The sequence below is a fragment of the Pongo abelii genome, chromosome 9 (genome assembly GCF_028885655.2).
Source record: "Pongo abelii isolate AG06213 chromosome 9, NHGRI_mPonAbe1-v2.0_pri, whole genome shotgun sequence".
In the NCBI taxonomy this organism is placed as follows: domain Eukaryota; kingdom Metazoa; phylum Chordata; class Mammalia; order Primates; family Hominidae; genus Pongo; species Pongo abelii.
Window position 1 is genome coordinate 61,346,917 of NC_071994.2, and position 72,089 is coordinate 61,419,005.

Below are 72,089 nucleotides of genomic sequence, written 5' to 3' on the forward strand. Positions count from 1 at the left end.
CCTAGAGGCCAACATTAGGGCCGACTGAGGGATTCTGCTGGGATTACTGGCTCCTCCCAGCAGCCGCGACCTTTTCTCATCTTATCTGGAAACTGACAGAAAACAGAGGGTGTCCTAGCTCCACCTCCACCCTGCTCTGGGGGCCATGGCCAAAGGCTCTGGGCTCAGGAGCTTTGCCATCTCTGGGGTTTTACTCTGAGGGCAGCCCTCTCCCATAAACCAAGACTCCTGGTGGTTGAGGGGTGGAAAGGGTATGCTTCAAAGCTCCCAAGACAGGCACTCTGACTGGTCTGTTTCATCTTGGACTTCTCTGACTACTTGTCGAATGCTTGGGATGGGCATCCCCTCCAGGGGTTCAAGAAGAGTGCCACACTTTGACAGAACGCAGTCCTCTCTGCAGATCTCCGGCTAAAAAGAAAAACACGCACACAAAACAAAAGGCCTGCTGCCTAACATAAAATATCGCTTCCTAATCCCAAGCATGGCCAAGTGTGCTGTTAAGATATTTAGAAGGCCCTTAAATTATTTCCACTTTAAAAATGTTTTTATGTCTCCCATTTTGTTCACTTGGTTGGTTAAGGTGTAATTGCTCTCCTTGGCCCAGACGTCGCTTCCTCACCAATAGAGACCCTGGTTTTGCGTCTTGATATTAAGAACAGATTCTGAGAGCTGAATGGGGCATTGTTTCCTGGCCAGATCGGTAGCCGCTGCCTGCTTTTAGTGAGCAAGCAGTCCAAGATTGGCAGCCTGACGGAGGCCGCGCTGTGGCTTGCTTTGATTACTTGATTCCATCCAGCTCCAATCAGGAACTGATCACACATGTCCAGATTTTCATTTGCTTTCCCCCCGATTCATTCTCCATAGTTGCAGGTTAAAGGGGTGGGTTTTGGGGGATGGCAGCCTGCCATGATTTTTAAAGACACTGTATTCAGAAGGCTGGATGAGAGGGTTGGGGGTACTGTCCTGTGATCCCCCTGGTCAGACTTTCACCCCGAAGCAGAGGCCTGGAATCTAAGTGTCTTCTGCTGATATGTTCTTTTGCTTGTAACAAGTAAAGGGTCTAGAAACTTCCCTCAAATTGTGAACAATGAGAAACTCCCATTCTTTTCCCAGAACATGAAAATCCCCTGAGATTTTGCTTCTCTCACATTTTTACCAGATAAGTCTAAATATAGAGCCACCCCATCTCCTTTTAAAAGGAACATTTAGGAAAACGGTCTACTGGTGACTCAGAAACTCTGACTCCAAGTCTTTATTATCTTCTCTCACTCCCCCCACCATCGCTCCCCCTCTGCTCATTACGATGTTTGGTCATAAGTGCCAAAAACTCAAATAGAACCCTTTGAGCAGTGGGACCCAATGAAGAACAATGACAGGAGGTTGGCTTTCAATGTGTCAGTGGTTGCCAAAGAAGTTTATCCTTTATTTATTATTTTCATTGTGGCTTAGAACATGCAGCCCTCAAAGCCAAGTCTCTAAACCAAAACGTATGGTAGGCCTGCCTCTGTGCAGAGCCCACAGTGAACTCTGAGATTTTCCCCTTCACTCTTCACCAGTGATTGGGACTGAAGACAGTGTGTTTTGAATTTACAGAGAGATCTACTGCTTTGGGCCCAGTTTTAGTACTTTTAAAAAGCAATCAATAATGGCTAGTTTGTAATAAGAAAAATTTATGAACTGACAGGCAAAATGTAATTACAGAGGGGATTCCTTGCAAGAAAAAAGAGGTGATGTGAACAGACACCTCGACAATCTGTTTGCACTCATTTTCATTCATATAAATGATGAAGTGCTTCTGGGTTGAAGCAGCATTCTCCAAAAGCTTCCCGGGAGCCTGGAAGGTCGCTGCCAAAGTTTTTACTAACGAAGGGCAATGAGTCTTTGCATTAACTTCTCATTGTTACCCACAAAATGCATTTTTCACAGTGTTACTTTTATGACTAAGGCTGTTACCCAGCAGCAGCTTCCACACCTCGTCTTCTTGGCCCCTGAGGAGACCCAGCATGCTCGAGAGCTTTCTGGAAGCCAGGGCAGTGCTGCAGCCACCTCAGGAGTCTTCAGTTCCTTCCTCCCACCTCTCTCTCTCTTGCCGCTTTCTCCTTTCAGTTGCCGCTGCTGAGGAGAGAAAGAGCACTTCCTGATTGTAAAAGTCACCTTCAAAGGAAAAGAGCAGAGGTTCCAGGGAAAACAGCACAAGGTGTCCCCATACTACCTGATCCGGGTCATACAGAGCATCAAACATAGCCCCTTTATACGTATTAGGTCTCAACCATTGCTTGAAAAATTATAATGATGAGATCCAGCCTCTGTACATCACGTTTTCATTCATAAGGTGCTGTGACACCAACGTCTGTTCTGACCTTCACAGCAATCTGAAGAGATGTTTATTACTATACCCATTTTACAGATGAGGAAGTTCAGGCTCAATGAGATTACTTGACTTGCCCATGGTTGCGCAGCTGTAAACACTTGAATTAGGATTTGAACTCACATCTTTCTAACTTCAAAGCCTGTGCTCTTGAACATACCAAGAATAGAAAGACCAGTTCTTTTAGGAAGAATGAAGACGAGGACAGACGTTCTTGTTAAAGAAGTATGATCCAATGAAGTTACGTTTAAATTTGTTGACTGTCTTAAAGTGAGAACAAGGTTGCCAGAGTGAGAATTGTTGTACTGTTTTGCGTGTGCCAGGTGTTAGGATTTTTCAGGTGCTTTCACAATCTGACTTTATGTCATTTGCAGCTCAGCACAGCTCTGTGAGGGAGGTAGGGAGATTGTCATTATCTCCATACTGGGGAAGAGGAGAGTAAGAAAAAAGCTGAGAGAGGTGAATGACCTGCCCAGGTTCAGAGAGGGCACCCCCAGGAAACCACAGGGTCATCATGGCTTACTGACTTACAAGGAGATCTTTTCCATTACTTTTGCAGAAAAACCTCCATGTGCTAGAAACAAAATAGTGGATTCCTTAGTGATTTGCTTTTTCCCCCTCAGTTGAAAGCCAAATGATCACAAATCAAATTGAGATCCGGGAGTCCATTGAAGCAAAAAGCAATAACTAGGAAAAGTCATTCAGGAGAAGTCCAGGGTCAGCACAGCCCCATCTGCAACACCTATCCCTACACCAACATTCAGTCTTGGCCTTGATGCTGTGGCCTTGGCAATGCTAAATCAAGGAAGTGTATGGTCCTATTTCACAGAGGTTTTCAGCAACAAAGGTGGAAATGTAAAGGGTGTGAGTCCCCGATTATCTAATGATCCAATGCACAGCATCTTGCACTTCTCTGGGCATGGCTGCTGGTTGGATGGAGCTTTGGGTGTGTTTGGCTGTATGCCACCACTCAGGGCACAGTCATGAGTGATGAGTGTGACAGAGAGACAGGTGTGGCTGTTGGGGGAGGATATCAGGATTACCCAGACAGCCGTATCAGTCATGAATCTAGTTTTTGGACCACCATCTGTATCTCTTACTTGTTGCTATAATAGTTCTATACACTCTGTAACTTAGTGGTTTAAAACAACAATTATTTCCTCTTGTTCATGTGACTATGAGTTATGTGGCCATTGGCTGATTTAGGCTGGGCTCAGCTGGGACCAGCTTAAAGCTTGTGAACTGAGTTTCACGTCTGCCTCATGTATCTTTTCTTCCTCCAGGACCAGTGGGCCACCTAGAACAAAAGCCAAGCTAAACTGCTCGAGCACAGTGATGGTCTCTTCTTGTGTCACATTTGCAAACATTCCACTGGCCAAAGAAAGTCATGGGGCCAAGCACAGCCTCAGTGGCCCAGGGAAATCTGCTCTGTCCACTCCAATAGACAGAGAGGGGAATGAATAGTTGCTGAATTATCCAAACTCACACTATCTGCCTGACTCCCGTATCCTATTTCTTAACTGACTCTAACTCAGATGGAGAAAAGAGATATGACTAGTTATTATAGAAATCCCTCTGAACCCCTTGCACAGCAGAGTAAGGCATGGGAGCTGAAGGCTGACTTAGATAAAAGGTACTGGGCAGGTGCAATTCCTTCCCACTGAGAGGCCAAGGAATTGGAGTTGGGGACCAGCAAATGATGGGTGAGTAGTCTGAAGCAGCAGGGCAGGAGGATGGACAGTGGTTAAAACAGAAGCACCAGAGCTTAGCTGAACTGGGTTTAAATCCCAGCTTCTCTATCTACTAAGTAGCTACTTACTTCTCTAGCTCCTCAGTTTCCTTCTCTGAAACAGGACCATAGTACTATATACTTTAGGATGGACAATTGTGCAGGGAGAGAAGACATAAATCAAGGGCCACTTGATGGCCTTTGGATTTGAAGGGAAGGAGAGAAATGCAATAATATTTGAGAAGGTCTTGATTTCTTTATATGAAGGGAGCACTAAGAAAAGTGAGTGAAGGAGCTTAAATGTAGGTGGCTTCTATTTTAGCTAGTTAGAATTCTTCCCAAATTACTGCATTCCTTCAAGAAGTCCTCTCTCACCACTCCTATTCAACATAGTATTAGAAGTTCTGGCCAGGGCAATAGGCAAGAGAAAGAAATACAACGTATTCAAAAAGAAAGAGGAAGTCAAATTGTCTTTGTTTGCAGATGACATGAGCCTATATCTAGAAAGGGATCTTCTCAGCCCAAAAGCTTCTTAAGCTGATAAGCAACTTCAGCAAATTCTCAGGATACAAAATCAATGTGCAAAAGTCACAACTATTTTTGTTCACCAACAATAGACAAGCAGAGCCAAATCATGAATGAACTCCCATTCACAATTGCTACAAAGAGAATAAAATACCTAGAATACAGCTAAGAAGGTTAGTGAAGGACCTCTTCAAGGAGAATTACAAACCACTGCTCAGGGAAATAAGAGAGGACACAAACAAATGGAAAAACATTCCATACTCATGGTTAGAAAAAATCAATATTGATAAAATGACCATACTGCCCAAAGTAACGTATTCCTGTTAAACTACCATTGACATTCTTCACAGAATTAGAAGAAACTATTTTAAAATTCATATGGAACAAAAGATCTTGTATAGCCAAGACAATGCTAAGCAAAAAGAACAAAGCTGGAGGCATCATGCTACCAGACTTCAAACTACACTACAAGGCTACAGTAACCAAAATAGCAAAAAATAGACACATAGACCAATGGAATAGAATAGAGAACTCAGAAATAAGACTGCACATCTACAACTATCTGATCTTCGACAAACCTGACAAAAACATGCAATGAGGAAAGGATTTTCTATTTAATAGATAGTGCTGGGAGAACTGGTTAGCTATATGCAGAAAATTAAAACTGGACCCCTTCCTTACACCTTATACAAAAGTTAACTCAAGATTTTTGATTATGGATTTTTAATTTTGGATTAAAGACCTAAATGTAAAACTGCAAACTATAAAAACCCTAGAAGAAAATCTAGGCAATACCATTCAGGACATAGGCATGGGCCAATGTCCTGAATGTCATGACAAAATTGCCAAAAGCAATTGCAACAAAAGCAAAAATTGACAAATGAGATTTAATTAAATGAAAGAGCTTCTGCACAACAAAAGAAACTATTATCAGAGCAAACAGGCAACTTACAGAATGGGAGAAAATTTTTCAATCTGTCTGTCTGACAAAAGCCTAATATCTGGAATCTACAAGGAACTTAAACAAACCTACAAGAAACAAAGAAATAACCCAATTAAAAGGTGGGCAAAGTACATGAACAGACACTTCTCAAAAGAAGACACTTATGCAGCCAACAAATATATGAAAAAAAGATCAACATCACTGATCCTTAGAGAAATGCAAATCAAAACCACAATGAGATACTATTTCACACCAGTCAGAATCAATATTATAAAAAGTCAAGAAACAACATATGCTGGTGAGGTTGCAGAGAAATAGGAATACTTTTACACTGTTAGTGAAAATGTAAATTAGTTCAACCATTGTGGGAGACAGTGTGGTGATTCTTCAATGGCCTGGAACCAGAAATACCATGTGACCCAGCAATCCCATTACTAGGTATATAACTAAAGGAATATAAATCATTCTATTACAAAGATACATGCACACATATGTTCATTGCAGCACTCTTCACAATAGCAGAGACATGGAATCAACCCAAATGCCCATCAATGATAGACTGGATAAAGAAAATATGGCACATATACACCATAGAATACTATGCAGCTGTAAAAAGGAATGAGATCGTGTCCTTTGCAGGGACATGGATGTAGCTGAAAGCCATTATCCTCAGCAAACTAACACAGGAACAGAAGACCAAACACCACATATTTTCGCTTATAAGTGGGAGCTGAACAGTGAGAACACATGGACACGGGGAGGGGAACAACACACACTGGGGCCTATCAGGGGGTGGGATCGGGGGAGAGAGAGCATTAGGGAAAATAGCTAATGCATGCTGGGCTTAATACCTAACTGATGGGTTGATAGGTGCAGCAAACAACCATGACACACGTTTACCTATGTAACAAAACTGCACATCCTGCACATGTATCCTGCAACTTAAAATAAAATTTTTTAAAAAACAGATGTTTAATGAGCTTCTACTGGTGCCAGGCACCAGTCCAGGTGCTGGGACATCAGTGAACAGAACAGATGAAAATCTCTGCCCTTGGGGAGCATGCATTCTACTGGTGGCGAGTGAGGGCCAATATTTACTGAGCATTTACTGTGTTTCAGGCACTGTGCTTGGCTTAATATCCACCTTTGCAAGATGGTGATTATTACATCTGTTTTGGGGATAAAAAAGCTGAGACTCTGAGAATAAACAACTTCCTTGTGGCCTCCTGCGTCCAGTAACGGGCACAGGGATGTTGTTAGATCCCAGACCTTTCTATTCTGCCACCTGCCCAGGCACCAAGACATGAGTTTGCAAAGCAAGACTCTGAGACTCTTGGAGGAACTTAAAAGACTGGAAGAGAGGAGATGGCAACAGGACATTAAGGTAATTTCAAAAGACTGGAAGAGGGGAGATGGCAACAGGACATTAAGGTAATTTCTAAAGACTAGAAATAGAGGGGGGTGGTGCTGATGTGAACAGAGGCACCCAATGGGGGTTCCAAGGCTGGTGTTGGAGCATCAGTGACAGTCCCATCTGTAGGAGAAGTCCCTCTCCTGGCCTGTCAAGTGAGGCAGAGGGGCCTGGTAGCCCTTTATTAAGAGTGAGGGAGCTGGGATGGGTCCAGGGGGATCCCTGTGAGGTGCTTCACCATTAAGCCCCACCAGCTCCCATCGCTAGTGTCAAATGCTCGAGGATAATGGGATCAAGGCCGGCGTGAAGTCAAAGAGAAATCTGGAACAGATGTTAGAAAACCTTTTTTTTTTTTTTGAAAGTGAGGATAAGCCTAGCAATTATTGGCAGAACTCTGGCCCATATCAGAAATGATTAGTTGCCTGGCCTGAGATTGAATGGAGAACCTCCAGCTTCCTTTTACTTCCTTTCCAGCTCATACTAGACAATGTGCCTCAAGAGCCCAGACATGCCCTCCCAATGGGTGGGTGGTCCCCATGCCTTGGATCCAGTCTGGTCTTCTAGGCTGCCTCCACTGACCCTCTTTATTTACTGTCTTTCTCTTTTCTAATCCCCCCTCCTACTAATCATGTAAGCTTGGCACATATGCATTCACAGGCACACACACCGGACACACACCTGCCAATCTTGGCAACTGTCTCAGGGTTCATAACGGGGGTCATTCTCAACCGTTGAGAGAAGACTATAATCCCCAAGATTTATAATCCTCCTCCTCACCAAGGACTCTCAAAGAATCTTTCTATGGAATTTACTCACAGTCACTCCAAGTGAACGGACTTTTGTCTGGGCCCCTGCTTTGAAAGTTCAAGAAGTACTGGGTTCAAAGAGACAATTAGTTTGAGCGTCTACTCTGTGTCAGGTACTTTGCAGGTATATTTCAATTTTGTCTAGGGTCTCTCCAGCCTATGGGCCTAGATGGGGGTCTCTGTGATGATCATAGCTCATGTTTCATCCTGCAGAACTCCCTGGTCCTGTTTGGAGGTCCTCAGGATGCTTATCCAGCAGGTCCCAAGCCAGCTGATTGACTGTTGTTACCATGCATCCTGTGTTAGGGTCTTCTCATCCTGCTCTCCTGACCATGTCAGTCATTAGAGCTCTGGCATCAGTGACTAGGGCTGGATCCCCAAATGGCTGTCAATATGCCACCCTTCATGTTCATGTTCATTGGAACATGACTGTGCTCCAGGTAGAAAGATGTCCTTTCTTCATCCTTCCACCCACCTCTGTATTGCCTGAGTCACAGACTGTGCTGGTTACAGACCATGTTCTATCAAATTCCTCTGAACATTCCTCTCTCTTCTGCCTGCAGGTCCTCTCTCCATGCAGCTTAGACCAAAGTTCCATTAGCTAGACTGGGTTCCCAAGATCCCCAACTAGTGTCATGCTGTCATCCTCTTCCATTTGTTTTCCTCCCTCCCTCCTCCTTACATTCCCCTTCTCTCCATGCATGTGTTCCCTGCCCCAGGCCACTGGGCATCTAAGATGTGTCTGACTCTGTCTCAGTGGTACTCACTGATGTAATTCATCTCAGGATAGATTAAAGTTACTTCTCAAAACAATCCTGTGAAGAGATTGACCATGTAATATTATGGTTCAAATTATGGAGTGAAGAGAGACTGAGGAAAGATCACTGAACTGTGCCCCAGGAATCCTTGATTCTAGACCTGTTTTTCTCACTAATCCCAATGTGATCTTGAGCAACTAGGTTCTTCTCTGGTTTTCGGAGTTCCAATCTATGATCTTCCAACTTCCCTTCCATCTCTAACCGGCAGTGATGCCCAGTTCAAGAAAAGGCTTGGAGGATCTTCTTTATGGTTTCCATGTGCACTCTGTACACGGTCATGCACTCCCTGAAGAGCCTCAACATGTGCATTCTGTACTGAATAGACTGAGTCAACTCCATACCTTTCTCTGCCCCGATGGCCAGTTTCAGAGCCTTGTTGCTTCTGCATGTCTTCACAATGGCCTTACTGTATGACTAGGCCAGTACTTGCCTGACCTCTTCTCCTACTACTCTCCCCACTTCAACCACACCGGCCTTTTTGTTGTTCCTTGAATACACTAGCCATGCTGCAGACTCAAGGCTATTCCCTCTACCTGAGACAATCTTATACCAGATACCTGCATGGCCTGATCCCTCATCCTTTAGGTCTTTGCCCAAATGTGGCCTTCTCAGTGAGGCCTTCTCTGATCATCCTTTATAAAAGTACCCGACATCACCACCCCCATCCTCTTCCCAGCTTAATTTTTTCCCCATAGCATTTATCATCATCTGTCATACTATTTTACTTACATTTTAAACATTCATTGTATGTCTCTGTACATTGGGATATAAGCTCCAGAGAGGCAGGAAATTTGGTCATTTTTGTTAAGCTTTGCATTTCTAGCATCTAGAACCCTGGGCTAAGATGTTGCCCAACTTTAGAAGGGAGCATTCATGTACAGCATAATGATAGATTTCAATGTGGTGGCTTTACCTAAAATAGCACCTGGCACATAATTAGCCCTTGATAGGTTTTTGTTCACTAATAATCTGTCTATTCTTGGCACAGTTAAATCTCTTCAAATTAGAATGCAATGCCCATGGTTAAGTTTCCCATTCAAAGGCAATATAGCTATAAAATAGATGCAGCCATAGAAATTTAAATAGGGGCTTTCCCCAAAAAATATTTGGGCCAGTCTTTTGCTCTTTCTCCATCTTTAGCTCTGAAATTTAATAATCAGAGCATGGGAGGGCTGGCCTGAAGACCCGTGAGAGTTAACACAGAGAGATTTAAGTTTACCTATCAGCTCGTCATTGGAAGGCAATTCTCCGGGGATGTCTTGCATCTTTATGTGTCTTGCCAGTAGAGGCATTGGCTGCCTTTGTTCTGGACTATCTTTTCAAGGGTGTTTGTATAGCTAACAGTTTGGAAGACAGAGATAGTGCCTCCCTCAAACAAAATTCAGGCAAGCTTACTGTCCATTATCAAATATCTGGGTTCCCTAAGCTAGGGGTCCCTCTCCAGTGACTCACTCCAATATGTGTACATGCATCATCTGGCCCACTTTGCCGTGTCCTGTGGGAAGTGGGGCTCAGGAAAATGGCGGAAATGAGAATACTCTGGCTACTGCTACTGAATTCTCTTATCTTCTACCAGGATCCATGAAATTATGGCAGCCTAACTCCTCACTTGTTAGCTCACAAGTAGGATAAAGGCACACTTTTAAACCAGGCTCAGACTCATCACAGTTCATGCCACTCATTCATGATTTTATCCATTTAACATTTTGAACATCTTTTATTGAACTAACTGCAAAACTAATATCTGCTTGCTGTGAAAATTTCAAATAATACAGAAATGCAAAGTGTTTAAAAGACAAAAAAAACCCTTTTCCATGAACTGAGTTCCAGTGCAACGCACTGAAGGTAATGGGGGTGGAGGATGTTCAAACCTGCCATCTGTATCCAGGAATTTTAAGCTATAAATATTTAAATCAGAATTATGCTAATGCTGATAACTTTCTATTATGAAAATATTTTCCAGTCCCAAAAGCCCCTAAGACAATTCAAATCCTCAATACATTTTGTAATTAAACTATTAAACCATCTCCATGATTTTAGTCTTAATTTTATATTACTAAAATAATGGGGTTTTTTTTAAGTTTTTTGCCCTGAAAATTTTGCAGTAGAGATCTGTTGATTCATATCAAATTATATTGATAATAGATTTGGCTTAGGTGAGTTTTTGTTTTCTTCTAGCCATTACTTCCATAAAGTTCAATTTTTCTGGGTCAAATTGTGCATATCTAAATGTTATTTATTGTTCATTCTATAATATTTTATGTTAATTATTCTACAGGTGGTATTCATTAAGACTCAGATAAATTAGTTAATAATTATTTATGGCTGATCCTAGAGGAAGTTGTGAACAATTCTGCTTGGGGTTCCAGAATTGCTTTCTTACTCTGGACTGGCCTATTGCATGGCCAGTCCAGTCTGTCTCTCTGCCTCTCATCTCTTTGCTTACTGTGTTCTTACTGTGTCATTGGCTATGCAAGTAGCAAATGAAGGAGATAAAATTTGGGGTCAAATATCCTTGTGGCCAAAATGGCTGGGCCAAAACAAGCTGCTTTAGGTACATGAATATGACGTAGTTCCTGCTCTCTGGGTGTGGAGGAATGACAACGGATACAAAAGAGAACCCTGAATAGCCTGAGCTAAGGGCTAATGGAATTGAACCCAGAGTCCTGGGAACATAGAGGAAGATTCAACTATCCCTTCCTGAAGAAGTTGAGAAGAGAACAATAACTATGTTCACTAGTCTACCCTAATACAAAAATGAGATTTCACTGTTTCAGGAAAAAGGCTGAAATACAGGCTAGGGAAAAAAAGCTCTTTTGGTTAACTTTCAGTAAGTTAGAACTTTCCAGTTGCTTATAACTGTCCTCCTCCCTCTTCCGCCTTCCTGAACACTTTGGTTAGTCAAGGTTGACCTGAACCTCCCAGGGAGTCGAAGAGAAGAGCCTTGAGCTTACTTCATGAACGTTCAGCTTCAGGGACAGGAAGACACTTACATAGTGTTGTGTCTTTTAGACACAACAGGCTAAACTGTCTGCTTTGTGTCATTTTCTAAACTGAGTGTCTATGAATATAAAACTTTGCCCAGTGCTGGGGCACACAGAGGCTGGGAGGGAGAGGCCCACGTGCTGCTGAGAGAGCTTTCCAGGCCATTATCTCCTGCGGCTCAGTGGGAGGCAAAGTAGGTGTCATTAGAGGCCTGTAAAGGGCTGGTCTGCCTCCCCCAGAGACACAAAAAAGGGTTAATTACAAAGAGGAGCTGGATGGACAAAGGACCAAAGACAAGAAATTGTAACAGGTAGGAAAAAAGAAAAAAAAAAGTAAAGACAAGTTAACTTGGGACAAAATGGCAGTTCCCTAAACAATAAACTCAGTGGGAAATTTCTGGGCCTCTCTGCAATTGTGGGGGCCATGAGGTAAAAGGAGCTTTTAGAATACCATTAAGATAGGAATGTTCAAACCATAGCTGGTCCTAAATCCTGCAGAGCCAGGTCTGGAAAAAGAAGAGTTCCTGGACTTCTAGGCCGTGTTCTTTCTCTACATCCTACAGGTTCTCTTACCTCCTTAGATATTTAAAAATACTATAACTTTCTCATCTTCTGAAATCAGCCAACTTATCAAGAATAATTAACTGCATTGCCTCTTTTGGCTTGCTTGTATGTGACATTTGTAATAGGAATCTCCCTTAGCAACCACTTCATAGATGTGCTTAGGACAGACCAACCAAGAGTATGACCTGAACCTGCAGACTGAGTTGGTTACCAGGACACAGGCCCAGTGTGAACTCATTATCATCCTGTGTGCCCTAGCAAAGGTACACAAAGAAAGAATATTGAAGTCAAGAAAAACTCAGATTTTTGGGACCTTGGGTATATGACTTCACCTTTCAGAGCCTCCATTGTCTTCTCTGCAAAATGGGAACAATTGGCCAGGCGTGGTGGCTCACGCCTGTAATTCCAGCACTTTGGGAAGCTGAGGCGGGTGGATCACCTGAGGTCAGGAGTTCAAGACCAGCCTGGTCAACATGGTGAAACCCCGTCTCTACTAAAAAAAATACAAAAATTAGCTGGGCGTAGTGGCGGGTGCCTGTAATCCCAGCTACTCAGGATGCTGAGGCAGGGAGAATTGCTGTAACTCAGGAGGTGGAGGTTGCAGTGAGCCGAGATTATGCCACTGCATTCCAGCCTGGGCAACAGAGCGAGACTCCATCTCAAAAATAAAACAAAACAAAACAAACAACAACAACAAAATGGAACAATTGTACCTGCCACAAAGGGCCAGTGGAATGATATAGTGAAATGGCTCCAAGTCTAGGAGTCCTTTCACCACATCACAGCTGTCTTTGCCTGCCTTCAGTGGCCCCACCACACTCATTGTATTAAGGGAGTTGGTTAACAGTGGTGATGAGGGTGTCCTCAATTGGAGTGGTGATGACAAGGATGGCAGCACAACCATCAGGTTCAGTTTAGTGCCAAAATAGGATATTGTACAATAGGGGACTTCACAATCAGGGAGGATGGAACCATTCTTCAGACACTGTGGGCTTGCTGAACCATGAAGTTTTAGAGTGATTTCCTTCACCCAGCTCTCTGGTGAATGTGGCTGTTCACATTAACATTGATAATTGATTATATGGGTGGGTGATTTCTGTGAGATTTCTAATGGATTGGCCACATAATTACTGTCTTGGCATATGTTATTTACCAACACTCCTGGAAAATCTGAAACACAAATGAACACTTTTTACCAGAAGTTATATTAGATTTAATATTTGATTAGGAGGTAAATAGGTATCTAACATTACAAAGCTCATCAAGAGATGAATTCTGAGAATTCTGGGGTGACTTCAGTCTTCAAAATTTGTTTGTAATCCATAGCATTTTATTTCTTATCCTCAGGAACATGCAAAAGTACACAAGACACTTCCACTTTTTACCTATCCTGGGCATTCATTGTGGATGCTGAATTTTGGAAGAAGCCAGGGAGTTTGCCTTAGCTCTGCCTGAGGTCAGCCTCTCTCCTCTCAGCCACCACCACCTACCTTGATGTCCTCCTGTGGTGTCCTCAACTCTGGCTGGTTGCCTATTGTAATGGGTTGAATGGTGGCCCCTACAAGTGGTAGGCCTGCTCAGAATCTGTGATTGTGACTTTATTTGGAAAAAGGGTTAAGATTTTAATAATTAAGTTTAAAATCTCAGGATAAGATCATCCCGGACTACCTTATGTGGACCCTAAACCCAATGACAAGTGTCCTCATAAGAGGCAGAAGAGAAGAAGATACAGCCAGAAAAGAAGGGAAGCCATGTGAAGATGGAGACAGAGATTGGAGCACAGCACTGCAGCCACAGGGATCGCTGATAACTGCCTGGGTTGGAAGAGACTGGAAGATTCTCTCCTAGAGCCTCTGGAATGAGTGTGACTCTATTGACTCCTTAGTTTTGGCTTTCTGGCCTCTAGAACTGTAGAAGAATGAATATCTGTTGCTGTAAGCCACGCAGTTTGTGATAATTTGTCATGGCAGTCCTAGGGAATAAATATACTAGTCTAGTCTGCTTTCTATCAGGCCCTGGTCTTTCCCAACCCTCTCTCCAGTATTGCCCCGGGGAAGACAATTTAATTGTTCACACTGGGGTTGCCTTCCTGTCTCTTTTCTCCTAACTTTCCATTTTCCTGTTCTATTCAGAAAGTTGTTCCTCTCCCTGTTGAGTTTTTTCTGTTCACCTGATCTTCCAAATCCATTATTTTCTCTTTGCCATCTCCACATTCCAGCCTTGTTTATTTTACTTATTTTATTTTTAATGTTCAGAGAGTTTGGACACATGCATCTCAGCCTTCCCTTTTCAGCCTGAAGATGCTTGTGCTTTGAGGCCATATGCAGCAAGTGCCTTCCCCATCCCTGTGTTTATAGTAGATGGTCATCTAATCCATTCTCTCTCTCTCTATTCTGATTTTGTCTCTACAACATATTGGCAGAGGGATTTTCTAGCATTTGCTTATGTTTATTCGTAGATGAGAAGCTCACCAACCCCAGGACAGTCTGTTCAGTTAGATTGTGTTTGTCTAAGAAGACCTTATATTGGCCATGGTATTAGTCAGTCTGGGCAACTATAACAAATTACCATAAGCTGAGTGGCCTAAACAACAAACATGCATTTGTCACAGTTCTCGAGGCTGGAAGTTGAGGTAAGTATGCCAGCATGGTTGGGTTCTTGGCGAGGGCTCTTTTTCAGCTTCTTAGATGGCTGTCTTCTTGTGGCCTCATATGGTACGAGAAAAAGAAAGATCTCATGTTTTCCTCTCTTGTAAGGGCATTAATTCCATCATGAGGGCTCCACCCTCCTGAAAGCCCAACATCCTGAAACCATCACATTGAGGATGAGGATATCAGCATATGATTGGAGGGGCACATTCAGTCCATAAGAGCCATCTATTATGTCAACCCTGCTTGCCTGCCTGTAACTTCACCCACTGCTCTTTCTCTCCTTCCAGAATTATGGGGAGAAGCAGGCTTTCAGTATTTGCAGAGAGCTGTCATCATCCCTAAGGTCTCCTGGTCCCAAGGGAATAGCCTTGCTTCTTCCAGGTACTCTATGTAGGACCTGCTTTTGGGCCCTTTCAAGATTGGTCTAAACATTCTCACCACAAAAGACAGCGTAGGACCCCAGGCAGAGTACCTCATACCCCTGGACACTGTGTAGGGCTGGATTCTTACAGGGATTAATTTATGATTAGGAGCTGTAATTATCATGTAAGCCTGAGGCTGCTAGAGGGCTAACTGTCCCACCCCTGGGAGAGGCTCTTACACAGAATGCTGTCAGCACAGTAGAAAACAATGGAGAGCTAGAGAGAGAGAGAGAGAGAGAGAGAGTGAGAGCTGTCCCTTATGATATCTTTGGATCAATCAGGATTCAACTGTGTTTGATGCTGACCTACCCCTAGACTTTTCAGTTATGTGAGCTTAAAAATTCCATCCTTGTTTGAAGTACTTGGGTTTCTGCCTTGGCAAGAAAGAGTCTTGGCTAATATTTCCAGTTCAGCCAGTGCTCCCCAGTGGGCTGCCTAGGAATGATGGCTGTGTTTAGCCTTGGGCATCACCAAACTTCCTTGCTTCTGCCCTGACTCTGCCTTCATCCTTGGTCGTGCAGATTTCTTCCTTCCTTTACAATGTCCTATTCATTGCTATTCTCTTGTTTCACATTGGCATTTGCAACTGTAGCCTTCACTCTGGGAGCCTTACCCCTTTCTGCCCCCTAAGCTCCATCTCTCTCCATCTCTGAGCTCTGCTTCATTTGTTCTCTTGTGCAAAGCAGTGTTCTCATGCCATCTCCAAGGTCTTACCCTCCTCAAACCAAAAGGGAGCCTTTTGGCCTAGCTGGTGTCTCTGCCTTCCTCAAATGGGAGCCACACTGCAGAGGCTCCAGGAATATATGTGCATGCACAAGAAGAAGGCTCACCTTCTTTCAATCCAATTTAACTGTAAGAATAAAAGCATTGAAAAACGATCTTTAGCAATCAATTCTGCGATGAATTATGCAGCAAATCATAAGCATTGCCCCCAAATATTATGTCTACAGAAAATGGCCTTATGCAGCTAATTGTTAACTGGGAAACTCTTTCATTAATTCAAATGGGTCAACATTTTAAAATGATACTGTCATATAAATGCAGTGTGAAGGTTTACATGCAGATCACTCTTAGGTATCCCCCCCCCTTTTTTTTTAGTGAAGCCGACTAATGCTGCATTATGTTTTATTGTGCAATAAAATTATGTGCTAAAATTATGCTCATAAATGTACGCAAATGTAAACCAAGCTATTAGTTATGTTTTCACAGATAAAAGTCATTAGTATAGCTATCAAACTCTTCTCCCATTTGAATAACAGAATTATGTCTGGAATCTCAGGCTGGCTTGCTGGGGCTCAGTCCCAGAGAGAACAAGTGTAAATCTTGTTGCCTGTGGGAGCAAGGATCCCGACCTGACTTTCACCGCGGAGGCCAACCCTGCCTTGAGCCTGCAAGGGTCACTAGCTGGGGAAGGGCCCTTTCGGCATCTCTCAGCAGCTCTCATCCCTGGGAAGTCATTCTTAACACCCCCCACCCACCTATTTCCTGCTAATTAGACTTATCGAAAAACAATTGCACATCTTTTGAGATTTCAGGAGGCTGACAGCATCTTTTAGCAACAGTCACAAGGAAACAAAGTTTCATGTATAATTCATGAGGTATGTGGTCATCCTGGTGGGAAATTATCTCCTCTGACAGGCTCAGCGGTGGTGGTGTCCTGTCAGAATGGCCTACAGTGTATAATTAAAACCTGAACAGAACAAATTAATGCTGATTACTTTATAAACAGTTTGAAAGCTTGAATTCTGTTCCCTGTCTTGCAAGTAGAAAACAGATATTTCAGAAATGTGTAGATGCTCCCCTCCCCTTACTAATAGCAGAAGCTAATAAAGGGCCCTTGAATAGATATTACAGTTAACACTCTTTGTCCTCCAATTTGCTTCTGTGGCACTGGACAGCTCTAAGTCTGAGGGAGCAAACCAAAAATTTGGCAGGTGCTACTTTTCCAAGGCAGAGGGACTCCCTCTCTCCTGTAATGCAGTGTTTGTCTGTCAGGGCTAGTAAAAGCTTTAGCGTGTGCAGAATATGAGCACTGTGGCCAGGCGTAGTAGCTCATGCCTATAATTCCAGCATTTTGGAAGGCCGAGGGGGGCGGATCACTTGAGGTCAGGAGTTTGAGAACAGCCTGGCCAAAGTGGAGAAACCCCATCTCTACTAAAAATACAAAAATTAGCAGGGCATGCTGGCACAAACCTGTAATCCCAGCTATTTGGGAGGGTGAGGCAGGAGAATGGCTTGAACCCAGGAGGCGGAGGTTGCAGTGAGCTGAGATCGAGATTGCACCAGTGCACTCCAACCTGGGTAACAGAGCCAGACTCCATCTCCAAAAAACAGCAACAATAATAATAAAGAATAAAGAATATGAGCACTCTGAGGGCCCACCAGATCAGCTCATCACACCTTTTATTTTATTGATAAGGCTCAAAGTCAAGCAGAGCCATGACATGATCACTAGACTGGCAATGCAGGGCTCTTTCCTGGGCCCAGCATTTGAAACAACAGCAGCAATATTAAACTAACATTTTTGAATACTGGTTACGTACCAGGTACTGTGTCTACAATCTCATTTAATTCTCATAGCCCTATAAAGTATATACTACAATTCCCCCCATTTTATAAGTGGGAAAGGCATTCAGAGACATTGAGTTTCCTACCAAGATGCCTCACTTGGTTGGCTGGCGGTTAAATTACTTTCCCTCCATCCTTGCAGACATCAACCTTAGCCATGACCCCTCCACTGTGGCCTGAATTCTTATACTAGTCTTCTAACCAGTCTGTCTCATGGCTTCCAACTTTGATCTCTTTAAATTTATCCCCCATGCCTCAGCCAGGGCTAGCTTTTAGAAACAGAAAATGGGTCACTTCATCCCCAGCATAAAATAATTGATCAGTTCAACAAATCTTTATTTAGCATCTACCACTTGGCAGGCACCACGCTAGGGTGGGGTATGTACTGGTGAACGAAACATAGTGCCTACCCTCATGGAGCTTACAGTCAGAGTGGGAAGAGATAATGGATTTCCTGTTGCTCCTGGGTCCAAGTCCAAACTCCTAAACATGGTTTAAAAGGCATGCCAGACCCTAGGCTCTGTCTTTTTTTCCAGCTTCACCTCCAGCAACTCTTCCTGCATCAGACCAGTTTAGAAAAACAAGGAAATAGGTCTCAGCTGGCTTTCTCCCTTGCAAAAATCTGTGAAATTGAACTTCATGCCCTTCTGCCCTCTCTGCCTATAGGAACCCAGAACTAGAATCCTGTTTTTATTAATGAAGTGATACAACATGGCCTCATATCACATCCCTCTTGGCAAAGCCATATTTCTACAGAGGGAGATGGTGTGGTTTTGCAAAAGGAGCACAGGACTGAGGCAGATATGCGTTCAAATGCTAGCTTAGTGTATACAGCACCCTTGACATAAGTAACTCCATCTTAGAAAAAGACTCCATCTTACATTTCAAAAGGCATGATTCCAATAGGGACTGGATGTTTGCCTAATCAATAGAGATTACACCCAACTAGATAAGGACATGACCAGTCACATTCTTTACTATCAATTTATACCAGCAAACTCAAGAGCTATAAAATGAATAGGACTTCACCAGCTCAAGGTGGCTGCCTTAATAGACACTGTCTTGCTGTCACTCAGCACCTCAGCACCCAGCATCTGCTCCTGAAGTCTCTGCCCAAATCAAGGACTCTTCCTTGCAAGACGTTGACTCCCATCCAGATCAGCCTGGGACACTCTCTTTCTGTACACGTCACTCTCCTTGGACTGGTTTATTAACCCCATTTTAAATTCCCTTGTGATGGTTAATACTGAGTGTCAACTTGATTGGATTGAAGGATGCAAAGTATTGCTCCTGGGTGTGTCTGTGACGGTGTTACCAAAGGAGATTAACATTTGAGTCAGTGGACTGGGAGAGGCAGACCTACCCTCAGTCTGGGTGGGCACCATCTAATCAGCTGCCAGTGCTGCTAGAATAAAGCAGGTAGCAGAAGATGGAAAAGCAGACTTGCTGAGTCTTCCAGCCTTCATCTTTCTCCCATGCTGGATGCTTCCTGCCCTTGAACATCAGACTCCAAGTTCTTCAGTTTTCGGACTCTTGGACTTACACCAGTGGTTTGCCAGGGGCTCTCAGGCCTTTGGCCACAGACTGAAGCCTGCACTGTTGGCTTCCCCAGGTTTGAAGTTTGGGGACCCAGACTGATCCACCACTGGCTTCCTTGCTCCTCAACTTGCAGATAGCCTATCGTGGGACTTTACCTTGTGATTGTGTAAGCCAATTCTCCTAAATAAACTCCCTTTCATATATACATATATCCTGTTAGTTCTGTCCCTCTGGAGAACCCTGACTAATACACCCCTCTTCTCTTGATGTTAAAGTTACTCTGTTTGATGTAATCTATAACATTTATGTATTGAGTATACTACTATGCATGGTTTTGTGATTTTGACTGACCTGTGCCGTGGCTTGAGCCTGTGTGCCATGTCTCTGACTACCTAGCAAATGGGTAATACTAAGAATTGCCTTCTTGGGAACTCCATGTAGCTTGTGGCTTTTATGGTTGAATAAGCATCAATAAATCTGACCTTATGAAAAGACACAAACATGCATGGCCCTAGTTATATCTTATCTTGTGCAGCTCATGACACTTAGTTTCTTAGTAGTTGGCTGAACTTGGATATGTTACTTTCTCTCTATGAGCCTTAGCTTTTTTAAATATACAAAGTGGGGCTAATAATACCCACATCTTATGGCAGGGATGCTTAAACATTAGCATGTGTTAGCATTACCCTGGCTTGTTAAAGCACAGATTGCTAGACCCCATCCCCATCTGATTCAGTGGGTCTGTGATAGGGTCAGGGAATTTGCATTTCTAACATGTTCCCTGGTGCTGCACTGGGAACCACATTTTGAGAATCACAGTTTTATGGTATTTGTGAGTTTTTCCCTTTGTTTTCTTTCGTTGAGGTTGAACAGTTTGTATATCTTAAGCATATAGCTTGATGAATGTTTGCGTTCATGTGCACCCATGTAGGCACCAACCGTCCCAACTGAGATCCAGGCTACAGTTGACACTTGAATGACAGGGATTTTAATAGTGTGAGTCCACTTATAGGCATATTTTTTTCAACCAAATGCAGATCAGAAATACAATATTGGTGGGATACAAAACCCACTTATAAAGAGGACCAATTTTTCTATCTGCAGGTTCCACAAGGCCAGCTATGGGACTTGAGTATGTGTATGTGTAGATGTGGGTATCTTCAGGTGTGGCCCTGGAACCAATCTCTGCATGTACTGAGGGACAATTGTATTTTCAGCACCCTGTAGAATTTCTTGTGCTCTTTCCCAAAGATAACCACAATTCTGCTCTATATCACCATCTATGGACCTTGCTTGTTTTTGGATTTCTGTAAGTAAAATCATATGGTATGCACTGTATTGCATCTGGCTTCTTTTGTTCAATATTATGGCTGTGAGATACATTCGTGTTGTCTATATCTTCTTTCATTGTTATGTAGTATCCTATTGTTTACATAGCCTGTAATTTATCTATTGTATTGTTGGTGAAAATTTGAGTTTTTTCCTATTTGGGGGCTATTATGGGTAAAGGCACTATGAACATTCTTGTACCTCTCTTTTGGAGGATATGATAACTCATTTCTATTAGGTGTAAACCCAGGTGTGTAATTGCTTGGTCAAAGGGAAAGCATTTAATTACCTTTAGTCAATACTACCAGTTTTCCAAAGTGGTTTTCCCAATTTACACTTGTGTCAGCAGTGTTTAGGCATTCATTCCAGTTGCTCCACATTCTCACCAACACCTGATATTGTTAGTCTTTTTGAAAAGAACTTAACCATTTTTCTGGGAGTGTTTGTGGAATTTTAAATGTGAACTTTCCTGGATTATAATTCACAATTTAAAATGTTTGCTTCTTTTATTTTCTCTTCTTCCCCATGAATATCTGAGAGAGGACTATCTTAATGCCAAACCAAGGAGTCATGAGTAGTGATATATTAAGTTCTGGGGAAGGACTTAGTGAAGCAGAGGAGAAGAAGGAAAAGACCATTTAATATCTTCAAATCACATTTCCTACTTGCCTTTGTCTTTCTGCTATGGAAGAGAAGTGACATGTGATAAGACAGCACTCACCCACTAACTCTGACAATGGAGGAAGAAAATGGACTCTACGGGATATTGTTTGTTTTCAGCTCCTGGCAGGGCTGGTGCAGAGTGGCCCCTTCTAAGGCAGTAACTAGCTTCACCCTTCCAAGCCATCCAAGACTCTCCTTCCTGCTGTGTTTCTGAAGATCTCTGGTTCCTCTTCTCCTAGGCAAACCAGGGTAAGGGAGACTGAGATTGGGCTGGGAGCCTGTGCTGGCTGAGGAAGCCCTGAAGAACAGGAGTACAGGGGGAGTGGTATGGCCAAGAAAGCACTGGGTGAGTTCAGGTTCCAATCCAAACTGGGTAGCAGCTCAGGGTGAGGCCCTGATCAAGTCTTTCTGCTTCATTTTTTATTTTCTCTGAGTAAAATAACAAAGATTCCTGTTTCCCTCAAAGTGATTCTGATAACTAAATAACATGAAAAATCTTTTCATGGCAGAAACCACACAAGTGAAAAACAACCGTGTTTGCATGAACACATTATAGCCTGAGTATCTGATCTACTTTTCTCTCAGTTTTTTTTTTTTTTTTTGCAAGGCTCTGCTGAAATACAAGCTAGTACCTGCATTCCTTTCAATTATTTGATTATTTTGAACTGCAGTATGCATACTTCAGTAAGTACAGACAATGACCATGGAAGCTGTCCCATTTGCAGGCAGCCACCTCCGTTTACACAGAGGTTAATGGTGGCATGGCCTGGCTGGCCATGGCCTAGGAAGTCACTGGTCTATTCTAGGCTCAGGGGCAATTCTGCTTTGCACTCAAGGGGCTGGGACTTGGTGAGTGCAAGACTTGTTTTCTTGGAGTGTTTCCAGATTGGTGATCTCTGAATCTTGTAGAATCTAGGAGAAAAATCTATTTGCCCCATAAGAGGTGGCACCCATGCGGACAGAGCAGAAGTTGAAGGCCAGAGGCACCATAAAGGATGTCCTGAGGCTGGAATGTCTCTGGCTCTGCTGGCTCCAGGAACAACACCTGCACAGCTGTATGGAGGAGAGTGAGGTGAGGGTGGCTCAGAGGCTGACTCACGCGATTGTTATGGATGTGCATTGTGCAACTCCAGGGCGTGCCATGCATATCCTGTCTTTGTTGATTTGTGTATGTATTGTACTTTTCTGGCAGATGGCAGGTAGTAAATCATTTTGATGAAGGGGTGCCTTTTTCTAATTTGTACAAACTGTCTCAGGGACTGGTGGTGGTGCTGATCAGATATTGAGCTCCTTCACCCACCCCCCGCTGTAGAATCCACTCCCTACTCCAGAACAACCATGCCTGATGCATGGTTGTTCTTCCCCTTAAGGCAATGCCTGACTTTTGAGGTACAAGGCTGAGTGGCCTAGGCCTAGACTCTACTTGGCCATACAGCCAACCTCTGCCTGTGGGGAGAGTGGACTCAGAGTCCATACAGCCTGAGTTAAATTCCCAGCTACAAGATTTTTGAAAACCCCTTTCTCCCAAAACAACCTAGGGAGTAAATGCTAGCTGATAGCAGCAGCTCACCTACAAACTTCCTCAGGAATAGGGATATTTCACTCTGGGCCTTCTAGAAATGTGGAGTGAAACATTCATTCCTCTGCCTAGAGCCACGATTTCCTCTCTGGAACTGTGTGGAAAGATCCCTGACCAGGGAAACTGACAACTGGCTTCTAATCCCCACTCTGCTCCTAACTGTGGACAATTCACTTCATTCTCTGGGACTCAGTTTTTATACACATGCATTGATGGCAGGGTAAAGTGTATAATCTCAAATCACCCCTTTCTGTATTAAATTATATCCCAGTTGCCTGGTACAGTTTTTACCTCTCTAGCTCTCGATTTCTTTTGTGCTATGTGGTAAAAGTCCCCTGGCCTGGCCTGGCTCTTCCCCCTTTGAATTCTCTCTACCGCTGGCATTGCTCCTGCTAGCCTCTGACTTCATGTAAATGCCTCATTGGGGGTTGAGGCTTGGCTTGTTTTCAGCATGGCAGTCTCTTCTCAGGTGTATCTTCTGGTAACTTTAATTCATGCTGTAAATTTTTACATTTCTTGGCATTGAATCCTTACCAGCACTTTAAGTAAAATCTTGAGATTATTTCCCCTTTACACACATTTTTTTTTCCTTTTAAAGTGCGAGATCTTCAGCACACCAGCAATATTTAAGAGCCAAATTTTGCAGTTACAAAGAAGTGTATGCTTGATGGGGCAATGGGAGGAAGCTGTGGGAAGGTTTAAAAGGGTATCTGTTCTCTCTCTTAGCAAAGACCAAGCAGAGATGTGCACACACTTCAGCCCAGGAATCGAGATTAGACACCAGAGAGCCTTCACTGAGAGAGAGGAACGCGGACTTGTGAAGTCCATCTGCATGGATGCAATCAAGTGTTTCTGAAAGCCAGTTCCCTGCAAGACACTATGCTCAGGGCTGTGAATCCAGAGATGAGCAAGGCTCAGAGCCCCTGCCTTCATAGAACTTAGAGTGGAAGTTGTGAGAAAGAAGTGAATAAATTATCATGGTGCTTATGACTGTGGGGTAACAAAGATCTTTTTAAACAAGGCACAAAATTTAAAACCTATAGTAGAAAAGACTGATACACTTGAAGACTTTAAGAATTTAAAGTTTGATATAACAAAAGAAAACCATAAACAAAGTTAATGATAATCAAGATTGGTAGAACATATTTGTGACATATATAACACACAAAGAATATTCAGCTGTGTTATATAGAATGCCTACACATCAAAAAATAGAAAAATAGGCAAAGTCCAAATATGGCAGCTTGCCTCATCAGACTGAAGAGAAGAGAGAAAGAGTACTAAAAAGACAGAAGGCTTCGCCTCTTGTAACCTGACCTTGAAAATGACAGGACTATTATCTTTGCCATACTCTGTTCATTAGAAACAAGTCACTAGGTCCGGCCTATTCTCAAGGGAAGGGAATTACACAAGGGCATAAAAACCAAGTGGTAAAGGTCATTGTGGTCTATTTTAGCAGTCTGCCTATCACAGAATACAAATGGTCAATCCATTGAAAAAGTTATGATGTACAGCCTTAGAAGAAGACGTTTAGCTTCATGAATAGTGAGGAACATTCAGATTAAAATGATAAAGAGACATTATGCTTTATCCACCAGATTGAGAAAAATTAAATCATCTAATTTTGGCAAGCATTTTAAGAAGCAAGTACTGTCAAACATTATTTGGCATAATAGAGCAAATTGGTACTGAGCTTATACTCAGTAAAGATGCACATAACTTTTTGTCCAGCAAAGGAAGTTCTAGTAATCTACTACAGAAAAAATACAGGTGCCCATATAGGCATGTTCAAGAATGCTCATTGAAATAGTGTCTGTGATAGTGAAAACCTGAAAACTACAGCCCTGCCTATAGGATGGTTAACAAAATTATGAGATATTTAACCTATGCAATTCAAGCCAGAGCTATTAATAAAATAAACAAGGTAGGTGAAAAGATCTTTAAAATGTATTTTATTTTATTTTTTTGAGATGGAGTTTCACTCTTGTTGCCCAGGCTGGAGTGCAGCGGTGTGATCTCGGCTCACTGCAACCTCTGCCTTCCGGTTTCAAATGATTCTCCTGCCTCAGCCTCCCAAGTAGCTGGGATTACAGGTGCCCGCCACCATGCCTGGCCAATTTTTGTATTTTTAGTAGAGACGGGGTTTCACCATGTTGGCCAGGCTGATCTCGAACTCCTGACCTCATGATCCACCCGCCTCAGCCTCCCAAAGTGCTGGGATTACAGGCGTTAGCCACCGCGGCTGGCCAAATGTATTTTAAATGAAAAAAAATTGCAGAATAATTCATTTAATGCTATGTAAAAAAACAAAACAAAAGCAAGCAACTAAGCAAAATCTTTATTTTTCTGTTTGCGCATATATACATGTAGATACTTATTGAAAGCAGAGAAGGACAGAGGATAAAATGGTGGTATTGGTTAACTCTGTGGAGAGTTAGAGTGGAGAAAGGATAGCTAAAGGGTATTTTCTCTTTATTGGTATTATCTTAATTTGTAAGAATGTGTGCATGTGTTATCTGTTCAATTTTACAAATAACTGAAAAGAATGGGTATTACAAAATCATAAAATTATCATCAATGGAGTAAGTCCTTTCAGTCATCTTGAGACTCTTATCAGTTATCTTAAGAATCTAAAGTTTCTCTTTCTAGGAAAAGAGAGAATACTGTAGGCATAACTCTCAACCCAAGACCTGAACATTGTTTAGGAATAGAAACCAGATTAGTTTCAGAGACTTGAATGTAAAGGGGGCTGGTGAAGGTCTGATAGGCAGACAGCATTGGAGGGAACTCTGAACTTTTGATCTTACTCCTACTCCTCTGACACTACCTCCTCAAGTCCAAACAGAAAACAGTTTGAAAATTTGCCATGTATTCTACAGGTCTGTGGGTATCTTAGCTTGGGGCCAGTTGGAGCCTCAGTGGACAATGATGAGAATAGGTAAGTATCTAGGCCCCTTTCTGGTTCATAACATCTCTAAGGCTCTCATTTCTGATGAATTCTGGTGAAAACGTTGTAATATTTCCATACCAGTTAAATAAATTAAATAGTCCCCGTGATGCGCGCCAGATCCCTCCTCATCACCTGCCACACCTGATACCTTTGGCGCATCAGGGCCCCAAGACCTCGCTTGATAGGCCAGCACCAGTTCTGATTGGTCAGTGCCAGGCCATTGCAGTTATTAAATACATACATATATACATACATTTATGTAAACATGCTTTAGGTAATTCAGGATGGTTGGTGCATGGCATGCGGTCATAAGGATAACAACCTATCTGGGTACTACGGGAAGTTAAGTTACAGGATCAGTGGACATAACAATGTCTTTTCCATCTCTCCTTTAGATGTAGGTCATGATAGTGATGCGAAGAATAGAATTGGAAAGCAATTGGAGAAGTTATTTTAATATTGGGGACTATGACATTTAAAAAATATGTCCTCATGAGTTGGACTTGGCTCAGACATGTCTGATGATAGATTTCAAACTATTAATAGTGCATTCTAAGATTGTATGGGCCAATATAGATAGAATGGCAGTGCGACATAGGAGCGCTGTGGTAGAGGGATGTGTTGGCATGGAGTGCAATGGGGATGCAGAAAAAAGGATGCATTAGGGAAGGTTCCTGGAGGAGGTGATGCTGAGCCTACCTGACCTTTGGAATACAAATGAGAATTAACCACTTTGCAGAGAAGGAAGAGTATTTCGGGCAATGAGAAAAGTGACCAGGAAAAAACATCTTGAAAGAGAGGTTTGGGCCAGGTGTGGTGGCTCGCACCTGTAATCCCAGCACTTTGGGAGGCTGAGGTGGGCAGATCACAAGGTCAGGAGTTTGAGACCAACCTGGGTAACATAGTGAAAACCCATCTCTACTAAAAATACAAAAGAATTAGCCGGGCTTGGTGGCGGGCGCCTATAATCCCAGCTACTCAAGGGGCTGAGGCAAGAGATAGCTTGAACCCAGGCGGCGGAGGTTACAGTGAGCCGAGATGGCGCCACTGCCCTCTAGCCTGAGTTACAGTGCAAGACTCCATCTCAAAAAAAAAAAAAAAAAGAAAGAAAGAGAAACAAAAAATAGAAAGGAAGGAAAAGAAAGAAAGAAAAGAAAGAAAGAAGGAAAGAAGAAAGTAAGAAAGAGAAAGAAAGAAAGAAAAAGAAAGAAAGAAAGAAAAAGAAAAAGAAAGAAAGAAAGAAAGAAAAAAAGAAAGAAAGAAAGAAAAGAAGGAAGGAAGGGAGGAAAGGAAGGAAGGAAGAAAGGTTTGACATGGCTGGGAAAATGGTGTGCTTCACGGGCGGGGGGGAAGATGGGAGTAGAGGTCAAGAGAGGTGTAGGTGGGAGACGCTGGTGACATAATAATGTGAGGAGTGAAATGCATCTTGTTGGACCTAAGCAAAAATGCCACGTTTCCCATGTTTTGTATGTCACCCAAAAACATCTCTTTATTCTTAATTTTTCCTTTAAAAAAATCAAGCCCTGTATCTTGCTCTCCCTGGTTCCTCTTCCTAGGGAACAGATTGAATTTTGCACAAAAGCACTAGAAATCTTAGGCAGCAGCTGCCTTTGAGGCTTCTCTGGCAAAGATGGGTTCTGAATTCAAAATGATCAACTTGAGATCATAGGCCCTTCATCTTTGACTCCAAGAAGAGGACAGAATTCACCTGAGTCAGGTGAATAACTGCAGACTATGGACATCTTGGTATGGAAGGGCTTTGTCTTCAAGGAGTGAAAGGGACACACTCCACTACTGGCACAGAATCAGAGTCCTGGAGGCCACCCCATCAGACAGGCCTCAGACACCACCTCTTCCACTCCGTACTCTCCTGAGGGGACAGGACTCATCCAGGCTCTCATCAAGTCTGCAACTTGTGATTTGTCTCTTCCAAGCAGAGTTTGGTGGTGATAATTCTGACTAATTTTGTGTCTATTAGCTACTTCAACAGTTACTGGCAAGGATATCATGGATACATTGTTTAAATTGTCTAAACCTTGGATTCCTCTTCTGAAAAATGAGGAAAATGGTAACTTCAGAAAGCAGAGAGCCCCTTTGTGGGTGTCTTGGCATCATGCGTAGCAGGAACAAACTCCTTTTAAAAAAACCTACCAGCAATCTTTCCCTTTGCTCCCATGAGTAGTCGTTTTTGCACGAAGTCTGTGCTTTTGGTCTTGGATAAGCCTTTTGATGGACTTTTGGGTTATACAAAGGTGATGCCCAGCTCCTGTTTCTCAAATGGTGAGGTTGAGATGATGAGAAGATAAACTGCTTTGCCTGGGAAATGCCAACTGAGGGGACAATTTGCTGGGCTGCTGCCAGCATGGGAATTGGCTGGCATGGCGGTAAACATTGGTGTTCTTTGTTTGTTTCTCCTTGCTGGTCCAGGAGGACAGTTGAGGTGCCTGGGTGGTGAGGCGCGCCAGAGGGTGAATTGGACACTGATGGGAGGACAGATGAGGGCACTGGAGGTGGGGAATTTTTCCCCTTTTTCTTTGAGTTCCCAAAAAGTTTTGAAAGGTATATTTCAAAATAGAAGCACATGGCCAGAGGCCTTTCATGGTAGGGGGACCCCTGTATTATGGTGACAGGCAAGGATACGGGAGTCTAAGGAAAGAGAGACCAGAGGGTTTCCCCATGGGGGCTTATTAGGAGCAATAATGCCTAGTATTCAATTGAAGTTTCTTTCTTTTTCGTTTTTCCATGTTTTGTTTTCTGATTATTCTCAATTCCTCACCAACATTCTGCTAAACATTTAGTTCTGCCTGTTCTTACTAAGTGTTGAAGAATTAAGTCAGAACTAAAGTCTAGACTTGGGGCAAAGGGCTCTGGAGAGAATGCATCTGTATAGTGTGAGGCTGGAGTTAAGAAACAGCTGGACTGAACCCAGGAGTGGACAGTGCCCTGAGCAAGGGGCTGGCTGATCAGGGAGCATGCGGGACACATTGGTAAAAACATTTCTCTTGGCCTTTGGGGAATACTAGGGCATGGGAACCTGACAGAAGGACAGACTTTATGGAGTCGCCCAGGAATGGGGCTTGAACTCTTGAGATGGGAGTTGTTGGTGCATTGCAGAGCTAACTGGTTTCTGCTTTTCCCATCCAGATTCTGAGAAATAGACCTAGGAGTTGAGGTGAAATATTGGAGGTCCTATCAGCAAAGAAGGAGGGTAAATGCAGCTAACACCAGAATGAGAGTCACAACCTGCCTTTCTAGTCTAGATGGGGCCTGATTGAAGGAAGGCTTGGGTCTGCAGGACAGATCCTCATGGAGCCACTTGAATGGAGGATCACAGAGCTCCTCAGCCTGACAATTGCAGAGACTCAACAGCACTGAGGGAAGCCACCCATCACCTCTATCTATTGTAAGGGGATGGACCAATGAATTTCACATTCTTGCCATGGCACCCATCAAATAAGCCATCCCTCCCATGGGAAGGAGCCTGGGAGAGAGTGAAATAAAGGCAAAAGGGTCTTCCTACATGTGTTAAGAGTAAGCATGGTGTTGAAAGGAGGGAGAACCAAGATACCTACCTTTACAATGATAAATGATGAGAGGCAGATGTGCAGTGGTTAAAAGCATAAACCAGCCTGAAGTTGATTCCTGACTCTGCTACTTACCAGTTGTATGTATGACCTTGAGCATCTTAATATTTCTGGTACCTGGTGTCCCCATCTGTGAATGGGGGGAATAACAATATTACCTTTGTTTTTTATTTGACTGAATCTGCATTGTTGTAAGGACTAAATAAGTTAATGCATGTAAAGCTACCGGATCCATGTTGGCTCACTGTGTTAACTCTTACAAGTGCTAAGGTGCTCAACACAGTTCCTGGCTGACAGTTGGGAAATACTGGCAGAACTCACTGTTTTATCTTCGGAGGGAAAATTATCACTAGATATCCTGAGAGTGAGTGGGAGTTGTCAGTGGGAGGAGAGTTGGTTCTGGGCATGGGCTACTTTTCAGAGACGATATAATTGATTGTTCCAATAGTAGCATTTAGAGGGAAATTCTTTCCCTAAATGGGGCCAGTGATTTACTCTCTGGTTGTGAGTATATAATGTTGCTAATGTAGAGTGTGTGACCCTAGCTATTCTAAACTTTCAGTGTCGTTTTAGCAATCCCCGGCCTCTCCTGAATGTCTGGAGACAGGGCCTGTCTCTCTTGCCCCCACTCCACCCCCCCCACCCCCACAGCCTTCTAATGAAATGGCAGCCCCTGGTGGAAATTCTGAGCTCTCAGAGCCCTTGCCAATAGGAGGCTGGGCTCGGGTTGCCCACTTACTTAGCACAGGACAAGGCAAGAGGCCAAGGCGATTTCCTCTCTTTTACTGCATCATAAAAAAGCATCTCATTCTTCAGGCAACACCTCTTGAGTGCTCATGTCCATGCCATGATTAGCAGATAATCTCCTAAAGGTCTGTGGTCCATGCACGCCTGCATCCCAGCTGCCAAGACCCACCTGATGGAGGAAAGAAAAGGCCTGTGATGGAGACCCCTTCCCACGGCCTTGAGGGCTCACCTCCTTGAAGATGCTCCTTTCTGTCTGGGGGGTAATCCCAGCCCTCTCCTCCTTGCTGGCTTGGTTCCCTCCCCAGCTGCTATATACCTTCTCAAAGAGAACCCCGCCCCCAACCACCCAGATTCTACGAAGACAGACCCTCATTCTCTGACTAAATCATAGAAATATTGAACTGGGAAATTTGAAAACTGTCCAGTAGTAAAACACTTTCATTTTACTGAGAAGGAAAATGAGGCTCAGAGACATCAAGTGACTTCCTGAGGGTCACACCACAAAGAGACGGCAGAAGACAGATGGAAATCCAGATCTCCTGACACCCATTGGATGGAGCTATGGTCTACACTCACCTGGCCATTATTTGGGACTATTTCTTGGCTGAGTGTTTGTATCAGAGTCACCTAGTAAATGGTTGCTGAGATGGGGCCTGAGATCCCAGGGGGCTGGCCCTGGATCTACCCTGGGAAATCATCAGAGCTGCCATGTTGCCTGTTCAACTCAGCAGGGACATCTAGGAGGGGACAGGAAGATTCATGACTGAGGCAACCCACAGATCTCCTAGCTCTGAACACATTGAAATTCTGAGACTCTCTGGCAGGGTCCAAGCAGCCAAATTGCAATCACTCTGAGACCCTATGGGTGGTCAGCATGGCCACTCCTCTTCCCCAGCCTGGTGAGAGCATAGTAGAGAGAGCAGCATGGGCTCGAGTCTGAGACAGACCTGAGTTCTAGTCCTGGCACTGCCACTTTCTAGCTGTGGAACATTTGACAATATAAATCATCTATCTGGACCACATTTTAAAAATAAATAAAAATGACAGGCATTACAGGCCGCTGTGAGGACCAAGAGAGATTCTCCATATAGTACTCGCTACTTTATTATTATTATCATCTCTCCTACTGTACAAAACTAGGCAAATCACAACCTATGTGAGTCTCAAATTTGTCCTCTAAAATAGTGAAATTATTCCTGCCCTAGGGGCTTAACCGAAAGTTCATGGAAAAGCACCTAGTGGGTTCTCCAGTTAGCATTAGTTTTCTTCACTTCATATTGCAAGTCCAAGAGGGAGTTTTGGTAGCAGAAAGAAATGCAAGTTAACCGAAGGTTAAGGCTCAAGTTCTATCACTTCCAACATGTGCACTAACACATCTATATCTACATCAATATCTTGACATATATGTTCCCAGTCATTTTTTTCCTTTTTTTAAAACAAAGACTGACCATTCTACTATATTTGAAAAAAGGTTTATGCTCATGAAAAATAATTAATAGAAAAAAGTTGAAACATGAATGTAGTAAAATAAACCCAAGTACTACTACTCAGAAATAGCTCTCCTTAAGAATAAATAAACATCATCACTATTGTTTTTGTATTCATACACATACGTATCTAAAAACACTTTAATAAAAATGAGATCATAACTGTAAATGCTATCTTAAAATATGAAGCATTAACTTTAAATTTACTGGAATACAACAGAAAAAAATATACCAAAGTAAAACTATAGAAATTGTTGAATAAATTTTTCTTTACTGTAGAATAGTATTTTATGAAAAATCTTCTCAGGTTAATTAAAATGATTATCTAAAACATCAAAAGGTGGCAGTCATCATTTCTTCTGAAACTACATGGTTCAATTTTAGTATCAGTTGTGTTTGGGCTGTGAAAGATAAGGGCATTAGTGCTCAGATTTCTTCCAGCTCCCTTCCCAACAAAACTTAAGTCTTGTTAGTTACCTTATTATTTTTACACTGTTCAGATGTATGGCTCCCAGGCTCTGCTCCATGACTAGAATAGTTTCCATATTTCATGCAACTGTTTAATCCCAGCTCCCCTTGATTACCTTCCATGGGGCAGAAGGTAACAAAACAAAACAAAACAAAAAACAAACAAAAAAGTAAAATATAGGGTGCCATTCTTTAGAACCAAAGCCAAAAGTGAAGCAAAGTAAGGTAGACCACGAATGCTGGAGAAGGGTGGGGCACACTCTGCCATAGTAAATAAGGCAGAAGGAGCAGGCTTCATAGAGAGGTATTGTTTAATTTAGGAAATAGATTTGTTACCCACCACTAGTGCTTTTTCATGATATTTCAATTCCTAAGTTTATTTCTTTTCTTTATTTCTTAACTGGCTGAATATTACTGTCACACAGTTTTGTTCAAGAAGGGCTCATGGGTGCTGTATTCCTGGTTTTTCATGTTTGAGAAAGTTCATTGCTTTTTTATTTAATACCATTCTTATATGGCCATAATATCCTGGTGCACTTTCTTTCCCTTAGACATCGTGAACACTGCCTTTTGGCATGAAATGTTGCTGTGGGAGAGGCTAGGGCAAGCCTGATTTGAACCCCTTATAATGATGTGCTTTTCCTGACTGTATGAACGTTCAAAGTGCCATTATTTAACTAACTTGTATGTGTCTATCTTGAACTGTCTGCATTAAATTTTCCTGGAACATGGTATGTCTTTCAACTTGCATATTCAATTTTTTTTCTTTATTTATGATTGTTAAAATTTTACTTTTGGATTTGCATACTTCTTTATTAGGTGTTTTAAAAAATCTATTAGCTTCTTTGTACTTTCTCTAATGTCTTTGTTTTAATCTACCTTTACTGTGATTATCTCAGACTCTCATCCATATAAATAATTTATTTTCAGTGGAATATACCTGTTCCTTGTTATCTCTAATTTTTGCATTAGTTCTGTAATGATGTGGTGTGGGTCCTCAATTTGTTTCCTTAGGTCCTCAATCTCCTTTTTTCTTTTTAATCTCATTATCTTGTCTTTCAGCCCTTATGTTCCTGAATTTATATGCTTATTAAGATATTATAAAACATAAAATAATTGTGAAGAATTTCCCTTTGTTCTTTTGCTGTGTTTTCTATGTTAGTTCTTTGTTTCCCTCTTCCTTCCTTCCTCCCTCCCTCCCTCTCTTCTTCCCTCTTCCTTCCCTCCCTTCCTTCCTTCCTTCCTTCCCTCCTTCCTTCCCTCCATCCCTCCTTCCTTCCCTCCTTCCCTCCTTCCTTCCTTCCCTCCTTCCTTCCTTCCTTCCCTCCTGTCTTCCTTCCTTCCTTTCTCTCTTCCCTTCCTTTCTCTTTTTTCTTTTTTCTCTTTCTTTCTTCTTTCATAATAAGTCTGCATAGTTTGTTTCTAAATGGGAGGGATTTTTAGGAATGCTGCTTCAACTCACCAACATAACATCTGTTAGAGCTCATTATAAGGTATCTGATTCCATTTCTCTGCCATAGAAAGTATCATCTGGGGAATACAGTCAAACTTATCTTTGCTGCCTAAGACTCTGGAAAACCTTGGGACCTTCATTTCTAAATGTTTCCCCTCTTCATCCAGTATGGTGGACTAAGGCAGAGGATTTAGACAGAGACTACATGAGATGTCCTGACTGGTTGGTGGGCATAGACAGAGACCAGTAGGGAAAATGAGAAAGCCAGAAGCCACAGGAGCCTGAAGAAACTGACTTGAGGAGGCAGGAATCTAACTTTTAGTATCCACATTGGAAACTTAGAGTCAGTATCTACAAGCTGAGAGCTTACCTTCTGAAGATAGACAAAAACTGGTATTTAGTCTAGGCTCTGCAATGTACTGGGTTTGTAATCTTCATCCTCTGTTTTCTCATCTGTAAAAGGGGGTTAATAATAGTGTCTTTCTCAATGAATTATTATGACAATTAGGTGAGCTAATTAAAGCATCGCTTACCTCAGTGCTGACAGCTTTAATAGATGTTAGCATTTCCTATCAGTATAGTTAATGATATGCTGATAGGCATTGATATCAGAGAACATCTGATCAGAAGGTGGCACTGAATGGCAGAAATATGTACTGAAAGTGACCCAAAGTTAATTTCTGCCAGCCACAGCATTTGAGGCTGTTGGTTAGTCATTCACAGTAAGACCCCAGATCCTGGCCAGGAGGCCATGGAGCTCAATCTCTCTTCTCCATACTGTTGGTAAGAGGCGAGGGAAAAGGGGGAACTTATGACAGTCAAACAGGGTGTCTTGCCTTAGCCAAGTGGTTTTCCAAATGTGGTCCTCAGATTGGTGGCATCAGCATCACCTGGGAATTTGTTAGATATGCATATTCTCAGGCCCCACTTGAGACCTACCGAATCAGAAACTGAGGAGTTGCGATGTGGAAATGTGTGCTTTAACAAAGCCCTCTGGTTGATTCTGATGTTCACTAAAGTTTGAGAACCATTCTGTCTTCTCCAGTTGGGCTAGTATTTAGGGAAGTGAGTGGTCAGGAGAAGAAGGCAATAACCCTAAAATGCCTTTGCCAATATCTCAGAAACTTGAAGTAGAGTGTCAATGAGTTAGGCTTGTTAATAGTCAAGGTCCATTATATATATATAATATATGGTGTATGTATATCGTGTATATAAATACATCACGTATGTTTCTCGAATAAATATATTTATCAAATTTATCAAATAAGTATATCATGTATATTTATTCCTTTAAATACAGTCAGCCCTCCATATCCATAGGTTCTGCATCTGTGGAGTCAACCAACTATGGATAAAAAATATTTTTAAAAATGGATAGTTGTGTCTGTATTGAACATCTACAGACTGCCCTTGTCATTATTCCCTCAACATTACAGTGTAACAACTATTTACATAGCATTTACATGGTATTAGGTATTATAAGTAATCCAGAGATGATTTAAAATATACGGGAGGATGAGCATGGGTTATATTCAAATGTCACATCATTTTATGTAAGAAACTTGAGCATCTATAGATTTGGATATTCGTAGGGGGTCTTAGCACCAATTCCCCAGAATGCCGAGGGACAACTGTATATATTTTTGCTTCATGTCATCTTCATCTTTGTAGATGTGGAATGCTGTTATGTTTGGCTATTTTTTAGTGAACTATAATTTTGATTATAAGGAGATAAAAATATGGAAAAACACTTGACTCCCATTTTTAGTTATGGTAAAAGTCTGGAGCTCTCCATGAAACTGGAGTGTCACCTGCCATCTGGTGGCAGCATACCCCACTGACAGGTTTCGACAGCAATAATCACAAGTCAAGGATTTCAGAAAGGTAAAGATCAAGGGGGAATCTGGGGTCTGAAGAACTTAGGGAGGGCTTCTCATCACGCCAAGTCACTACGGTTCCCTCTTGGAGAAGTGAGTGGCGTGGAGAAAAATGTGGACGTTAGAGTCAGACGGATCTGGGTTACACCTTAAGTAATTTCAGACAAGGTACTTAAACTAAGCCTCAGGTTTCTCATTTGGAAGTGGAGATGATAGCAATGATAATGCTTCCATCTCTAGATTATTGTGGGGGTCAAATGAGGGAATTGGTGAGAAACAGCTGGACGTGTTTTCAAAACTATTAAGAGCTGCCCAGATGTGAGTTGTTTATTATTTATATTTGAAACTTGGTCTTTAATTCTGGAATGTAATGTCCTCTGTTGGAGGAATTCTAGACATTAGCAAGCAGGTGGAGGAGCTATTTGGTGTTTGGGTTTGTCTTCAATTTTTTTTTAAAGGACACAGCGGAGGGAGAATGTGCCCTGAGATTACCTCAACCACAAGTTCACTCCTGTGGACTGTTTAGGAGTGAAGGAGGAATGAACAACCAACTCCATCCCCCATTGAAGAAGCAGGAAGAAGACTCAGGATCCTGGCCCGTGTCATTGTGTTGACTCTTGTCCTTGTGTTTTCTCTACCTTGGGGAAGGAAGGATAGAGAGAAAGAAAACTGGATGGAAGTCTGCCAGGACAAAGGTGGGAGTGAGGAAAAGAGAAAGGAGAAGAGGGAAGGCAAGACAGAGGGTGGGAAAGAGAATTAGTACCAGAGAGGATCAGAGTGAGAGGGAAGGGGCACTTGGAAGAAACCAGGTTAAAAGAAGGGTCAAATAGAGGGAGGAAACTAGAACATATGCCCTGCTGCTGTTGCCTTAGTCAGTTCTAGGCCTTTCCAACTGGCAGCACTTTCTGTGAGTCGGATTTTTGCGACTGAAACACTTCTTTCTTCGGGGACCTTGTGCTTTTGTACATGTGAAGTGTTTGGATCCAATACGCTTAGTGAAAGAGAAGAGTCAGACATTGCTGGAAAAAGAGACCAGATGTCTTTGAAATCATCTAAATTGTCTCTATTTTTAAAAAAGTTACTCTTTCCATTGCTGCCAGATCTGAAAGTCCAATTTGCCAGGATAATATATCCGGTGTGGATAAAGATTTCCAAACTTGAAGTGTTTGTTGCTTAGCAACCCAGAGGCATGAAGGGCTCGGCCATTCAACCTTTTGGGGAGACTAAGTTTTCGTCTGCAATGGGCAATGGGCTGAGGAATCACTTGGGGCCACTCAGGCCTTGGGCCCCACACTGTGGGGCACCTCTGTCCCTCTCACTCCAGATTTCTTCCCAGGTACTTGAGGCCAATAAAATCTAAACAGAGAGAGAAAGGGAAGCAGGAGGAGATGCAGAGAGAAAGGGAACAACTGAAAGAGAAAGGTCCCAGGGCCAGAAGGAATTGAAGAGAAAAAAAAAAAGTGTGCCTGTGACTTGATATTTGGCCTTCAGCATAGATGCAAATAGCTACTTCTCAAGTGGTTTTGAATAAAGCTATTTTTGATCTTTAAAAATGCGTAGAACACATGGACACAGGAAGGGGAACATCACACACCAGGGACTGTTTTGGGGTGGGGGAAGGGGGGAGGGATAGCATTACGAGGTATACCTAATGCTAAATGACCAGTTAATGGGTGCAGCACACCAACATGGCACCTATATACATGTGTAACAAACCTGCACATTGTGCACATGTACTCTAAAACTTAAAGTATAACAATAATAAAATAAAATAAAATAAATAAAAAAATTTAAAAAGGCATAAATATTTTAAAACTATGTACATTATTATTATTGCTATATTCCCTGTTATTGTTTAGGAAGCATATTTTTAGTCACTACATGGTGGTTTGCGCATTCCCCCCTTCATTGATCCAGTATCCAATCAAAAGTTTGAGGTCTCAAGTTTCAGTGAGGACTTGTCCATCCACTCATCTGTATTCTGCTGGGGATTGGGGAAACAAGCAGTGGGCATTATAGTTCTTTTCCTTATATCCATTCCCCCTTCTTTCTATAATTACTCTGATTTTTGGTTCAGTTTCCATCTTCCTGTCTCGACATAGTTCTTGCACTGGCAAAAAGGTGACTCTATATCTAGGACTTGTGATTCAGACCAGGGAGTGTGCATAATCTCTCTTCTGGCCATCATTATTGGTTCAGGGATGGGCCATGACCCAATTCTGGCTGTTGAACTACAAGAAAAGAAATTTGCTGGGGGTTTCTGGGAGAGCTTTTTCTAACTCATCTGGGGAAATATCTGGGTGTGGTCCTATTTTGTTCTCCTTGGATACCTGCTCCCATTTTGGAACTATGAGAGAGGGGGAGCTTTAGAGAGAAACTGAATATATGATGGGCAGGGTGAAAAGAGAGGAAACAAATAAATGAACAGACAAACAAATTCTAGATGACATGGTTAGGCAACTGAATTGAACTACTCCTGAATTCCAGCTTTGTCTTGGATCTCCAGTTATAGAACCAATAATTTTTCTTCACTGTGTAAGCTAGTTTGGATTTGATTTTCTGTTACTTAGAATCAAACATTTCTTACTGATACAATAACATTTACTGACCACCTACTGTATGCCTGGCATTCTATAAAATGCTTTTCTGTACATTATTCTCACCTAATCCTCATGGTAAACTGGCAGGGAAGGCATAACATACTCATTATTCAGTTGAAGAAAACTTCAGAAAGGACCAAAACAGAAGTGGTTTGTGGCAGAGCTGGGCTTTTAATTCAGAGCAGTCTGACTGCCGAGCTCAGTACCCATACTCGGACTCTCAGCTGACAGCAGCAGAGATCTGCTCTGAGCAGAGGCGGGAGGGAGAACTGAAGTCTGACGGCAAATCTGAGCTCTCAGCTGACTAGATTGTCAAAGGTCAAAGTGAGAGTGCTATGTAGAATCTGCGGTAAGTTTAGATGAACCGGCTTGTTCAGGGTCCTCATGTGGAAGGTGTGCTCTGACATTACATGGCCCCTCTATAACCAGGCCACAGCTTGCTTTAAAGACCTAGCACCCTGGATGCCATGAGAAATAACCACGTAACAATAATTTCTCAGTCATAAAAACATATGCAAAGGCTTGTGAAATTTCATTTTATTTAACCCATATTTCCTGATTTAATGTCTTTCCTTCAATCTTCCCCTTCCAAGTTAAGACAAATCAGCAAACTCCTGGAATGACAAGACCACTGGTACACAATGATACTAGTTAATGTTCATTGAGTATTTAATGTTCATTGACTCTGTGCTAGGCACTCTTCTAAATGCCTTCCATATGCAGTAGCTCACATATTATGAGGAAGTGTGTTGTTACTCTCCTATTACAAATGTGGACACCAAGGCTCAGAGAGGTACAATACCTTGCCCAAGGTCACATAGCTAGATCTTACACTCCTACTATGATGCTATATTGGCTTTCCATGTAGACAGAATGAACAAAGCCTCCTGCCAAGGTCCTTGGCAAACAGAATATAGTAAGTTTAGTGATAGATAGAGCATGCCAGACTCTAAGTGCCAGAATCACATCATTCATGGAAATGAACTGAGTGTGGCTATGAAATTATAAGATTGATTTTATTTTTTAAAAAACCACAACACCCCTTGTCATGCATATTACAGTCATACTTTCAAAAGTTATCCTCTACCTCATAACCTCATTTCTGGAACTAAAAAAATGGAAAAGACTATATTAAAATTATTGAAAAAAAAAACAATGAGAAGAGACTAGCCCTGCTAGACATTAAATATACTATAGAGCAGTAAAAATTAAAATAGCATAATTCTGTGAAAAAAAATAGATGAATAGATCAGCAGAAAATACCATGCTATTATTTGGTATATAATAGAAGTAATATCTCATTTGTGGAGAGATGGGCAAAAGACGGTACCTGAAAACATATTAATTTGGATTTTTTCTTCCTAACTTACACCATTAAATTCTGAATTAATTAAAAAAAAATGTAAAAACTGAGGCCACAAAAATATCTAAAGGGAAATTTATGATCACGATTAGGGAAGGTTTTCCTAAATATTGCATCGGCAGCTGAAACCATAAAAAATGTATAATTTTACTATATAAAAATGAAATATTTCTGTATGGCAAATACACTATAGAATGTGTGAAAGACAAAGGGTTCTTAGCCTTCATACTTAAAGGACTTTAAATCCTTTTTATCAGTAAGATAAAAAAAAAGAAACATAGCAATATAAAACAAAAGTCAAAATGTCAGGCCACCTTCATAAACTGTTAATGAAAGTATAAATTTGCACATGATGAAATGTGCAAATACATTTCAAATACACTTCACATTTGCCACAATGTGGCAAAACACATCAATGATCTTAAACATTTGACCCAGCAATTTCCCTTCCAAAAATTTATCTTAAGAGAATGATTAGACAAATAGGCAAAGGCATTTGTGCAAAGGATGATCATCACAACGTTATTCATGACAATTTTAAAAATTGAAATGAAGCTAAATGTTTGAAGAGAGAATAGGTTAAATAAATGATGGTATCTATCCATTCAAAGAACATGTAACAGGATTAATAAGGATGATATAGACATAGATTTGCTGACATCAAAAATATATTCTTGACTGTTGTTAAGTGAGAAAGAAGGTTACCAATATGTATAAAAATATTATCATATTTGGTACAGATATAACCCTCTTCTTCTATGTATCAAAATGCCTGACAAGCTATTCATCTAAAAAATAATCATACATATATACATATTATGTACATATAATTTTTAAAAAATAAATGTACATTTATATATCCAAATATAGAAACTTAAATGCATCAACAATTTATTTTGTATGTATCAAATATTACATTTTAAAAAACTGTGAAGACATGCCTATAAATCACACGACAATTTTTTTTTTCTTTTTGTCACCTGAGTCGCTGATTGGCCCATTTGTTTGCAAGGAAGAGTATGGCCTTCAGAACCACACTGATCTGGGTTGAAATCTCAATTATTTTGATATACCAACAGAAATATTATAGGCACTTCTCTTAACCTCCCTAAGACTCAGTTTTCTCACCTGCAAAATGACAAAGTATTCACCTTATGTAGTTATTATGTAGACTCCAGTAAAATGATAAACCACTACTCGGTGATTGGCACACAGAACAGTCCCAATAAATTGCAATAAACATTAATATTATTCTTCTTTAATACTCAGCTCAAATACCTCTCTGGATGTTGTACCAACTATCCCCAGACAGTGGGTTCTTTAATGACAGAGTTTTCTCATAGCTTTTTTTTTTTTTTGAGACAGAGTCTCACTCTGTTGCCCAGGCTGGAGTGCAGTGGCATGATCTTGGCTCACTGCAACCTCCGCCTTCTGAGTTCAAGTGATTCTCCTGCATCAGCCTCCTGAGTAGCTGAGATTAAAGGTGCCTGCCACCACGCCCAGCTAATTTTTTTTTTTTTTAATATATTTTTAGTAGAGACAGGGCGTCACCATCTTGGCCAGGCTGGTCTTGAATTCCTGACCTCGTGATCCACTCGCCTCGGCCTCCCAAAGTGTTGGGATTACAGGCATGAGCCACTGCGCCCAGCCTCTCATAGCTTTTTAAGGATATCTGTTACTTCTCACTCTGTTTTTACCCATTAGATGTGAGTTCCCAGAAGCCAGGGATCAGGCTTACCCATCTCTGTGTCCTAAGTACCTGCCTCAGTGTGTTGCACATAGTAGGCTTATGCTAAACGTTGAATGAATAAAAAAATGAATAAATAGCAATTATAATCCATGACAACAATGTTTAAAAAAGTAAACATTTCCTTAAGGGAATAACTGGTGACATACACTCACCATGGTGCTTTTAAAAAAAATTACCTGCACATTATTTTGCAGGTAATTTCTCATTTTTTGATCATATAAAATTCTTTATAAAATTTCTCATTTTATAAAGAAGATAGTGTGTTATAACAGCAGTAACAAATATTTATTGGGCACTTACTATAATTGCACTTAATCCTCTCAAAAGACAGATGATGAGGAAAGTCACTTGTCTCCAGTATCTAAAAATGGCAGAGCCAGAATTTGAACTCCAGTCTTTCTGACAGATTCAGGACCCTATGCTTTTAACCGGGACCCTCTCCAGGATGGCATTTTAAGGACTTCATTGGGAAGCGTGATGAAAGCTCTGTAGCAGCTAAACCACTGGGCCTCAACAGTACTCTAGAGAAGCCTATGGTAGAGGAGGGCGGTTTTGAGATGGGAGGCAAGAAGAATGGAATGGAGGAGGGAGATGATAGAGAGAAACAAGAGGGGTGCTAGACAGAGTGAACAAAACCTCCCTTGACCACCTGGGTCTGCCATTTGGGGATAAGGGCAGCATTTTTACACTTTAGGCAAGATTGTGAAGCAGTTGCTATTTGTAGCACAATCGGGGCAATGGGGAAGACCCTGTGTTCCTATGCTCTATCTGGAACATGTGGTGGAACCCAGAATGATACCTAATTTGCGAATTAATTTAAATGTAACACTTTTTATGGTATGCAAATGAGATTTTAGTTTGTTTTGCAGTGTAAAAAGATCAACCTTTATTGAAATAATATCATTGATTTATTGTATTGCATTAAATCAATTCGACTGTCCAGGAAAATATTGGCAGTAGGAAGATCTTTCACCTCCCTCCCCATAAGCCCTCACCTCCCCCCAGCCCTCACCCCCAAGCCTTCTCTTGGTGTTCTGTTTCTGCTAATCCTTGCTAAGAAGTAACTGGTGAGCAAGAGGTTAGCTGATGGGGTCTCAAGGTATGACCTTTCCCAGGAGTATTTGCATGTTAATAGAAGATACTGGGAACCAGGAGCAGCCTCCAGGTCTCAAATGAAAGAAGTCCTGAAGGTGGATGGGAGGGGTAGGCATGGACCTCAGGGGCCCTGCTATGTAGGCCTCCTTGATTCTGCCTGTGTGGATGGCTGCTGGTCTGGGCTTCTCTCCAGCTGCTTTTACAAAGAAGTGGTTTGGAGAAGAACAAAGCGATTGTATTTATCCCCAGGCAGGGACTCCATTGCCAGGGCCCTGTGTACAATGCCCAGCTCAGAGCCTGGACCCAGCAGGTCTTGCTAAATGGTTATTCGTCAAATGAATGAAGAAAGTCCTTCCTCTCTGCCCCCTACCACTCTCTCCCGACACCTTTAGCCCTTTGCTCCATGAGCCCTTTAAGCCCAGGAGACCAGGCCCAAGACCTGGGCAACTTCTTCCTAATGATAAGAACATCGCCAAAAAGAAATTTCTACCATTTACATTTTATTATTTTTCCTCCTTATAACCAGAAAACCTCAAAACTTGTGCTGAATTGCATGACCTCACTGACCATGTTTCATGTTCCTTGTTGAACTGTGGTTAAGGCAATCTCCTTCTTAGCTACAGCGAAACTGCAGAAAATTAAATCCCTTCTTGGACATGTGCTCTTGCACACGCACATTTCAGGATTCTAAGGAAGAAAAGAGGGCGGGGGCCCGAGTGGGAGCAATAAGGACAAGACTACTTTTCTGTTTGGCTGAATTCATCAAAAATGTCTAAACCCCATACCGAACATTCATCACTAATTAAATCCTAGCACCATAATTCAGAGAAAACAATTACAGCATTTAGAATTTTTAAAGGAACTGTTATTGCTGCCTTGGCCCTTTTAAAAATTATGCTCCCCAAAGGACAAAATGTGATCCATTAATATGTATGTATTATTACTTTTTTTGTAACGGGAAGACTGCTGATGCCTGTGAATATGGAAGCATTTATCGGTTGCCGACAGCCGCTTAGTTGACTTGCAGTTTTAAGTGCAGTATTTTCTAGAATCTAAAAGGCTATAACATTAATTACCTTTTTGCCTTCAGCTGGTGGCCTGCTAGTTTCTGTCCTGTGTTCTCTGTCTTGGTCACACTGGAAACTGGTTAGTGAGTGAAGGGGTTGGTCAGACCTAGGAGGGGTCAAAACCATTATTGAAAAGATCACACAATAATTCATTCTGTTTAGGGCAATTTCTCCCACTTACCTTTGGTGCCCAGGAATAAGTCCTTGATTTTCATTTTTCAGTTGAGGCCCCCTTGTGTGCTGTGTCCTGTGTTAGTTGCTGAGTGCAAGGCATCCTAAATTTCAAAGTCATATCTGTGACTCCTCCACATGAGTGTCCCCAGCTAAACGGGGTTCTGATTTGTTTTCCTCTTCCATTTTATCCTTCTGATCCACAGGCTTCTTTGTCTTGACAAAGTAACCGAGAGATGAGTTATCTGAGTCTGGCACCAAGGACCACAACTGGCCTTTATACATTAAGATGTATTGTGTGCTTGACCCGTGTGTGTGTGTGTGTGAGATACGCATGCATGTGTGTGTGCTTGAGTGTGTGCACACACATAGGTGTGTGCCTGTCTGTGTGTTTATACATATATAAAAGCACAACTCAGAAATTTCTGTTCTGCTCTCTGATCAGTCTATTGTCACATGCATTTGGCATTCATTATCCATGAGCCTCCGGCGCCTCTGGTCCTGTGCCCTGGCTAACAGTGATTTGGTTTATAGAGATCATATGGCAAGGAAACAGACCTTGAAAGACAGAGCTCTGAGAAGCACATTTGATGAATTTCCTATGATTTGAGTTTGGGTTTATTCTTCCCTGTGGCGGGGCAGGCACCCCAGAGCACACACAGCCGGGCCCAGCCGAGAAGTGGAGGCTATGACAATAAGCACACTGTTTTTTTCTTCACACGTCTCGGGTTGCATTTCCTATCTGGGAAAAAAGAAAAGGGAGCCTTGTAAAGGATCCAGAATCTGGGCAGGAAACCACACAGAGTGAAGGTTGCCATTGTCATTAGCAATTAATGTAACCACCAGGGCTGGAAGGAGAGAGCTCTGCCAAGGCATTGGGTGAGGGGAGGGGGGCATGGGCTGCTGGCGGGGGTTGGGGCTGCTCGCCCTTCCTTCACCAGCCATGGTTGTTAGGAGAGCAGGACACCTCCCCAGGCACTCCAGAGAGAGACCAGTACTGGTTTTTTATTTTAAAACAAGGTGCCCAGGACTTGATAAGTTATTAAATGTCTCTGCCACCCATTTTGACTTTCTATGGCTCCATGTCCAATTCCTTAGTCCCCTTGGGAAGTGATTTTTTCTAAGTGAGTCTGTTGAGATTCATTGATTTAACAGTACTGTATTTATTGAGTGCCTTTTATGTGCCAAGTGCTTGGGGTGCTAGGCATAATGCTAATGCTAATCTAGACCATATGTCGAGTGTGTGTGTACCAGGCATGGGGTTATGTGCCTTTCATTCATTACCTCATTTAGGAATCATTACAACTCTATGAACTGGGTTTTCCTTTCACCCCATTTTATAGATGGCATAGTTGAGACCCAGGGAGCTTAATTAATTTTGCTTCAGGTCTTAAAACCAATACAAGGGCTAGTTGGGATTTGAACCCCAACAATTTGAAGAGACATATGTCTCTTTGAACGTATGCTTCTCACCCTAGTTTATTCCCTCAAGAAACCCACAGTCTAGGGAGGATTTAGGCAAGTCAATCAGTGATTAAATGCCACAATGATGTAGGCTATGATGAGAGTAAGCATAGGACCTCTGGAAGTCCAAAGAAGAGACACCTAGTCTAGCCTGAGGAGGTACTCATGGAAGGCTTCCTGGAGGAGGTGAGTCTGATGTTCCCCTTGTCCTCACTCATGTCTCAGTGGTATATGAGTTTATTTTGGCCAAACGAATCGGTCTGGAAGGAAACATTAATATCTTAGTCTGTCTGCACCACTCACTATATAGGTGTGGGTGTGTTCCACAGATCTGTCCAGAAAGGTTTGCTTCTTATGTCATACTAAATGAAGTCCCAACTGTGTTGAGAAGAGCTGGGACTGCCAGCATTTCTTTTATACTTTAGATGAATTCAAATCCCTCTCTTGTTCTTCCTTCCCCCTCCCCGCTTTGTCTCTCTTCTTCTTCTCTCTTCCCTCTCCACCCTCAAACTCTTTCTCTTTCTTTCTGGTAGTTTTAAAAATGCCTCTTTTTATTAATGTGACCAAAATGTCATCAAGTAGTTTAATGCTCTTTAATGTCCTTGTATCGTTTACGTTTTGCGAACAGTGTGGAAATGAATCCCATCTGTGGGTTCAAGAACATCAAAAAAGTTGGACAGGCTATTTAGACGTGCTACTTCACATTGCATTAGTATGTACAATGTCAGGGTGCTGAGCCAAGCACAGCCTGTCCAGGCCTCTGCCCAACCCTTCCCCAGGCCTGGGAGTGACAGATCACTTACCTCGGGAGCTCAGAGTCAACTGTGGATACCGGAGTCTGGAAGCCTGCCCAGAGGCCCCAGGAAAAGTGTGAAGCCTAAATAAAAAATTAGAAATGATTCAGGAAAATCTCTCTGTCTGTTTTTGGTGCAAACATGCCCCAACAATGGCTTTTTTATCACTTGGGTGAGAGGCTGGTTATATTGCTGTCTAACTTCTTCTAAAATAATAGCCAGCCTACCTCTCTCTGTCTGTCTGTCTTCCTCTCTCTCTGTCCCCTCCCCACCACATTACCCAGGAACAGAAGCTCCGGGGTTAAAATTAGTTGCCAATTTGTAAGGAGACAGCTATAAGCCAAAAATCACTGGAGAATATCAAGTTCGGGGCCAGCAGAGCTCATAAAAGAGGTGCTCTCCGAAGAATCCTGAGAAGGTCTCAAAACCCAAATCAGCAGGGCTGTGATTTCAGGATGACCCTTTTGCTGTGGCATCCTGGTGAAGGGTGCTGACACTGGAGTCACCCTACCTGAGTTTGAATTCTGGATCCTCCACTTTCTAGAAGTATGGTCTTGAGCAACATCAAACCCCTGTGCCTCACTTTTCTTACCTGCAACATGGGGATACTAATTCTATGAACCTAATTAAATGAACTACTGAATGTGAAGTGTATAGACTCATGTTCAGCCATCATAAGCACTCAATAAATGCTAAGGGTGAGCTGTTATTGGGCTTACTTTGTTGCCCTGCTTTTGCCACCCAGCCCCACCTACACTGTGCCTCTTTGGGTTAAGGCTTCCAGGTGGTGAGCCCCTTCTCCCCCCTCAGCTGAGCTCTCAGCCTGAGTACTTACCTTACAAGGACCTGCAAGGACGGAGGCCAGAAGGAGGGGGAGGGGACCTTGACTCCCAAATATCCTGGCTTTTGTCCAGGTCTTGGGAAACCCCTTATTCTAATGCATTCCCTGGAAAGAGGTGACTTATTGTTTCAGACAAAACAAAACAAAAGAAAACACCAAAAAAACAAACAAACAAAAAACACAAAAACTTCTATCCTTCCCCAGACATGGGGAACTGCAAGAGTGGATTTTTAATTGTTAATCATTACAGTTGAATGAACAATAATCCATCTCTATGAAGGCCCTCAATCCTTTGTCAACCCCGTTATCCCCTGTTTTGTACTTGTTCATATGAATATCCTTTAATTCTAAATATAAATATAAGCAAATAACTTCTAATTGTTATTTCACAATTTTATAGACAAGGTCATTCTGTTTAAACTCCTAAATTAAACAAACAAACAAAAACATTCTGTTAATGCAGTTACCAGGAGGATGATTCGTTTCTAAGTTCTTTGTGGGGTGTGGAGAGAACCTATTGGCTATTTATGCTCAGACAATTGGGAGAACGCCAATGGGGAGTTATATCTGGAGCTCCCTGGAGACTTGTAAGTGCAGCTAATAATGCAGCCACTGCACTGAGTCTTTATACCCAGGCTGGCGGGAAGGACACTGGATTTTAGACTGGCAGATGTGCCTCTAATATCTGACTGGGTTAAATGCTAGAGCCTTCCTTGACCCCTTTACTTTCCATTTTAACTCTCCTAAGACTGTGGTTGGCTGGTGGTACAGTTATGATGGCTAAGAGCATAGACTCAGGAGCCAAACTACATGGGTTTAAATCCTGGCTCTGTCAATTGCTTACCCTGGATAAGTCACCCAACTTCCAAGGCTCATAATAGTATCTGTCTCAAAGGATTATTGTAAGCATGAGTTGAGTTAATATGTGTTAGACACCCAGTCTAGTGTCTGACACATAGCAAATGCTCTCGGTAAATATATCAGCTATTATTATCTCTTCAAGTATTTAATCTCTCTCTTTAGTACTACACTCACTGAGAGTTCTCTGAGGCAAGGACCTGTTTCTACTGCCATAGTCCACCACTGAGCACAGCGCCTGGGACCTGGAAGAATCTCATTACTATTTGTTGAATTGTGTTGAAGTGATGCTAAAAAAAAAAAAAAAAAAGCGGGGCGGGGGTGGGGGCGATGTAAAATTGTGTTGTAAACCACCATGCAAGAAATTTTTATTATTAGCTCTGGAAAGAGTTTATTGGATAAAATATCTCCAGGGCTCTCAGAATCGCTGCTGTTGTTGAATATAACAAAATTTTGATCAACAGTTGACTAGTCTGTTTCTAAATCACCTCTGTTGCCAGTCTTCTCTGTGGTTAGTTCTTTTCTTCTTGGTTTGGCTGAGTGGTTTGCTAATCTATTCAACTGAACAATTTTCACTGAGTGTCCCTTGCAGGGCGACTCCAGGTTAAGAGTCCATTCATCCATCCATCCATCTAAACATCCAAGCAATCTTAAATCCTCTGCAGAAGGTAGCAGAGTGAGACTCATTCCCTGCCTTTTGCAGCCTTATAGTCTAGTAGGGGAAGCAGATGTATGAACCTTGATTCAGTGCGGTCCTTCCTTGGGATTTTACATATGTGGCTGAGAGATACAAGTGAATGTAAACCCAGACATCTCTGGAGGCTGTGCCCAGTCTCTCCATGCTGCCTGCAGGAAGATCATCTGATATAGCAGAGGATGAGGCCAACCCACAGAGTGACATAGAAGGGGAGAGAGCGAGAGCTTTGCAGGTTCTTTGTTATTGCAGCAAAGCTAGCCTCTCTTAACTAATATAAGCTCCATCTTCTCTAAAATTCTTCATAATGCCACATGCCATCGCCTGAAATTCCCCGCTTTGGAATGCTTGGGAAATGAGTTAAGGGATTCCAAACCCATGGAATCTGCAGGAATCTTAAGCAGGGTTCTGTTTGTATCTGTCTTGTTGTTGACATCCTGGTCCCTAATGAGGTCATTTGAACATCTGTACCATATCTGCCAAAAGCCAGTTAACTGGAAATGACATTAGCCACTGTTAGCAGAGTGTCTTTTCCCCTTTCTCCCTTGGATCTGTGCTTTGGGGACACATCGACATAGCTCAGAGGTTCTTAGGGCTCATACATCAAAGGGAGGGATATAGTCACCAGCAGGCCCCTGTCAAAACATTCGACATTTTAGCTTGCTGCCTCCCAACCTTTATGACACTGAAGACCCCTTTTCATTAAAAATAAAAGGTTTTTGAAAGATCAAGTCTTCAAACATAAAGCACTGATTAAGTACCTATTTACCCATTTCCTATTAATCAATCTTCATATATAATACTGATCGGACAACACTAGCAATGGGAAATTGATATCATTTCAGACCAAAGAAATTTCTGTTAGACTAGATGGTCTAAACTATGGTAAAAGAATGGTTTCCTTAAGTCTTTTATTTTATGCTTGATTTGTTTTCAAAAATTAGCCATTATTGTTGGACTTTTTACATGAATAAAATAGCCCAGGGATTTCTGCCTTTGAACATGTTAAAAATCTGAGATCTAAAACTGCCTTATATTCTACCATTATTGTTCATTATTGTTCATTTTAGTTAATTAGTGCCTTTAGCTAACTGGGCACAGGGGCCTGAGGTACAAGACAGTTTGAACACTCACTGTGTGCCAAGTCTGGGCCAGGAGCTTTATGGTCTTAATGTCTTTTATTCATCCCAAGCCCTGTGGTAGATACAGCAGGACCCAGCAGGACTGAGCTTTGAGATTCTTATGGTAGCTCTTAACTCCTGGGAATGAGGTGCCAAGGGAAGCTAAGAGCTGTCAAAACAACCATGGTGGCCTCAAGAAGAGCATAGTTCCCACCTTGACCAGAGTTTATACTCAGACGGAGCCAGGGAGTAGCTGCTCTGAAAGGAAAGGCCTGGTCTCCGTTTCTAGACTGTGTGTGTGTGTGTATGTGTGTGTGTGCATGTGTTTGCACTGAGGGGTTGGCTTCCTCATAACACTGCTTTCCTAGGGGTTTTCATTATTTCCATCAACACAAGTAACTAGGAAACTATGCTGTGACTTAATGGAAATTAATGTTGGGAAGGACCATAAATCATCACTTCAGAGATGAGGAAACTGCAACACAGAGGAACCTTGAACTGCTAGAGATTGCACATCAAGGAGGGGAAAGTCAACATTTCTCTCAGAGCTTCTGGTTCCAAAGTCCATGTTCTTACAACTTCATAGAACAGCAGGGCTAGCTGGGCTCATAAAAACAATATAGTCCAATTTCCTCATTGTGCAGGTGGGGACGCTGAGGCTCAGAGAGGGGGTGTTTTTGCCTAGGTTTATGATTAATTAGTAAAAAATATCAGGGATTAAAGCCAGGTCTCCTAACTTAGACTTCACTGTACCTTTAAGATTTGAATGACCACTGGAAATAAATGGATACTTAGAGATCCATCCATCCATCCATCCATTCATCCATCCATCCATCTAAACATCCAAGCAATCTTAAATCCTCATTAGAAATGAGGATATCTTACCCAGAGGCCTCCTACAGCCATATCCCATTGACTAGAATTGCCCCCCATGCTGAAGCCTAAGCCATTCATTGGTGGAGGCATGGGACTTACCTCTCTCCCAATCTTCACACTCCTTTCTCCCACTGCTGCCTATCTAACATCTCCAACTGCATGTCTATCAAGCACCTCGAACTGAGGACCCATCAGTCCCAGCCCTAGATCCCTTCCCAGCCAGAAGTGCTCCTCTTGCAGTGCTCTTTATCTCAGTTAACAGCACTCATATTTACTTGGTAGTGCTATCTCAAAACTTTGATGTTATCCTTCACTCTTTTGTTTCTCACTCTATCCACCAAATTCATCAGCAGATCCTTTTGCTTCAACCTTCAAAATCGTTCCCAATTCCAATCAGTTATCACTACTTCTCCAGCTACCACCTGGTACTCCACGCAGCCTGGTCACCTGCTTCTGTTCTTGCCTCGCCTTAGTCTGCTTTCTGCACAGTGACCATGGGAATCTTCTGAAATTACAAATTATGGAAGAGCCCAGTGATTTCCCATCATTTAGAGCAAAATCCAAAGCCATTTCTATGACCCAGCCTCTGTAACATTCCAGCCGCATTGGCTTTCTGGCTGTTCCTCGATGTGCAGGTTTATTCTTACCCTGAGGCCTTTGCACCTTCTGTTGCCTGTGACTGGAACATTTTTCCCCTCCAGAGTCACAGGCTGGTGCCCTCCCTTCATTCATTCATGCCTCAGCTCAAATATCACCTCCCCTCATACCCGTATCTAAAACAGCAAGCCTATTTTTCTCTATACCTTTACCTGGCATTATTTCTCTTCATAACATTTACTGTTTGGGCTGACATTGCAAATTTATTATATAATATATAACTGTGTGTTTACTAAGACTTCATGAAGACAAAGACTTTTTTAAATGATTTTATCTTTAGTGCCTAAACAATGTCCACTACAAAATAGGTGCTCAATTGTGTTTGTTGAATGAATGAATGAATGAATCAATGAATGACTTAGAACAATGACAATTTATCCCTTGAGGATGTGAATAGGCCAATCCCTTCTAGAGGAGAGTGCATATGTGAAAAAAAATTGGGTTCTATTAGCTCAGGAGGAACGGAAAGTGGGTGTCGGCCGATGACCAATAGTGTATACTACGTCGAGCTTGTCCAGTTTCTATGATTACAGTCACCAAACAGTTTTGGGTAAACTCAGAATGTCCCACTTGGTTTTGTTGTGGAAAAGCAGCCAGCAGGAGGGTGCATACTGGTTCTCTGGGACTTGGCCAGGGTGGGAACACAGGGTGTCTACTCTCCAGGCCTATAGCAAGGCCAAGAAATGAATTGTGACTTCCTGGGGAAGCAGGAACTCAGAGCTGGGCTCCATTTGTTATCTCCCCTGGTGACAGGCTGGTCCCCAATGATGTCATCTGAGCATCTGCAGGCACCTCTTCCAGGAGCCCACTAGCTGGAAATGACATCAGCTACCAGCAAAATGACTTGGGCGCCCAGCAGACACGTCCCGCTGATCCCCTGTCTGGAGCTCATCTCCCTGCCTACCTGGAAGTCTTCTGGCTGGCACTTTGGCAAACAAAGAGGCATTTGAGAGGGAATTAAGTTGACTTTAAAAGATAGCCTCAAAGTGTTTCCCAACACATCAACGCTTACATTGAATTATAGGTGCTAATAAAGCTGTCAGAGCCTTGGCTTGAGAACCAAACTCAAGCTAAAGGATCCCTGGGCAATGATGAGAATTCATCTGGCCCTGGAAAGTTGGTCCCTGGCCCAGCTGGAGGCTCATACACACACTGCATGGCCAGGAAACAGCTGGAATAACCTACTCCAACTGCAGTGCAGATTGGCTGAAAGGGCTTGCCGTAGTCTTAAAGCAGGAGGCAGTCTTGCAGATATCTTCATATTTCATGGTGTTCTGGGACTGCCCTGATCCTTTCCTTTCTAAAATATGCCCAGAGTGGCCATTAAACCTGTGTGACTACCAGAATTGTAAGAAAGAGGAGCAGTATTTGGAGATTAGGGAAAAGGAGACATCACAGAGCGCTCTGCCTGGGACATGCCCAAGATCAGGACCTTCATGTCTGAGCTTCTGTTTCAAAGACACAGGAGACACACAGATAGACCCAGAACTCACATGGAGCTCTACATTTCTGGAAACTTTTTATATGCTAGGCCCTATACTAAGTTCTTTACATTTGTGATCTTTTGAAAGAATTCAACAGTCCTATGAGAAATTATATTTATTTATTCATTTCCACAAATATTTGAGAACAATAATACTCCAGGCCCTGGTCTAGATTCTTGGGTTACAGTGAAGAGCAAGACAGACACATACTGTACCCTGTCCCTTGGATCTGGTTGCATGAGCAACAGTCATTGACAGTGAATTGCAATGTTGTTAGTACTAAGAAGGAGAAGTCTGGGCCGGGGGTGGTGGCTCACGCCTGTAATCACAGCACTTTGGGAAGCTGAGGTGGGTGGATCACCTGAGGTCAGGAGTTCAAGACCAGCCTGGCCAACATGGTGAAACCCTGTCTCTTACTAATAATACAAAAATTAGCTGGGTGTCATGACGCATGCCTGCAATCCCAGCTACTTGGGAGGCTGAGGCAGGAGAATCACCTGAACCCAGGTGGTGGAGGTTGCAGTGAGCCGAGATCGCGCCATTGCACTCTAGCCTGGGCGACAAGAGCAAAACTCTGTCTCCAAAAGAATTAAAAAAAAAAAAAAAAAGAAGAAGAAGAAGGAGAAGTCTGGAGTGCTATGGGAGGATGAATAGGAGAGTCCCGCTGCTCTGAGGAGGTGACATGGAAGCCAGGAGTCGAAGGGTAAGTAGGAGTTAAAGAAGGCAAAGGGTGTGGGGAAGAGCATCCCTGGCAGAAGAAACAGCCTGTGCTAATGCCTTTGTGTCAGTTTACTGTTGCTGCTTTATCCAATTACCACAAACTTGTGACTTAAAATACAAATTTATTATCTCAAGAGCTCTGGACATTGGAAGTTGAAAATCAATTTCACTGGGCTGAAGTGAAACCATTGCAGGGATGGATCCTCCTGGAGGCTCCGGAAGAGAATCTGTTCCCTGCTTCTTCCGTCTTCTGCTACCTGCTGACACTCTTAGGCTTATGGTCTCATCACTCCGATTTCTGTTTCCATAGTCATGTTACCTCTTGCCCTTCTGTAGCCCAATCTCCCTCTCATAAAGACACTTGTGATTACATTTAGGACTCAGGTGAGTAATTCAGGAAAATCTCTTCATATCAAGATCTTTAACTTTATCTCGTCTGCAAAGTCCCTTTGCCATATAAGGTAGCAGTCACAGCTTCTAGAGATTAGGATGTGAATATCTTTGGGGGCCATTATTCAGTCTACCACAGCCACAAAGTGGGAAAATACTTGCGGGATGCCTGTAGAGAGTCAGCATAATATAGTGATTAAACATGTGGGCTCTGGGTGCCAACACCTAGATTTGCAACCTGGCTGAAGTGCTTCTTTGCTGTATGACTTTGAGCAATTTTCTGCACCTCAATTTTTCCATCTATAAAGTGGGGATAATAATAGAACCTACCTTATATGAGCATCATAAGGATTATTTCAAGTAAAATACTTAGAACAATGCCTGGCATGTTGTATGTGCTCAATACATGTTAGTTTTTGATATTATTAACTATTTGTCAATAAACTGAGAGGAGCAAGGAGAAGAGAATCTAGGAGACTAGAACAGCAAGTGAGATTTGATTTTAGATGATGCAGAGATTTGAAGTCTATTATATGAATTTGGATCATCATCTGAATGATGACTGAAGTCACAGAAACGTTTTAAGGGGAGTGAGCGACATAACCTGATTTGCTTTTAAAATGGTCAGTTTGGTTGCATGGTGGATAATTAGTTGAGACCAATCAAGAGGCTCTTGCTATGGTCAAGTGAGAGATAATGGTGGCTATTCACATTTATTGAAGAAGGAGCTGAGGCTCAGAGAAATGAAGTCACTCATTTAAGTGGCTTTATCAAGTTTAAGCTTTAACCATTAAGGTCACTGAGTTAGCAAAAAGTGGAAGTTATCAACCAGGGTTGGGATTCGAAACCAAGAGGGTTTGATTCTGAAGTCTATGCTCTTCATTGCACTGCATGGCCACTGTTACCATAGCGAAGTGAGTGAAAGACCTGTTACTCCCCAGACACACCGGGAGAAGCTGCTTTTAGGACCTGATAGGAGGGCCTTTGAGGGAAAGCCTTTACTTTCCTTGTCTTTCCTCCAACTCATCTTCTCTCCCATTGACAGAGAAATGTTTCTTCAACGCAGTAAACTGGCATTTCTGTTTAATGAATCTTCTACTCTGCTCTCAAATTTACCCTTCACCTTGTTCTCCCAGGTTAGGCTTCCTTGGTCATTGACTGCTAAGGCTTCTTCTGAGACCATTCTCTCGGTGGCCGCAGTGCCTGGGCTGTCAGCCATGGGTAAAGTCCACAGCCCATCTGGATCAGGGACCTTATGTTATACAGGATTCTTTGAGATGTGAGTGATAAATACTGAACTCAAGCTAGCTTAAGAATAAAATGCAAATAAATTTATTTTTTTTAGATTTTTAAAAAAATTTTTCCATAAGTTATTGGGGTACAGGTGGTATTTGGTTACATGAGCAAGTTCTCTAGTGATGATTTGTGAGATTTTGGTGTACCCCAAACTCGAGTGGTATACACTGCACCATATTTGTAGTCTTTTATCCCTTGCCTTCCCCTCCCACTCTTCCCCGCAAGTCTCCAAAGTCCACTGTATCATTCTTACGTAAAAGGCAAATTTATTGACAACAAAAGCTAAAATGTGCCAGGAGATATTGCCTTCAGATATGGCTGGATCTAGGTGCTCAAATGATGTTGAGAATTCACCTTGTTTTATTTCTCAGAATTATTTTTATGTTGCTGTTCTCAGGGTGGTTCATTTTATGACAAGACTTCCACTAACACTAACAGCTCCTGGCTAATATTCCATCAGCTCAGCAAGTCCAGTAGAAGGAGCTTCTCTTCTGCTGTGGATCCAGGGAAAGTCTCAACGTGCATCTCATTGGATAGACTTGAGACACATGCTCATCTTGAAACCAATTGCTGTGGCAAAGGAAATAAAATATCTTCATTGGCTGGGCTAGGACCATATGTTTTCCTTGGAGCTAGACGGGGTAGGATCAGTCTAATCCAAACTGGGTCAACTGACAGTTGGGGAATAGCAACTCCCCAAGGGTGAATTTAGGTGCTGCTCACAAAGGAGGGAAATTGATGAAAAGCCCATGAAAGCTCAATAAATGTCTCCCCTTCTCACAAGTCCCATATGCTTTTCTGTCTTCCCACTTCAGTTTGTCTGGTCTCTTCCACCCTCCTCCCCTAACACTCCATTGTAGAAAGCTTCTCAGGGGCAGACTCAATAGCTTCTTCCAGGAAATCTTCCTTTATCTGGAGGACAGGCTCCCTCTCTTCCCCCTTCACCTGTAACCTTCTATCCATACCTTCCTTTGGGCTCAGGAAGCTTTGCATTATAGTCATGTGGGACGTCCCTTCCCACCTCCCCTTACTAGGCATGGCCTACCAGAAACAAGGGCATCCACCTGGATGTTTCTTTCCTGGACCAGGCACAGAAGAGGTGATCAAATTATATTTGCAAATCAATCATTGTTCCTGATACAGTCATGAGAAAAATATTCCAAAGATATAATTAACAATAATCCTTTAGTTGATGAGTTGAAGGCGGCATCTCATTTCTCCTCATTGCTTCCTGCTTCTTTTCCTGCTCCCTCACTCCTCTCAGGCACCCCACCTTATAGAATTAGAAACTCTTAAAGCTGAGAGAGGCTGATTCAGGGAGCACCCAGTTCACAAGCAGAGCTGCACTAGTCTCTTGACAACCTGTTCAGTAGTTCTTCCATTATAATCCATTTTTCCTGTTTTTTTGAATATTTCAATTTGTCCTCCTAATGATGTTACAAATAAGCTATTATTACTCCTTTATTTTATGATGTGGAAACTGAGGCTGAGGAATATGGAATGGTCTGCCTTACTGCAGGTTTTATTTTGTAATCCTGGCTTTTATACTTCCTTCATCTGGTCTTCTTAATACATGTACATCTTTTATTTTAATCTGATTTATTTCTATGATGTTAAAAATGTTTAGGCAAACCACCTGGAAACCATTTTGTAGGGATATGGGTTATAACCAGATGCTGATATAAAGAGTAACTCACTCAAGGACACATGGACTTGGAGCTGAAGTCTTGGCCACTCCATGGCCTGGGTTCCCTTGACTTCCTGCTGCCAGAATGTCCTCACACCATGGGGCTGAGAATGGAGGTCCGCAGAAAGAAGGCAGGAGGATAGGGTTACACTTGAAGCTAAGGAACAATATGATTCACTTCCCAACAGCCCTCAGAAGCCTTTTGCTTTCCCCACTAGACATGAGCTCATGGAATTCTATTTCCCGTTTCTTTAGATAGATTTTCCTTTTCCTGGAGTAAGGTTAAATGGAACCATCACAGGGACGCATTCATTAAGAGCAGCCATTGAATAGTAATAGAATAATTGTGCCGGCCCTGGTACCACAAAGATGATAACTAGCATTGCTCTACGAACCTACAGAGGCCACATTTACGTTTTAGGGCAGCCCTTTTGAAAACTTTGGCATAGGTCCCCAACACTGTTTTTCTTCCCGCAGCGTGATGTGAGAACAGTGTTACAGTGCGTGCCTTGTTTAAGCACAAGCCAGGCACTGTGCAGCCTGGGAGGTGGATTATGCTCCAGATGAATTCACGGAAAGCCTCGCCAGGAATGGGTTCAGTTCCTGCAGGCTCCGTGTATATATATTACAATAATGTCTGTTGCAAACAGGCTCCATGGTTATCATACCAATGTAAGGAGCAGCTGAATGTGAAGGAACAAGCACATGTTTTGACTATTCATATACTTGAACTTGACATTTTGACGTGCAAGGCCCTCTGCATTTGGTTTAGGCTTATTTTCCACTATTGACTGACATATATAAACCTTAAATCCAGAGAGCAAGTAAGTTTCATTCTATGTACCAACTCTGAGCACTTGGGAGTGGCTGCCTAGAACACTGTGTTGAGAGGAATTCTGAGGCCACATCCTAACTTAGCAGGATAAAGCTCTTGGATTGATTAGTGAGGTCTGCCATAGGCAAAGGGGAGGTGGGTGTCAGCACACACACCTGCCACCCCCTCTCTGCCCAGCATGTTAGCTTTATTGGATAGGGTACAATTTTATACCTCCCTATCCCTACCTTTCCTTATCTTCTTTCCATTTGTTAGGAATCCTTTTCTTATGAATATCTGTTAATATTCTTTATGAACCATTGCAAACTGTAGCTATTCTATAAAGCTATTAATATTATCAAGGCTGGGCATGGTGGCACATGCCTGTAATCTCAGCACTTTGGGAGGCCGAGGCAAGTAGATTGCTTGAGTTCAGGAGTTTGAGACCAGCCTGAGCAACATAGTGAAACCCTGTCTCTACAAAAAATACAAAAATTAGCCAGGCATAATGGTGCATGCCTGTAGTCCCAGCTACTCGGGAGGTTTGAGCCCAAGGCTGAGGCTGCAGTGAGCCAAGATCGCACCACAGCACTCCAGCCTGGGTGACAGAGTGAGACTCTGTCTCAAAAAAATAATAAATAAAAAATAAAGCTATTATGAAATCCTCCTAGGTGGAAATATGTTTCTTTCTTCACCATTCTTTTAGCCTTTGCTAACACTCTTAGTTAAGTACCATTTCCTAGCTTGAATTAGAGAGTTATGCATCTACGTACCTTGTGTCTCCTGGAGAATTGTAAGCTTCTTGATGGTAGAAATCATCTCTCTTTTATCTTTACATCCCTGTGGCCATTTGCTAAAAAGAAAGGCTAGATTTCAAGAATGGGTCTTAGCTTCTTTGGTTATGTCTCCCCCTTTTACAGATGAAAAAACGATCGACTGACACAGAATTGGAGCATTGTCAAAGGTCACACTGAAAGTTAGAAATATTGGTTCTGACTCCAAAACTTGGACTCCAGGAATGTTAGAGTTGGAAGGATTCTCAGAGCCTGCTTAATCGTGTTTGAGTAGCCAGGAAGCTCTGAGTGAAAGGACATCTGACCTTTGCTTGCTACTTCCTTATTTTAGGCTTTGATGTTCTAGTTTCATTGTGGTAGCTTTGTGGTAAACATGATTTTATTGTGAACCATGAAAAATTATTTTTGGAAATAAGCTGGAAGTGAATAGTGAACAAATAAATATAAACCAGCCTCCTCATTTATTCATTCATTTATCTAAGGAAAATTATTGATATTGTTCTAGGTCCTGGGGAGATAGCAGTAAACAAAACAGACAAAATCCATGCCTGTATGGAGTTTAAACTCTAGAAGTATGTGTGTGTTTGGTTCTGTTTGTATTAACTCATCAAATCCTCACAAACTACATGATATAGTTAATATTATAATTATCTTCATTATTAAGAAATTAATAATGGTCCCTGATAAGAAAATTAAGGTCCAGAGACATGGAGTAATTTGCCCAATGTTGCACAGCTAAAAGTGATAGTGGCAGGCTTTGAATTCAAGTAGCTGACTCCAGCCCCTCTGCCCTGAATCACTATTGCCACATTTATGAACAGAAAACAGATACTCAGAGAGGGTAGGCTACTAAGCAAAGGCCACATAGCTCGTTTAGCGGCAGGGTTAGGATTTCTGGTTCTCAAACCAGGTTCTTTTCAGGCCACCACTCTGCCTTTCTTTTTCAAACTGCGGGAAGGAGTGGGACAGACAAAATCCATGGATCCAAGGGCTGGGTAAGATCTGAGAACACGTAATTTCTCTTGTAGGATAGACACGGGGTGTTTGTTTCTCACATTGGCGAGATGGTGGGAGGGTGGGGAACAGACTTCCAACACACCAAATATTACCCTAATTGGCTCAAAGGCCATGATTGTATCAAGTTCCAGAAATTATGAGTGAACCAGACAGGCCACCGCAGCTGGTCGGCAAATTATTGGCTCAAGTGTTGTAATTATTAAATGCAGCAGAGAGAGAGAAAAAAAGAGAGCAAGAAACTCAGACACTTAGTCCGGGATAATTGATCCAAAAATTATGGGTTCCAAGAAGGCCAACACTTGCTTAAATTTAGATTTGGACTCCACTCCTGTCACACGCACACAAATGACTACTGTTTCCTGGACACCCAGTCAGCACACACAATCAGCCCCTCAGCTCTGCCAGCCCACAGGAACAAAAGGGATTTTGATTCTGATTATTTTTAAACTTTAATGACAAATCCTTTCCTTCTCTACATTAAAAAATAAAGGCTGTGCATAGTACCATTAAGGGACTCCTCGCTGCTGTGAGATTCTCAGAGGCACTTACGTTGTTTAAATTTTAATTTCTGGGTTGAAATTTTTATTGAAAACATCACTATCTTTCTAAACAACAACAAAAAAGTTTCCTCTCTTGTCACTGTGCTAGTTTGTTCTTTTACCTGCTCTCACTTTGCCTCAGCAGGAGATCTTCCTGCTTCTCTGTGGCTGTGTGGCTCCAGGAAGCCTCACTTCATCCCTGTGATCCAAATTTGCTATTTCTGCCCTGGACAAGCAATCTTTAGTATTTTTTTTCTTTGTAAATTAGAATCTATGTTAGGGACAGGCTAAGGACATAAGCCTGCAAATTCTTGGCCACTATGGGGCAGAATTCCTCTAATGATAATGATAATGATAATGATAATGATGACATTGACAATGTTGATGATATCATGATTGTGACAGTGATGAAACCTCCATAACATTTTCTGGGCACTTCCCATGTGCCAGACCCAGTTCTGGGTACTTCATATGCATTATCTCCCTGTATTGTTCAACATCCTACAAGGAAGCTATCATTAACCCCATTTTGCAGAAGAGAAGACAGATTATGAGAGCTCTTTGCACCAGGGAAAGAGATGTAATAATTTATTGTTCTGGAATAATATTGACAGTAACACATATCACTAGAAAATCAGATGTGAAGGACTTACTGAGAGCTAAAGAGAGATGTTTTTTAATTAGGTACTGGCATAAACCAGGAAGACTTCATGACAAAGAGCATCTGAGCTAAATGTGGAAAGCAGAATAAGATTTTGACACGCACGAAAATATCTTTAGTAAAGACAAGAAAACTGGAGGTATGTTTGGGAATGGAGGAAGGTGAAGCATGGAGGCAAGTAAGGTAGGGTGTAGGGAGGCGGTGGTTAGTTTTCTTAGAGGGCCTTGGATATCAGCCTAAGGATATTAGTCTTTTCCCCATGGGCAAAGGAGTCACCCAGTGTTTTCCTCAAGGGAGTGACTACTACACTGGAATAGCAACGGAGAAAGATCACTCAAGGAAAGTGTAAACAGGAGGTTGGGGGAGGTCAACATAGGAGGCAGGGAGGTTAGAAGGGAGACTGTTAGAATAGACTCTTCTCAACTCTCCTTCTTATGTGGCCATGCTCTTCCCGGTGACCTGCCTTGCATCCAGCCCTCCACTTAGGACTCCCAGGTGGTCCCACTGGTCCCAGTTGACCCTCAGATAGCTCTCTGCTGCCCCCACCTGGCCTAGGCAGCCCCTGCCACAATTCACTTGCAGGGCCAGGCCCTCTTACACATGTGCTAATATCATGGTGAATAATATGACTCCTAGGACTACTGGCCAAGACTCAGAGCACATTCTATGTACCAGGCACTGTCCATGTCTTTTACATGCACCAGGTGCTTACCAGTAACCTCATAAGAACTTTATGAAGTAGCTCATGTTCCTATTTCACAGGTAAGGAGACTGAGGCATCAATATGCTCTATTCTCAGGATGATAAGATGTAGAGGTTTGCCAGGAGCTTGCTTGAAGATCTAGGATTATGGCCTTAGAGCCACTTCTGACTGGATACTGTGGGAGGACCTGGTTGGAGACCCATAAGGGGACCTCCCCATGGGGTGTAGTTTACAGAGTGGCTGCTTCAGGGAGGTGACCTGGCTGGATGGAAGAATGCGGGAGGAGGGTCATGGGCTGGAATGTAGCACTGAGAACTGGGGCCAGCAGGACAGGCAGAGTTTTATACAGGAAATGGGCAGCAGAGGACCTGGGAGACGGAAGCAGAAAAAGCAATAAAGGAGCATGGGGCCCACCAGACTTGGCTTCAGGTTCCAGACTGTAACCAGAGGGCAGGTCTGGGGCTAGCTTTGTGTATTTGTTGCCTTCTTTAAACAGACAGGATTCTTAATGCTCAAAGTAACCTTTTCAACTTGACAATACTTTGGGGTTAAGGCTCTGACTCAGAAGATTCCTGTTAAGAAAAATCTACTGGCATTTTTCAAGCCAAGAGCAGAGCCCTGAGGAGGTGGGAGACAGAACACGGTGGTGTTGTAATGGGGACACAGTGGGGTGGGAAGATCCAGGTCGGGACGCAGCTGGCAGTCTGCAGGAGAGAGCAGGCCTGGAGAGGTGTCGGGGAGAGCCAAACGCAAACTTCTCCCACTTCCCAGTGTTGCCTGGGGCCTGCCCTGGGCACAATGATAATGTTTCTATAAAACAATTCTCAGGAAGCCTGGTAGGAGAGCCATACCTTTCCACAATTAAGTGCATCCTTCCAACTTAAAGACCTCTCTAGGATCAGCTGAGATTGTGAATGTGTTTTCAGCATACACGAAGTGTCATATCAGGGATGGCAGGGAAAGCTGGGGGGATGTTTCTGCATGTGCACGCCCCTGTGCACATTCTCAGTGTTACAAACTTCCTTATGTCCAGTAAGTCATCTCACTACCCCAAATGCTTATTGTCTTGTGGCTGATGCAGCAGCAGCTGAGCCTCTCCCCAGACAGACTAATGAAGGGATATAAATAAGAGTGGGAAGGAAACCTTTCAGGGAGTGTTGCTTAAATTATTATTGGCAAGAAACAGAAATCATTTTAAGACAACAGAGGTTTATTAATAAGGATGGTGTAGACCAGAACTGGATTTGCTTAAGCTTCAAACCAAGATGGCCCTGTGGACCCACTGCCCTCCTGGTCTCTGTGATGTCCTCTGTTTACAGCATCTCTGCTTCTTTCTGCTCCAACCAGAACCCAAGGTCAAGGAGATAATTGTGTGTATGTGCTGCAGCCCACATTGTGGAGAGGTGTGACAGGCTTAGCTAATTATTGCTCCCATTGGAGAGCACTGTTTGGGACAGCCTCTTGGGGTACTGGCTGGCCAATGGATGAGCCACTTTGGATGGGATGTTCACTTCCCAGACAATCATTGGCCACCTGGCACTAAGAGCAACTTATAGATGCTTCCCTCAGCAGAAGTGCAGATGGGCTGGTTTTAGACAAGAGAGAATGTAGAAACTTGGAGGTCCCTATAGAAGACACTTACAAGGCAGAAATGCAACTAGGAAGTCATCCTAAGAATGAGAGGAGGAATTAGGGGAAAAAGGAAGAAGAGAGACATACATGGAAATGGAAAAAGGACTTTCTGGGACCACAAATGTCAGAGCTGAAACATATTAATGACAATCTAGTTAAACATCTCTAATTTACAAATGGGGAAATTGAGCCTCAAAACCAACATTTGGGACCATAAACCAGTTCTTCCTTCACTTCTAAGGCTATCTTCTCTCTTTCAAACTTCTCATCTAGGAGAAGTTTCTCAAAGCAGATGATTTAAGGGGTCAGCCAACCTCTTCATATATAAAGGATGGATCTACATTGCTTATTGGGATTCACTGAGCAATGCTTAAGTAAAGACCTTGTGTGTGAAGGACACTTGAAGTATATAAGATTGGGAGCTATATGTAAAAAGATCAAACCACAGAAATGAAAGAAAAATTAAAATTAAATTTTGATTAAATATTTGAATTAGAAATGGCTTTGTAATATTAAAACCAATACAAGTACCAAAGGGAAAGATGGATATATTTGAATGCATAAATATATACTACTTTTGTATGTGAAAAATTAAGAAATTAAAGTGTAAAAACTGGGAAAATTTGTACAAATGTCAAATAAGTAATATTATTACTGTGTGAAGATTTGTGAAAATCAATGGATAATAGGGAGAAGATATAAACATACATAAAAAGGGGAAATATATGACTAATAAACATTTGCACAAAGTCTCTGCTATACTAATCAGAGCAATAAAAATTAAAATAGTAAGCAGATGCACAATTTCCCTGGCCACTTCTTTTTCTACCAAAATTAGCAAAGATTAAAAAGAATACCTAGTGCATGTATAGGGACAATGAAACAGCTGCCCTCTTACACAGTGGAAAGGAGTTTATAATGATATACTTGTTTTAGAGAATAATACAGGAATGGGTATCTGGGAATTTGTCATAAGGAAAAAATGCAGAATTTAAAGATGTTTATAAAAGTGCTTATCAAAATGAATAATTAAGAAAAGCCTGTTGTACCATCACAGAGGAATGTTTAAGTAAACCATGTTTCCTCTGCGAAACATGGAATGCATTCATATATGCAGGAACATGCAGCCTTTAGAATATTTCCAACAACGTGTGGAAATTGTGGCATCACCGTGTTAAATCAAACCTGTGCGTGAAGTGTGAATACAACCTTATACAAAAAAGGCACAGCAGAAAAGACCCATTTAGCATGTGAGCCAAAAAGTTTTCATTTCTTCTGCTTAATGGATCATTCTATATTTTTGTTTTGTTTTTTGCTTTTCTCTTGAACCTAAATAAACATGTATTATTCTTATACACAAAATAAATTTAAAAAAGAAGTGTGGGAATTCATTTGAACTTGAGTGCAGCAAATATGAAGAATTGAAAGAGTAAGGGAAGAACACGAGGAGCAGTGTGCCGGGACTGTGGCTGGGTCCCTGGCCTCCATCTACTCTTCCCCAATGGTATGTCAGCCTTGCAATTCGGGAGAGACTGATTCTACCCCCAGCTCTGGGGATTGATTTACACTTTGATATGTATAAATCAATCAGGGTACTCCCTATTCCTCACTTTGCAAAAGGTTGGTTTTGGTAACCCAGGCTTAGGCCAAAAAGACCCAGTGATTCTCCCAGGGCCAAATAGAATGAAGTGAAGCTCTTTGAATTGATGCTCATGAAATTCCCTCTCTCCCCTCCAGAACTGAATAGGGAAGAATTTGGCCCTGACTGCTGCTGGTCACCATCTTGAAATATTGAAGGCAGCCAACCTATAAGAAAAGTCAGCACCGAGAGGAGGGCAGAAGCTGGAGGACTGCAGAGGAACTGGACTGCTCTTTCCCCCACTTTGGGGCTTTTTCATTAAGTGAACAAGTGCATTAAGTTGGTTTGAGTTTTGTTTTATTTTTTAAATAACATTAATTACAAGAATTCCTGATACAGATGACATCAGAGATTACTTCCCATAGACAGAATACATCAGAAATAAGAGAAGGGAATGTTGGAAAAGTTGAGGACATGTGTCTGACTTCACTGTTGGAAGAAAGGAGCCAGAGAAAGAGGCCTAGAAACTAAGATGAGACCTAGAAAAACAATGTAAGGTAGCAGTGATCCAGGAGGGAAAAGCCCTTTGGAGATGATGAGCAGCACAATACAAACATAGCCTTACCTCGTCTCATCTCATCAGCTGGGTGGTCCTGCTAAATTATATGCAGTGGAGGAAGAAACAATGATATCTCTGAAGAGGGATGTTTTTGTCCTCTTTTGACATGCTAGGCACGTTCTAGATCATTTCTGGGAATTGGGACACACTCCACTGGCCATCTAGATACCCACCAAACACATCATACCTTATACATGGTCAGTGGTCCATGCTCTACTGATTGCTAACTCCAACAAAGAGCTACGAGTTAGAGATGAAGGCAGGGGAAGTTTTGCACAATCTAGCTAGTCGCTGGCTTTGGATTTGAAAAAGAAGATCCTCAGCTCAACTAAGCAATTTTCACTTTGAAATTAAATACAAGTTGCTGACCAGCTTTTGCTGAAGAGTTGGAGTGTATGTGTGCATGCACAGACACAAATAATAACAAAACAGTGACTTTTGTATGTAATACTATGGTTTCAAGGAGATCTCTGTGCCTCTGGTAGAACTTCTTACTCTACTCAGTCACCTGAATGGATGCAACTATTCATTCAATCATTTATTCATTTAATAAATGTTTATTTGGGACCAATTATGGGCCATGCACGGTGTTATGGATGGGGGATATAAGAATAAATAAAATAATAAATGAAATATATGTATTTATTTAATCCTCCTTATATGTCACCACCACAGTGAGCCCTTGCATTGTATTATCCATTGCATTTCATCAACTGAAACAAACCTATAGCTCAGCACTATTATTTATTCCAGTTTTACAGATGAGGAAACTGAAGCTTAGTTAGGTCACTTGCCCAAGGTCACACAGCCTCCAATAAGTGGAACCAGCATTCAAACCAAGAGCTTACATACAGTTCATTAACCCCCATGCCAATGGGAAGACAGAAGCCCAAATAATGTGTTAAATTCCCAAGGGATCTTGTGGGGGATATATGGCGCGGGGGAAATTGAGATGGTGGTTATTGATTCTGTTAGTAAATGTTTGAAAGAAAAATTGTCATTTGAACTGGATCTTGTCAAATATGGAGAAAAATAACAGGTTTTGAGAAGGAAGTATATTCCTATCGGAGAGAAGAGCTTGAGCAAAGACGTGAAGATGAATGACCGTGTTGACTGTTCCTGGAGATCCCCCCCACTTTCGGAATATCTGAAGAATTCAGTTCAGTGGGGCAGCAGCAGGGAAAAGGATGATGAGAAAGGCTATATTTGTCAAGCTAAGGAGTTTGAACTTGACCTTGCAGGCAAGGGGAGCCAACTGAGGTTTTCCAGCCTAGAGGCAACATGTCTATATTTGTGTATATGTGCTTTAGAATTATCTTGTAGGCAGCCTGTGTCAGGGGATATTTAAAAGGGAGAGACCAGATGTACAGAAACTTGTTGGGGGATGCCTTTGTAAACTGTAGGCAGAAAAATAAAGAGAACTTGAGCCATCCATCCCCTACCCCATTAGTCGTTAGAAACTAGTCCTAATGGAGTTCTACTTTTCTAGGGTTATGGCTATGGTTGGAAAGGTTATGTAATATTAATAAAGAGAGCTTTGGCATTAGATACTCCTGTCTTCAACTCCTGGCTCTACCATTTACTAGCAATGTGTGATTAATAAACCTCACTTTTCTCATATATATACTAGTAATAAGACCTAATTCATAGGCTATTGGGAGGATTAAGTGTAGTAATTTGTATATAGTGTCTGGCAAAAAAAAAAAAATTCAATAAATAGTAGTTCCCATCCTCACTCCTTCATGTTAAGAAATGAAAAACTGGTGGCCACAGATCATTTATAGGACCTGCCACATACTGACAATTTTCAAGATTCAATAGAAATATTTAGCCTTTGACTCCATAATGTTTTTTAGTCTATTAGTTAACTAAATTGATTGATTAAGTTTAGTAATTTTTTCTACCGCTTTAGCTATATTAGTCAGAATAGACTAAGGTATGCTGTGGTAACAAATTAACTCTGGAATCTTAATAGCTTAATAACATGAAGGTTTATTTTACAGTATCAACATCAGTCATCAGAGGGGGTTTTACTTCATGTAGTCTCTCAGAGATTCAAGCTGACAAAGACCACACTATCTTGTAACTGCACAATCTGAAATGCAAGATCTCCAAGGGCTCTGCAGAAAAGGAAGAGAGACAGAGAAGGTACACAGGAGTTTAATGGCCTTGAATCAGAAGTGACACCTGTCACTTCCACTCATGGTCACTTGTTCTAAACTAGATACATGGCCCAAGCCTTGCAAGAAAGCCTGATAAATATAAGAGTGCATGAGATATTTGGTGAGCACTTTTTGCTCTGCTACACTAGCTATAACCTATAAAAATTGTAAAAAATGTAAAAAATAAAGTGTATTTTCCTTTGGTTTAAGTGTCAAGTTATTCTCGACAAATGAATTTCTTCTTCCTCGTGTTAGTTCTCATCACAATTCTCTGCTTCAGAGTCACTCATCATGAAAGATCTCCCACACTCCTTTCAGTAAATGACTCTAATAGTAGGAAGTCTGTCTGAGAGACCTTCTAGGTCAACCTTTGTATGGAAGTTCCATATCCTAAATTGGTAAGTGACCCACTAAAGCATACAATTTTGTTTTGACTCTCGCTGCTTTAACAAGAGAGTGACAAGAAAGCTTCTATGAGTGCTAGGCTTGGAGTGGGTTAGAGCACAGATGATTGGCTCATGGAAGATATTACCCCCTATACATGAAATCTGAGTGTGGGTAGCCCTCTTATATTCTAAAACACTAACTTTCCAATTTTGGATCTGACACATGTCATACCAGAATCATGTATGACACATTGAAAATACACATATTTTCACACATCCTTGTCTTAGCTGTTCTGAATCTGTGAAAGAGGACCTAGGAATCATTAGCAATGCTTAGTCTTGCTTTGAGATCAGGCCCAGACAAACTTGATTATTAATCTGAATATTATGGTGCATTCATGCGCACAACATCTCTGGGGCTGGGAAGGAATAAGGTGGAAACGTCTATGTGTGATTGCAAAGACTGAGTTTGAGGATTCAGTAAGGAGAAAACCCCTGGATCAAGTGTGGCCCTGTGGGTGTGGAGTCAAGCAGGGTTCACCCTCCCTCAGAGGATCATATTGGCCTGTGCCAGAGACTGAGACAAGCCAGACATTGTTCTGCGTGCACCAGCCCTGCCAGCAGCAGGGAAGTGGGCCAGTGCTCTACAGCGGCACCGTGTGGCAGGGAAAAGCTTTGCCAGCAAGGTCGGAAGCTGAAGAGCAGACAGCAGCGCTCTTGCTCAGAAGTGATGCTGTAGGCTCCTTTTTGATTGTACAGATCTTCAAGATTCTTGGAAAAACAGAGTGGAGTGCTCGAGGGTATGATGCAGGATGAGTTACCTGTTTAGTTGCTAGAAGCTCTAGACTATTTGAAATGAAGTTTGGAGAAATAAAAGACATATCAAGAGACCCTGCACTAAGAGTTGTGGAAAAGTTTACACTGTTATGTCCAGATGGGAAAGTTGAGGCCCACGTAGAAGACTTTCCTAAGTTAAGACAGTGAAGAGTGGCAGAGATAGCTTCATACCCAGATTTCCTTACTCCTAGTTCAGTGCTCTTTCTATGGAAACATAAGATGCTCACTGCAAAATCTCAAAGGTCTGGAAAGTCTCAAAATAGAATTGTTTTCCTCTTTTCTTCCCCAGTACCTCAATCATCTTGCTTCTCTTTCTACCTTCCTCCCCTTTGTTTTGTTGCATCTGATTCAAGTAGGCTACCCTGGATCTGGACAGGAATAGAGATGGGCAGGAGAAAGGTAAAGAATATACCAGGGCAATCTAGGGAAGTCTGTAGGGCAAAAGTAAAGCAATGATGTCAAAGGTGCCAAATTGATGTAGAGGAACTCATTTGGTATATCCAAGGCCACTACTCAAGTCTGGCCCCACAGGCTTACTTAAATCATCAGAGTGAATTCTTAGTTCAATACCAATTTTGTTTACACAGTTCATACTTCTCCTTTTCAGACATCGGAGACTATGTACATGGAATTAGATGTGAATGGCATGGGAAATTATTTCATCCCTATGGGCCTAATTCTGTTATCTATAAAATGGATATACTGTCTCATAAGAGTAAGCAAAACAATATAATAGTTGTGCCTCTTACAGGGCCTGACATATAGTAGAAACTTAAATAATCCTTGGTTTCCTTCTCCTTTTTCAGGGTTACCCTTACTGAAGAGAAGTGCTGAAACAGGAAGAATCCAGGATTCAGAAACCCCAGGACTGTAGTTGCAATCTTGCCGGCCCACCTGGGTGCTTAGCGGATGTCTCAATACTTGAAATAGCTAATTCTGAAAGTCAGATACTTTGATAAACGTGGGAGGAAAAAACCATTGACCTATTTTCTGGAGAAAGGAAACATTCTGCCAAAACAAAGATGTTTCCAGAGAGTGGGTTGGTTTTGATAAATAATTAACTTGGGTTGATTTCATTGTGTCTGGAGGAGTAATTACAACAGCATGTTCACGCCCCTGGAGTTCTGTTGTTGTCACATTTTCCACGATAACATCTCCTTTGAAAAAAATGTGTTCAGAAACTTGGCTATAAAATAGTGCTCTGGTCTACAGAATGCCAGAAAACTTTCACAGTTTATGGGCAGTGTTTTTAATTGCATCAAAAGATGCCCTATTGTTTCCAACTGGCCTCAATTAAACCAAGGTAAATCAAGTTGTATTGCCTTGGGAGGTATTTCATGGCCACCAAAGTAGAACACCCCTCCTGTTGTCCTGTTGAGAATATTGCTCCACTCAAGAGTTACTGAGCATCCTGTCACCTGACAAATGTCTTTCTCTGTGCCAGGTGCTGGGCTGGTTGGGTTGGCTACAGCAGGAGCTTTCTTCTAATGTTGAGCCTACATTCTAACTAAACAGATGAGACATTATGATGTAGGAGAAAAAGTGATGAACTTAAGATACCGATTCAAATTCAAGCTCTTCCACTTATAAAATCTAAGGGTTTCATTTCCCCCTTTTGTGAATGGATAATTAGATTCGAAGGTAAATAGATTTGAATTCTTAGTCCAACTCTGGAAGCAGTGGCTGCTGTATTGAGTAGCATCAGGAGGTCATGTTGATGTTTGGTAGGAAAGAGTATTATGAGAGCACAAGAATGTTTAAATTCTTCTACATGAGACCCTGAGAGGTAGGGATGGGAAGAAGATGGAAAAGGGAGAAGCATGACAGAGGACCCCAAAAGATGGTATGGCAGAAACAATGCTGTGTTCTCATCAAATATAATTTTCCTTCTGGGACCACTTATAGCTACATTTCCCAGCTTCCTCTACAGTTGGATGGGGCCATGTGATCCCATTTGGCCAATAAAGTTGGGTAGAAATTATGTGTGCCACTTTGTGGGTTGGCCCCTGAAACATCCTGTGTGGTTCTCCATACCCAATTCTCCATGCTTGTTTCATTGTCTCACACTGGATGCAGAAGATTCAGAGGTGAACTCCAGTATAGAACAACTGGAGAGACTGGATTCCTGGAACACTGCATAAGACTTTCCTCTAAATACCCAACTGGACTGCCACTGGGATTTTGAGGTTGTTTGTTATAATGTTTAGCCTCCTCTGCCTAAAAAACTATGGGAAGAAGAAAATGATACAGAAAGTGGTCAGAGGACACCCCTAATGGTGGAATGGTAAAGGTCATTTTTGGTATGGACATGCCTAAAGTACCTAAGTCCCCTGAGAATTTGCCATAGACTCATACAAGACGTAAAATGAGATTTTGACTCATTTTTATCTAGACACTAAGGGAGCAGAGAGAATCCAGCTGATCTCAGGGTTACTGGGGCTGAAGGTCTCAAAACAAACCAGCAATCTCGACGATGCTGAAGCATAAACCTCCCTGAGGGCCTTGCCTGACTCTCAGCCTGGCCCCCATTTGCCACCATTCTCTGTGTCTTTCTCTGATTTTTCAAGACCATCCAGACCACAAGAATGCCACGCTCTAGGGAATCTTGCCTGTCAAGAAATTCAGAGGCCCTGCATCCTTTAGTGATGGGGTTAGCATTTGGCTCCAGATAAGCAAAATAAAATGAGATATTTGTGGAGCAGGGCAGCCTATCTGTCGTCTTTGGGAATGGACCTGCTTGTGAAACAAAATTGGGTTGTATGAAATTCCTGGGATAGATACTTGTCTATTTTCTTAAACTGCATTTAGAGAAGGTTGAATTGGCCATGATTAACTCCTGATGAATCAGTGCCAATGGACAGTGGAATGATTTCTGTTGGATCAAGTTTCACCTCAGCTCTCAAAGAATACATATTTTTAGATGTGAATTTCAGATTCAAAGTCTCCTTTTGCTATGATTTTGGGAGTCTTGCCAGGTGGATGTGTTAACTTTCCAGACCAGTGGCTGAAATCTGAACCATTGTTTTCCTTTGAGATTGTTTGTCAGACTCTTAAAGTCGTGGGGCAGGGGATTCCAGATGTGTCTCCTATGCTGTTCACAGTTTGTGTGCTCTGAGATCCAGAGTGATTTAGTTACAGATTAGAACCCAACACCTTCCTGCCCCTCCATTCCCTCCCTAGGCAGCTTCTAAACCAAGGACAGTGGCAATTCTCAGAAACCCAGGGTTAGTATTTTCCATTTAATGAACTTCAAGCACTGGGAGAGTACTGAGAGACCGCCTGATGCAAACTGGTTGCTTAGCAGCTGGGCAAAATAATGCCCACAGAGGTGAAGCAATATGAAGAAAGTTATACAGCGAATCTGAGTCATAAACAGAAAGTGAAAAATAGTAGGATGTTTTTAATATACTGTAATTTTATTACAGTGCATTGTAAAACAGTACAAGTTGAAGCGAAGAATAAAAAATTTTAAAAAAAGAGTTTGGAATTAGAATATTAAAAAGAAATCAATAAAAGATATCCTAAAAAGAAGATTCATGAAACTCCCTTCTCAAATAAACAAAAATGAAAAATATTGAAGCAAATATAGCGGACTAAGCCATTCGCCAAAATTAGGGAAGTCATATTCCGAGAGTTGTGAAAAATGCTTTTCAGATTCAGAACAATTTGGACAGTACTGAAAGTAGATGCCTAGCACAAATGCCTGACTCCCCTTAGCAACAACATTGCAGTAGAGCAGGAAAAAAGGGAAAGAAAAGCTGAGCTTTGCTCATAGTCTAAATTTAGAAGCACAGGGGTTAAGATGCAGGTTGTTCCAGGGAACTACCTCCTATAAAGAACATTTTCTCCAGTGTTGATAAAAATGCACTATAAAATCTTGGCTGGAATTGCTGCCAATGTTTCCTCTGACCTTTAGCAGGACAGATGGCATGAGAGGCATTGAGGGGTAATTT

The 72,089-nt window shown here is 42.0% G+C and overlaps 1 long non-coding RNA gene across 1 annotated transcript; it reads right to left on the reverse strand.

The window, feature by feature from the left end:
• Window positions 1-26,964: 26,964 nt before the first annotated feature.
• Window positions 26,965-44,244, reverse strand: LOC129048677 (uncharacterized). The gene is made up of 5 exons (XR_008511211.2): window positions 43,522-44,244; window positions 43,350-43,446; window positions 33,959-34,041; window positions 30,173-30,349; window positions 26,965-29,563 (listed from the first exon to the last, which is right to left on the reverse strand). It is a non-coding gene; the product is annotated as an uncharacterized LOC129048677 (long non-coding RNA).
• Between the last annotated feature and the right edge of the window lie 27,845 nt (window positions 44,245-72,089).